Here is a 70,442-nt window from a genome sequence, read left to right as displayed (position 1 = left end):
ATTACCTCAGTGCAACTTAGTCTCTTCAGCCCAGGCATAAGCATATGGCCTCCAAATGCTGATTTAGTGAACTCTTCAACAAGGCTTGATTATTTTAGGCATAGTTAGACTGAGACTACTCTCATGTGGTGATAAGATTCCCATAGGCAACCTGTACCTCCAGCATTTAACATGTCAATGGCTGAGGCCGTCACTTTCAGTTGTATCAAAACCTCATAGTTGCTAATAAATTTTACAAGTACGTGTGGTTGAAATCTACTGAACCAACTCTTTTGTTCAGCAAAGGAGATGGGCAAGCAAAAACTATCAGTTGTTTGTCGCAGTCGAGGCGGTCACGACATAAAGCAGAGACCACAAGCAGTCTCAGTTGGTAACACTTGGCAACAGTTTATTAATGAAAATGGCTGATCTTTTATACACTTTCCAGTTGTTTACCCTTCCTCTACCTTAGCTATTGGCCACAATAATTCAATACCATGCCATTGGTGAAAAGTTACTCTGACTCCACCTAACTTTCTAAAAATGCTTCATCCAGCTGCAGAATGCTCTTATCTTCCTTCTCTCAATCTCCTTGGTTACGGCCTTGGAGAAAGCTCCTTATCAGCTTCTTCTTCTTCTTACTTCTCGCTCCTTTAGCTAACAGGCCCACTGCTAGCCCCTTCCACAGTTGTTCAGAATCACCTCTTGTATTTTAGGATGTTTTCCTTAGTTCTTTTAATAGTCACATGCATCAGATGCCTCTTGCTGCCTGGCACAGCCACATAGACCGGTTTTGCCCTCCCTGTTTCCCACATATTCTGTTCCTTTCAGAATACTGTATCCATTTTCTTAAAGTTATTACAGTGAAGAAAAGCTAATACTTTTTTCAGACTCAGTCTAAAATGTACATGGAATAAGCAGTCACATCTGTGTAATATTTAAACTTACAATATGAATGGCACTGTATGCACTAGTATATTTGCAACAGCTTCTTGATTGTCTGAGAAACACCTGCAATGTCATTTACAGCCAAAGAAGCGTGTTGTAGGGTGTAAGTGGTGCTGGACTGTTGTTGCTTCTTTGCACTTGGCAGCCTGGGCTTTGTGAGACTACATGTATGAGTTGCAGCAGTAGCTCAGCACCACAAGAAACCTCTGACTATTACCTCATCATGAATCCATGTGGTCTGTTGTTCCATTTCCTTCATTTTGTACATTTACAGTGAAGGAGTAGTGCACTTTGGCTTGATCTGTGTAAGGTGGTTACTGGGAAACGATCTGAAGTGCAGAACTGAGAGCCCAGCAGCTGTGGTGTACCAGTTCCTAAAGAAGATGCTCTTATTTTCCATGATGGATGCTTCTGTTTGCTTTTAACACAGCTCACTTCTCATGGTCAGCTAAATGCATACTTAATGCAAAAAACAAATAAATTGTCCCCATGGAAAACTGTTGCAGAACAGATACTCTGCAGTGGTTATTCTTAGCTCTTTCCTGTGTAGACAAGTCCTGTGATGTAGATCATTGCTTTGTCTGCCCTTAATGTCCTCGTGTGAGGTTTTTAAATTATATTATGTGGCCAAAAAGAGCTAATGCCAAGATCTGTCTGAAATGTGTTATTTAATTAGCCATGGCTTTAGGAATTTGATTGTCTCTAGTTTCCACCTGTGTCCTGATTTCCTCTTTCTGACTCCAAATTTTAAAACGTTTGGGTTTGTTTTCTGATTACCTTGTAAATTACCAATGTTGGATAATAACAGTGTGGGAACAGTGGTAAGAATTCCTTATTTAAATTTTTACAAAACTGATTGGTCTGACCTTCAGATTTGTTGACATTACAATACTCCTAGGGAGATTTATAATGCCTCCTCTCTCATCTCAGTTTGGGATGTGGGACTCTACTATGCACTTGCTGTGATTTCATGTAATTATTTCCATACTCTACTGTGCTGTGTTCTCACTTCATTAGCACAGTTAAGCAAGAAACCAGAAGCACTTTTGCAATTATTTATTTCTTTTAAAAGAAAAAAAAACAAAGAAAAATTTTCAAAGTTTTTGTATTACTAAGCCAAACCAAAAGGAAATAATAAAGAAGCATTTTGCCTGTGTGAATGGAGAGCCTGGTAGTTGGGCTTGCTGTTGCTGTTACGGCCATTATATTCTGATTACAGAAACATTGAGTAATATCTGGGGAAGAGGGAGAACTGAGATTTGAAGGGGCTACATAATCAACTCTTCTTTACCTGTGCATGTTTTCATTCACATCTGCAATGTCCAGGCCTTGATATACTGACCTCCACTCAAACCAGCCTTAGCAACTACAGAATTAATTTCTCACTAAGTACAGGAAAGAGGCATGCAAATTTCAAGTGAGACCCTGCCAAATTGTCTTAATAATGACATGTGGCGGGGTCAGACACAGAAAGATGAAGTTGGACCTGGTTTTGTGCTTATTCAAAACAGACACAAGCAGTGGGCTGTCTGTAGCTGTTCTAAATGAGCAGCTTCAGGTGGCAAGGAATACGAAGGGTGATAAGCAAGAGAAGGAGGTTTGAACCTCAGTTTTGGTTCAAATATTTTTGAACCTCATTTCTTCACTTAGAGTATCTCTTAAGATTGGAACTGTCTTTGAAATACTACTATTTCAGTGCTGATATCTTTAGGTACATACATCATCCTCTGCTAATTCAAGCTTTAGTATTGCCTTAAACTTTAATTTTGCTTTCTCAAAGCACTGTCAAATAGATTTATGTCTTTTTAAAAAATACAGCATTGCTTATTTTGAGAGAAGTTTATATCCATCATGGGAAAGAGTGAAGGATTAGGAATCAGGCCTGTGATGGCATTGGTGTTATAGATTTCTTGCAGCTGTGGAAAAAAATGCTCTGTGTCTTTTTTGATCACATAACACCCCCAGTGTATATGCAGTCATTCTATCTGTATGGGTAAAGTGCTCTCATTTATTTTCACTATTCCTCTTCAGGTGCTTTGCTGCATCCTCAGCCTTGCATTGGCAGGTCAGCTCTGAGTCTAGTCCAGTGCTTACATGTTGTAGGGTGTGAGTGGTGTTACTGCAAAGGAGCAGGAATGTTTCTGTGGGTGCTGTGCTGCCTCAAGGGCTGCTTTAGTACTACAGCTTTCTTGGAAATATAGTGATTTATCAATGCATGGTCTTTTTACCAATTTGAGATATTCACATTTTGCACTTCCAGCTGTTGAGATATGTCCCAAATGTCTGTTTATCACCATTTGTTCTGATTCTTCTGTTGCTCTCGCACATATGCACAGCAGGCATACTGCACATCACTGTGTACAGCTGGTCTGCATTCCTCCATATCTGCCACTCCACACCTGTCCTGCATGAAGTTAAACAACTCCTGCCTGCTGCCCAAATGTTCAATGAGGCCATTTGTAAGCCAATGAAGCAAATAGTAAGTCATATATTTAGGACATCACACCATCACCACTGTGACATGCAGCCATGAAATCACAAGCAGGAGGGCAATCATGATTCCCCCGAAATCAGCTTGAGAAGTTGTTATTTTTCAGCAGAATTGTTGGTAGTTTAAAATAATCCTTTACAATGTCTTTGATAAAGGGATTTAAAATTCTAATCCATGTCATTTTACATATCTATTGAATTCAAGTTTAAGATTTGTCATTCATCCTAAAAATGCATTTACAAACTTCAGCTTGGGTCTTGCGTATCTGCCATGAGATAAAGAAAACCAAAATCTCATTATTCAGTCCTTGACCCATACTTAAGCCGTTAATATCGAAGACTTATGTTACTATCTTTATTCCCCTGGTTCACTTACTTCCCTCTAAATGATCACAACATCCTCTTAATGGAGGCACTAATCTTCATGACAGGAGCTCTGGCTGCTGATCTACTGGCAGCAAATAGATCAGTCACTAGAAAGCAATGAGTGTAATTCGATTCCTGGACGAGATGTCAATACATGGAACCATCTTGAGGGAAGTCACCATTCATCTCTGAAATTCTTTGGCCACTGCTTGCCATTCCATTCCTGGGACTAGCACATCCTAGTGGATCTTCACAAGAAGATGGCTATACAAAAACAGGTGCTTTCATGGTCCCCCTTCTCCATATGTCATGTCAGAATGGCATAGAATCATAGAAACACAGAATGGTTTGGTCTGGAAGGGACCTTAAGAAGCACCTAATTCACACCCCCTGCCATGGGCAAGGACACTTTCCATTAGACCACGTTGTTCAAAACCCCATCTTCCAGCTCTTTGAAGTCATGCACCAAGAAAAGGGCCAATATGGTGAAGAACAGTTCAGTGTTAGTATCTGTCAGAAAGATGGTGCACGTATTTTGAATATAGCACCCAGAACGTTAGCAGCAAATTTAGTCTGGAGCACTGCACATGGAAAAAGGGGTACATTGTTAGTTTGAGCCCAATCCTTACTATTCTGATAGGCTGTAAAATACACAGAGCTGTAAAATACATAGAGCAGAGAGAAGGTATTTCACTGCAGAATAGCACACAGGCTATGAATTCTTTGCAGTTATGTGGGGAAACCCAAACATCACCCTCCAGCAGCACCTTTTTGAGAGGGGAGGAACAGACAATCTGCTGTTTGAACACAGCAGCTTAGGGTCCCTTTAGCCATGAAACGCATGCAAGAGTCCACAGCAGGGTGGCACAAGGATGACTGACTCCCTGGAACACCACATCCCCGTTCGCACCGTGCCAGCCGGGTGTTCCCGGAGGTGCCCTGTGGCTCCCCATCATCTCCCCACGGCACGGCCGCTCCACCTGCTGGGCACCGACAGCGCTGGGTGCCGCCAGCAACGTGACTGCCAGGCTGGAGTGCCATCTACTGAGTCACCACCACTGCCACCCTTGGCACTTGGGTGGTTCAGCCACGGGAGTCCAAATAAAAGCAGCAACACCCGAGATGTTCAAATTATGTCTTATATATAACCACATGTTTAAATGAATTTGGTTATATAACCAAATGTTTAAACCTATAAATTGTGTTCTCCATTGCCCCTGAAAGGGTAAAATCAGCTGTAAGTCAACAACCCGTTTAAAAAAAGATAGAGCATATATTTTCTAAGCAGTGACATGCAGAATTCTGAGACACGCCACCTGTACATCTGTAACAGTTTAGAGAAACAGCAGAATTTCAATGGGAAGCACATGAATTCTGCTATTTATCTAAGAACTGTCAGGTATTATTCCATAAAAGCAGAAGTTCTAAGCACCTCCACCTGGGTCATTAATGCAGTGGTTATTGACACTGTCAGGACACAAGCATTTCCAGGTGGCTGGAAGCGTGCTGCCTGCACACGGCTTCACCTGGCTTTTGTTCAACGGAAACGCTGTGTCCTGTCCAGGCTTCTGATGGTGCTTGGTGATTGAAGGAGTAAATAGGTTTTCAGTTCTTCACCTTCCCAATTCATTTAGTACAAAGAGCATTTGGTGGTTCTGGGAAAACCAAAGTCACAATTCATTGCCTGACTTTTGATTGGTAATTTAAAAGGTGCGGTAAAGAAATTCAAGCAGCCTTTCAATTGCAGAGAGTGGAAGAATAAAAAGCATTTAGCAGCCTTCTGTTGTCCAACTTGTGGGAACATACTGGCTCCTGTACAGTAGCCTCCATAACTGTATTTGTCTTGATTGGTGATATTCTCTTGGCTTCTTTTGAAACAGATTGTCCACAAAAAGGAAAGATATTTTTAGCTTGCTGACCATAGCATGTGCACGCTGAAGAGAAATCGTTATTGCCTATGGGACAGCAGAAGACAATACAAATCAGTATTGTAGTAGTAAGTGTTACTGTTCTCTGTAGCTGAGAACTGCTTTTATGTATTTCTCAGTATTTTCCTGTTTCATTTGTGTTTAACTGTAGTTACCTAGTTTAAAATAGCTTTTTGTTGTCATTAAAGGAAAAGAAGATCTGACTTTCTATCGTCATTTATGGAATACTTGAAAATTTGCAACTTAGTCTATTAGGGCCAACATCACTGAGAATTATATTGAAAATTAAAATTTGTAATTCCTAATTTCTTAAGGAAGCAAGTACTGTTTGTCCACCTTTACATCCATCTCAGATGTATCTTTGTCACATCTCTTGCCTTAAATTTCCTCATCCAGAGAGTTGCACTGACCTATTTCTTTGCTGGATTTTGCACTGCAGTGAGAGAAATGGGGGAGTTGCCAAATATAAAATCCTGAATTCAGAGAAATGCGTTTACTAGAAAATTGACCGTGCTGTGACTTGTCAAAATCAAGAAATATTTAGCAACAGCATCCAAAACTGCAGATTAATCAGCTGCAGTAGGTGGAATCCTAGAGAATAATCAGAAATGCTGCCCAGTAACAGACAGTGGTGTTCCTGCAACAACTGCAGAATGTCTGTAACAACCATGTGAGATGCTGTTTCTCCCTTGAATCTCTGATTTTACTACCTGCACAGGATATGTGGTTTAGTACAACTGTTGGAGTATCATTTTAAAGATCCAGCATATAGGGTGATTGCCTTCCTTGCGCTCGTGAAAAATTTCTCCTTTCTAGTTTTACAGGTGTATGTCTGTGTCTGGTTTTCTCTTTTTTCAATTAATCAAATAAATGAAAATTAACTGAAAATTCAAACTGCAACTCTGTTCATATGACTAAAAATTAATTAATAAAACTATAATTTCTTTGTTACACAAAGAAGATTCCTTTATCTATCTGTGATTTCAGCTTTTCTGAAACATTAAGTCATGCTTTTTTGCAGGGTTTTTTGGTTCCAGGTCAATAATTTCAAATGATGGTAAACAATCCACTGAACACAAAGTCTTGCATTACAGTATGGTCTGGTAGAATCATTAGACCCTACCCAATTTTCTGTAACAGCTCCTTTCCTGTGGTGATGTAGAACAGGTGTGCAACTCTATGTGCAAAACTGATTCAATACCTGCAAAAATGGTGGAGAAGATCATGCCGTTTCCCTGAGAACCAGTTCAGGATATAGCATGAATCAGCAAAGTGTCCTTTCATGGCTTCTCCTGTTTCCTGATTTTAATTTTGTTCCTCTCCTGCAATAACATTGCTGCTGCAGTTCCATCCAGCTTGTCTCCCTCTGCCTTGGCTTCAGTGCTGGTGTATTGAACTGGTGTCCTCAGCACACACCTTCAACTGGACTGACCAGCACTGCTGTAATGTCAGGGCTTATTTGCAGATGGGTATATATATATATATATAGATATATCTATATTTACATATATCTATATATTCATATATCTATATACACAGATATAGACACGTAGGTAGATAGAGATATATAAATATAGATACAGATATATAGATAGATATAGATGTGGGTAGTTGTGTGTAGATACTTTTTCCCCTAGTGATTTCTGAGAGGTGATTTTGCTCATTTTGTTCCAGGAGTGGGCAGAGACAGGAGCATTTTCAACTGTTGTTTTGAATGTGAATAACAGTGTTGTGCCTAAAAGAACAGTTTGTTCAAACAAGCACAAAAATTTTCTAATTTCAGATGGGAGCCCAGCTGGGGCTTCTGCAGCCTACAGCAACATCTCCAACAACAAACACAGTGACTTTTCCTTTTTCTCTGAAGACCACTCAAGAAATAAGCCTTATTAGGGGAGAGATCAACAGTCTTTCTGCATTTCAAGCATATTAACAACATTACCAGAGTGATTTTTTATCAGTCTCTCAATATCTGCCTTCTATACAGTACTCTTAAGTGATCCTTAGCTGAGCTTTTTTAAACGCTTATTTTTCCTGAATATTGCAGGGAAAACCTGCTCAGTCCACAGACCTGTAAACCAAATTGGGATCAAAATGCTTTGTTGATCTGTCAACAATATGGAATTAAGCAGCAATCAGTGAAGTGTTGCATTCGAGTAGTAATGCAACAAGTAAACTCAGACTAGACACATTAGTGTTAATTAACACCAGCAATATAAACACTCCCTGCAACAAATGCAAGAGGTTTCTGAAATGCTACAAGCCTGCCTGACCACACATGCACATTGTTTTAATACTTGTGAGCATCAACTCTGAAACAGTTTCAGCAAAATCAAATTCTGTTTCCTCTTGCAACCTTTTGATTTGTCTTCTTGAAAGTGGTTTTTGTAGCTGATAAATCCCTGGCATGTCATGCAAATAAAGATGTAATTTTTATTCAACTAATGGTGAGTTCTGGGAAGAGAATAGAACAGAAGAAAATCTTTACTGTGAGGGTGGTGAGGCACTGGAATAGAACTTCAAAAAGTTGTGGATGCTCCAGCCCTGGAGGCATTTAAGACCAGGCTGGATGGAACTCTGAGCAACTTGATCTAGTGAAAGGAAGACAAATTCCCCTGTCTACAGTGGGAGAATTGAAACTAGGTGATGTTAAAGTTTCCAACCCAGGCCATTCTATGATTCTATTAATAAAATAGAATAGTTATGTAATGTTAAGACCAACATTATGCATGACAAACTCTGATGTAGAAGTGAAGGGTCCATCCAGGACAGCATCTCTGCTTTGTACATCCCAGGCCCATCCAGCACACGGGCAGAGATGGACACAGAAAGGGAAAGGTGGGCTCTAGAAGAATGTAATAAATAATGACTTTCTTAAAAAAAGAGAGTACTCTCGATTGAATAATTTAATCCAAAAATGATTGAGAAGAAAAAACCCTGCCACCATCTTCTTTTCATAATGATTTTCTAGAGCAGATGTGTGCCTTTTAATGTGTGAAAAAATATTCTCAGTTCTAGAATTTAAATACCTTCAAGCTGAGAATAAGGTAATTTGCTCATCTTCCATCCAAAGAGACATAAATCATCTTTGCTTTGGATGGGTGATGGTGCTTCACTTATAGTTGTGTGATATTACATTGCATTCAGTCCCCAAATCCTATCTTGTGATACAGTGATCACTGATAGAGTTTTTAATTCCCAGACAAGTAAGGAAGAGGGTCAGCAGAGCTGCACCTTGGACTTCTGGAGGGCAGGCTGTTTAGGAGACTGATTAACATTGTCCCTTGGAAGACAGTCCTGAGGGGCAAAGGGGTCCAGGAAGGCTGATAATTCTTCAACAGGGAAATGTTAAAGGCAGAGGAGCAGGCTGTCCCCACATGCAAAACGTGAACCAGTGGGGAAAACCGGATAGCTTTGGCTAGAGCTCAGTCTGTGATGCTTAATGCCTTCTTTGCTGAAGTCCAGTTTTCTTGGAGAATCTGGCCCCTTGAGCTGGCAGACAGGGACAGGTGGCAGAATGAAGCTCCCATAATCCAAGGGGAGATGGTCATCAACCTGCTACGCCACTTAGACAAACACAAGTCTGCGGGGCCAGATGAGATCCATCCAAGGGTACAGAGGGAGCTGATGAAAATGCTCAGAAGCCACTACCCATCATTTAGCAGCAGCCCCTGCTAACCAGGGATGTTTGAGTTGACTGGAGTCAGCAAATGTGACATGCATCTGTATGAGGGGCTGGAAGGATTTGGGGAACTACAGGATTGTCAGTGTAACCTTGGTGTTGGGGAAGGTTAGTGAGCAGCTCATCTTGAGTGCCAGCAGGTGCAGGATAGCCAGGGGATTGGGCCCAGCCAACATGGGTTGACCAACCTGATCTCCTGTGACCTTGTGACCCACTTAGTGAAGAAGGAAAGGCTTTGGTTTGTGTCATCTGCACTTCAGAAAGTCTTTGACACTCTTCTCACAGCATTCTCCTGGAGAAACCAGCTGCTCTTGGCTTGAACAGGTGCACTGTTCACTGGGTAAAAAACTGGTTGGAGGGCTAATCCCAGAGAGTGGTGATTAATGGTGCTATGTCCAGTTGTTGGTAAGTCACATGGGGTTCCAAAGGGCACAGCACTGGGACCAGTCCTGTTCTAGATCTTTATTGATGATGCAGATGAAGGGATTGAGCACCTCCTCAGTCTGTTCATGGACAACACTGAGGCAAGCAGGAGTGTTGAACTGCAGGAGGGTAGGAAGGCTCTGCGGGGTTATCTGGACAAGCTGGATTGATGGGCCAAGGCCCACAGACTGAGGTTCAACAGGGCAAAATGTTGGGTCCTGCATTTGGGTCACAACAATCCCATCCAGTGCTACAGGCTGGGGCAGAGTGGCTGAAAAGTGGCCCAGCAGAAAAGGACCAGGGGATAGCAGGTGAACGTGGGCCCAGCGTGTGCCCAGGTGGTCAAGAAGGCCAATGGCAGCTTGGCTTGAATCAAGGACAGTGTGGCCAGCAGGACCAGGGCAGTGATTTGTCACTCTGTACTGGGCACTGGCGAGGCAGCACTTCAAATCTTGTGTCCAGATTTGGGCCCCTCATGACAAGAAAGATATCGAGGTACTGGAGTGAGTCCAGAGCAGGACAACAGAGCTGGGGAAGGCTCTGGAGAGTGAGTCCTATGTGGAGTGTCTGAGGGAGCTGGGGTTGCTCACCTGGAGAAGAGGAGGTTCAGAGAGGTCTTGTCACTCTCTACAGCTGCTTGAAAGAAGGCTGTAGCTAGGTTGAGGTCAGTCTCTCCCCAAACAAGCTAAATGATGAGAGGAAATAGCCTCAAGTTGCACCAGAGGAGGTTTAGATTGAATATTAGGAAATTTTTTTTTGCTGAAAGGCTTGTCAGTCATTGGAACAGGCTGCCCATGGGAAGTAGTAGATTCACCATCCCTAGAGGTATTTAAAAGATGTGTATTTTTGACACTTAGGGACATAATTTAGCAATGGACTTGGCAGTGCTGGGTTAATGTTTAGACTCAATGACCTTAAAGGTCTTTTCCAACCTAAATGATTCTTTGATTCTAAGTTTCTTTAACATCCATTTTCCTTATAAAGACAGAATTTCCTGATTGTTGATCCTGCTTATAGAAAATCAGGCAACAAGGCCCTTTGTTGAGGCACTTTGTTGAAAGTGCTTTTCAACAAAAATTCTGGAGCAAAACTATGTACACATTTCAAATTGTAACTCTGTGCAGAACAATGCATCTGGATAACATTTCTGGGAAGGAGAAATTGTCTATAGAAGCCAATGATGCCTTCTCTGGTCTAAGCAAATATGAGGGATTTACACATTCAATCAAGGAAAAAAAAAGAAACCAAACTCTGCCATCCCATCCCCTTATGGGTGACCTTTTCACCAGATCAAAATATTTTGGCAGACACTGCAATGCATGCAAGTACTTGACCACTTACTTTGTCTAGTAAGAAAATCCATCACAAAATGTTATTGCATTCTCAAACACCATGCCATCAACGCCAGCATCTTAAGACAATATGAGCTTCCATCTGGCAGGTGCCATCTGGAGCCCTGGGAATCACATCCAATTCTCTCACCAAATTAAAAAGTGCTGCAGCACTCTACAAGGAAGAAGAGCACCATTTCTACTTGCATCAGACTGGAACAATTGCAGGATTTTTTTTTTGGGACAAGTGTTTTGATTTTGCTTGGCATAACTTACTAGTTTTTCAAACTTAAACCATCTATCATTTATTTGAAATCAGAGTCCAGAATGTCAGGAGTTCCTGACAGGCATTTTGGGACATGGAAGTTTTCTATTTAAACTTCAAAAGGATGTGGTATTACTCAAACTGGGATGGCTGGGATTGCACCAACAAGAGGCAGTAGGAATGAAGTACAAAGCCTCTGCAACTCTTTCTTGGTCCTGCTGAGATGAAGGTACTACCAAACACTTTTGGCTCCACTGCTGCATGCCCTCAAGTGTTGTCACAACTAAAGGTTAGGAGAATAGGAAAACACTGTCAGGTGGAAACTGCTTGTGAAAATATACATCAGTCTGGTAAACCCTGCAAGAGCTAGTCTGGATATTCACTCTGCAAAACAAAGCACAACTCCTTGAGCTGGTAGAGTCACAGCATCAAAAACCTAGAGGGAAAAACATGGTTCTGTTTGATACGGTGACATTTTGTTCCAGGAACCTCACAGCCCTACTTCCATGATACAGCACTTCAGCTTCTAAGGTGCAGTAGGTCTGTGCAGCAACTTTTCACTTCAGAAACAAATCTGGGGGCATCTGGCTTGGCTACTAGCCCAAGTTTAGAAACCTCTGTCAGCAGAGTAGACATGTCTTAACACAAGCAGCTAAATTCAGGAGTTGAATAAAAGGTGGCATTTTGAGAAGACATATTAAACAGAGAGGGACACCAATGGCAAGAAGAATACTGAGAATATTGGAGAAAGGTCTTAGAATAGGAAAAGAGTACAATCTTTTATGCTGCAAGAACCCAATTCAGGTAAGCACGTAAGATAATTTGCAGTTAAAGGAAAAATGTAGTTATAGTTACATTTCATTACGACAACATATGTTGAGTCCTAAATGTACTATAATCTATTGCTAAGAAACTGTCACACAGTTTTAAGGAGAACTGCACCATAAATCTAGAAGAATTACCACAAATGCAGAATCCATTTTTGCTGAACTGATAAAAATCACTTGCAACACTAATAGATTTTTTGCAGGTACCATACTTGTTTTATTCAATTTAATAGCAATTACTCTGATTAATTTGCAAGTAATACAATACTAATTAACAAAGTACGAGTTTTATTCTTTCCTAGCGAAGAAGTAGAAACAAGGCTATAAGAGGATGATATCATAACTGATCATTATCTCAATTTTACATAATCTAGCACTACCTGGTTATGTTTAACCTGAGTATTTTCTTCAGCCAGAGTGAGAAGCATTGGAGCAAGCACAACTGTGAATTTTGTGGTTTGTGTTTTTTTTTTTTTCAGGACAGCACTATTAACACAGAGTAATCACAAAATAACAGCCTGAAACCCATTTGGTTTGGTATAAGAAAGGAGACAATGATGAGAAACCTCTGCACAACTCAACTAACTACAGAAGATATCTCATTTATTTCATCGGTAAATTTTAAATTAATAACATTTGTTAACTTTTTGCCTATGTTTGCAGCACATTCAGCATAACTTTACATAACTTGTAACTTTAAAGTGTTGCATTTCATCACCAGCAAAACTCAGTTTGACACAAAGTGAGGACAAAAAAAAGGAAACAAATACCAGTCAGCATATTTACCATCATAACATAAAAAAATCAACACTCTAAAGAACTGTCTAACAAGCTGCAAAGTTGTTTAAAAGTGAATTCAGTGTATTTTTATTAAGTCAGAAGGAAGAACCAAATATAAGGTAAAAAGCTGTATGTAGTTACAATTCTGTATTTTAAGGGTTACAAATTGAGGAGAACCAACCTTTAACAAAAATCTTTGTCTACCACTAACAATAACCAATAATTAAAAACAACCGCTTAACCTGTATTGCTTCAAATCAGCAACTTCACACAGACTTGATATCCACACTTGAAATGTGTTACAGAAACTGCAAAGTTTCAGGCAGTAAAAAAAAAAAAAATGCAACTTGTACAGAAACAGTTTTAAGACTCTTTACAAAGTACTCCATACTGAAGAAACTGGCAGGAGAATACAAGCTGCTTTGAAATTCCTCTTTAGCCCATGTGTTTATTAAGCTACTGGATAAAAAAGCAAGGATTTCAGAATCCTATATACTAGGTGTATAAATATTCCTATTACGGGCCTCTCAAAAATTAAGCCATGAACTCTGTAGGAGTCTTAAATGTGATAAAATCAGAGTGATTTGTCTAAGGAATAGGCAAGAGAGCTTAGTTAAGCGCTCAAATTATCATTATCTGGTGCAAGGAAGCTCCATGCTAACAGGGATATCAGATTTTTCCTAGAGCCACAAACAGACTGAATTCTGCCCAAAACCAGTAATAAAAAATCTTTAGGAAAAAGTTCATATAGCAAGTTTAGTCATTGCTGTTTAACTATAAGTAGGTGTTCTACGGTGGCAGGCTTTGTTTTGCAATATAAATGGCTTTTGAAAGTATTGAAAGGACAAATAATTATAGTAATGATTTGTGAAACAGTATCAAAAGAACATCAAGCACAGACTGGATTCCTTCCTTCACTCATCAGGCTATGCACACTATAGGAGGGTTTCCAGGAATATCCACTTTTTAAAAATCTTCTGAAAAAACATAGCCAGGCAATCCCAGCTGTCTCACCTTTGAGAAGGGCCACAAAGATGATCAGAGGGCTGTAGCACCTCTAGCACCTCTCCTGTGAAGACAGGCTGAGAAAGTTAGGATTGTTAAGCCTGGAGAAGGCTCCAGTGAGACTTCTAGAACCTTCCAGGACCTAAAGGAGGCTTACAACAAGGCTGGAGAGGAATTACAAAGGCATGTAGTGACAGGACAAGGGGAAATGGCTCCCAACCAGAGTAGGGTCAGGTTAGATATTATGGGAAGAAATTGTTTACTCTGAGGGTGGTGAGGCACTGGAACAGGTTGCCCAGAGAAGTTGTTGACAATCTAGAAGTGTTCAAGGCCAGGTTGGATGGGGCTCTGAGCAACCTGGTCAAGTGAAAAGTGTCCCTCCCTGAGGCAAGCAGGTTGGAACTAGATGATCTTCACAGTCCCTTTCAACCCAAAACCATTCTATGAGTCTATGGACACTGACAGTGTACTACAGGATTATATTTTTTAGTCAAAACTCTAAATTAAGGATAACTGAAATAATCTTGGCCATTGACATATAAGCACAGCTTAAGGCAAACTATACTATGGTAGTCAAAACACAAAGATGGTGTTTAGAAAAAAGCAAGTGAAAAGATGAATGGCAACTTTACTCTTCCTGAGCTCCCCACCTTTTACTTCTGCCCTTCTAAAGGTATTATTCAAGCAGCTCATTATAGGACTAATTTCAAAATTCAGTCTGAAATAGAAAGAAAGTCTTTTGCTCCACGTACATGACTTAAGTATTTCATTTAAATATTCCACTTTAAAAGCTGAGCTATGTAAGTATTCTTGAGGTGATGGCCTGTAGAATAATTCCATCTGAACCAGCCCTAGAGTACATTATAGCCTCCTATTAAGAACTGAAATTAAAACAAGGGCTAATACTGTCAATACATGTCAAATATTTCCTAGTGTGCCTGCAGAGGCTACTCGGCCTTGTGACCAACTGCTGTAGCTAAGCTGTGCGGTTGCAATCTGTGACTTACAGGAGTACTCAAAGCACATTAATGTTACAGGCTCTTCCTGACTCAGAAAAACCCATGTCTCAGGCAGTATTCATGAAAACCTCCAACTAATAATCAAAGCCTGGTATTTGTCCAGTATTCTGATAAGAGTAGCAGTGGGGTAATATTAATAATCAACCTACCCCCCGAGAGAACAACTTACAGTTAAATATATTACAAACTGAGTTTAACATATCAAAAGTTGAGAAATACCCCGCTTCAAAAGAGTCACAGCCTATCAGTATAAAGGAAGAATATAAAACTATTTTATTGACCACTGCTCACCAGTATTTACAATAAAGTAAACAATATACAGTCTGATAACATTCAAATTACTACAAAGTTAGTTTTCACCTGCTCTTCTTAAGACCAAGTGATCCCAAATACTAGAAAGAATGACCTTACAGGTTTAAAGGGCTAGGTTTGGGTAAAGAAGATACATGCACATCAATAGTATAGAAGACTACAAAACATCTGTGAGTTTGTTTAGACATTCATTATGATTCTGTAATAACTAAGGAAGTTCATCAATGTTTTATAAAACTTTTACCTAATATGGAGGAAGTAGTAGTATCAAATGCTCTCTTGTGGTAAATGAAACAAGTTGCAGAAAGCTTTTATTTACTTGCTGTTGATGCAAAACATACTACTTCAAAAAAATATCAAATTTGAAACTTGTTAGAATGTATGCTTCTCACATTGCTAATAAATCAAATTTCAGGTTTTAATATTCTTATATATAAAAAAAGCAATGCAAACAATTATTGTGCTTCATCTTCTGGGCATGAATGCCAAGTTAGCCGTTCTTCATAAAAAGCGATTACGATCTGAGGACACTTCACATTAGCTTCTTTGGCCAGCACCAGATCTGCCTCATCAGAGTCTTTCCTGATGTAGAAGAGAGCAGGATTTGAGAAAATTAATAATCAGTATTTCAAAACATTTAGCAGCTCTTCCTAAGTTCTAAGTTCTGAAAACAATGGCAGCTAGAAACCAGTTTCCAGTACACCTTTCACTAAAGCTACCAAGACTTTCCATGCTAATGGTGATGATGAGGTTTCATAGCTCCATTGTTCTTCCCTTCCCATGTGTTTTCTGTTTGAAAGGAAAATGCTATTCTAAGGGAATCAGTCATAAGGTTACATATTGGAGTATATAATGAAAGAAATAAAACTCAGTTACTTTTGTCTTTTAAAGGTTAATCAAAGCTTCAAAGTAAGACTTCAAAATCAATAGAACCAACCAATCTTAAGAGTTCGTACTTACATGCATATTACATTTGCTGTTTATGCAAATAACTTCCTGTATTTCATACTGCTATTCTTGATGCTGTCTTGGGCTAACAAACCAAGTTTGCCAGTCTGACATGACTTCACTTCATTTTGAAGTGTATGCTGCCTTTAAAAGTCAAAGCTTTGTGCATACAAACTCATATCTATGTTTGTTACCTAAGACCAGCTATGAAAAACTAAACAACAGCAACTGAACTAAACAAAAAAAAAGTCCTCTGTGTTTGATAGTCAATTATCACTACAGAAATTCAAACACTTGTGATCTTTGTTTTTCAAATTTTCTAAGTTTCACATAAAATTTATAGAAAATTTGAGAATGCAGAAGGGAGACACTCTCCCACAGCACTAATTTTCAGCAGTCTAGGTAAATCCCAAGACAAATCACATCTCAGGAGATCACTCAGTTTGACTTCATTCAGAAAATCTGCCCTTCTCAAAGGCTGTGGAAAGTCATCCTTCTTATTCCATCACCTTAAGAAATCTGACTCTCAGCAAATATGAATTCAATCTCTTGATTTCTCAAAACTGTGAAGAATCATTAATTTTACTCCATTTGTTCACAAAGCAAGAAATCCTTCTCCCAACACTGTTGCTAATGAAGCTGGTCCCCACCTACCCTCCCAACAACACAAACTCCCCACATCACTCTTGCCTCTTACTAGCCAATAATGTCAAGCCTCTACATATTGTTTCTTCCTCATCTCCTCCTCTGCTTTCTCCCCTAGTTGCTTCCAATTCCACTTTGATGCATGCAGAACAGCTGGCACTATGCTTGGTTAAACAGCTGGCTATCCAGCAGCTGGCTTCTGCTTATTGGAACATGTAAAGCTGGATTTTGCCTGCCATTCCCTCTGCAAGAGCATTATCAAGATCTATTTTTCCATACAAATGCAAATTTCTTTCTATTTTATCAGAAATTACCTTTTAAAGTAAAACTGAACCAACAGAAATGAAATATATTTTGGGTTTTGAAGAAAGAGGGATTAAGTCCTAACTGAATATAGAAACCCTGTTTTTCTAAGAATACAAGGTTAATAAGGAGACCACCAGCTTCTGTGTCTTACTCCTGAGAGGAAGTTGTCTCTTTAGGGTAAGTGCAGCTGCCTGCCCTCCCTTTATGTACAAGAACTGTGGATGTAAGACTTACCATTTCATGAGGAACATAAGCTCTCCACTGCTATCCGTAGCCCCAATTATCCGCTCAGGATCAAGACCCCTTGCAAACCCTCTTGGTTTATCAACCTAGTAAGTTAGAAGATGGTTATCTAGTTTAAGACAAAATTCTATTTTGGTACTAGATACAGGAATTTTTGTACATACATGCACGTGTGTGTTTGTGTATCAGAACAACAAAATACAGCCTTTAAATCCCATCAAATCTATAATTACATAGTATTTTTTCATGAACAATCTTCAGGCCAAGTAATTTAGAGGTAGGATAATAATAAAGGATTTTATATCCATGTTTCCAGCATTTATTTCTGAAAATATAATAGATGAAACAAATGGTCTAAAATAATTTCAGCAGATAAACAAACAAGCATGGTCAGTAAAAATAACAAAAACAGCAAAGTAAAAATGCATGCCTGGAAGTGGAAAAAACATATCCTTTTCAGCAAAACAACAAGCATGGGTTCCCTAAACCAACAATGAAACTGCACCCTTGGGGAACACCTAAACTCTTCTTGGCTCACTGACACCACACTGGTGACAAAAAAATATCACAACTATTTCCTGTATTAGCTCCTTTATAGGTTCACAATATCCTTTTAGAGACAGTGGCCACTATTGTACTAGATTAAGCCGAACAACTGACTTTATACAGAAAGCAAAATATTCTTTGTATAATTCATGAACTATTCTTCCTGATGCCTTCCAACCTTTTTGACAGTAACCACATGTCCAACTGCCTGCTGTCTCCAGTACATGAAAATGATTGGCAGTGTCAGGTTGCAAACCACTAGTCCAAAAGTTTACAAAAGGAAATGTGAACTGTTGAACACATTACAAAGTGTGCATTATTCTGTACTTATCAGCATTAAATGTGTCAGTTTGCCTACTCATTTAAACTGAAGGATAAATCCAGACCTCTCAGGAAAGGTAGGGTTTTTTCACTCACCCCTTCTACTCCTTCTCCACCATTATGTCTGCTCCTAGTCTAAGCAACTGATTGGTTTTCACATTTTGCCATCTTGCCGCTCACCCATTCAAAATCATATACTAAATATGGTAGCAAACCAGAACTTCATCTTTGTTCCATTAATGGATCTTTTGTTCTAATAGAAACCTATCGCTTAATACCATTAATTAATAACTCTTAACCAATGTTACTTTCAATTATTCAGTAAGTGGGACAATGTAAGAACTTTTAATCATCATGTCAGCCAATCATCCTTTACTAACCATTTGGACAGTCTCATCACCCACAATGAATGTATACCCTTTTCAAACCACAGACCCAGATGCTATGAAATTTTTACAGTTTTAAATCAGTGTTCAGTCTCATTCTCAAAGTCACAATATGATTTTTGGGGGATGGAGAGGTAGGAGAGAGATAGAGGAAACCAAAACTTAACACATGAACATATACTTACAGAATCACGCTTTTTCTTTGATTTACTATCATCAGATTCACTATCTGACAAAGATTTTCTTTTGGCACCATCTGTTTTTTCTTTACCAGCTTTCTGAGAGTTCAGAAAAGCTTCAATTAGCTCTGGACAATCTAAGTTCTCTTCAGGTTCCCATGTGTTGTCAGCACTGAAACATACACACATTTATGTAGAACTAAGTAAAAAAGAAAAATGTAAAACTAGCCCCATGGCCCCCCCTTAAAATAAGCAACTTAATTTTTGTCTAATTATATAAGGAAGGTCTGTTAAACTTAAAGATGTTTATCTTGCCACCTTTAGTAGCCTTCATGTTGATGACTGAAAGGATGCTTCATTAGTATGGAAAAACAACATTCTTAATCTGAAGGTAACACAAAAAGCAGCTCTATTAACACCTGTGCTCTCAGTGGGGTATGAGAGCCGAAACAAGCAATGCACACCCTACCAAAACTGAACTGTCCATTGAAACTGACTCACTTCCCTGGCTCCTCTAAAGACTGTCCATGAAAACTAACAGTATGATAAGAGTACTAAGACTTACAGAGTGTACACAGCAGTCATTACAAATAGCCTAAGTATAAATCCATACATATAAGCTTTCAGACATGAGGAACACACTAAAGTTGTCTCTGAGCATTGAACACAACTGTACCTAGAACTATCTGCTTCCTTCAGTTGACTGCAGGAGCGAATAAAGGTGGGCAGAGCTGGGCACAGCCTATGTTTCAGTGAGAATGCATTTTGCTAACTAAAATTTTAAGAACATTCCTCACAACCGCTCTGTATCTCACATGCAAATACTGGCACAGCACTACTGCACCAGCAGGATACCTACAAATTATTTTCCATTACAATAACATATTATTACAAGTTCAAATCAGACCCTCAAATACTAAACACATTGTGCTTCACATTTATGCACACATCACTACACACATTCCAGGCTTCCAGACTGCACACTGTTGCAATGCACTCACTTTGGGAGGTATGCAACAATAATATCATAGCATACATAACCATTTATGCACAAATTCTTCTTTCAGCTGGTAAAGCAAGCTGCGACAGAGTGTCACTGGAAGGAGGCACAACTACATTCCTACTTAAACAATTAACTGCTTAAGTCTACTGCAAAGTTTTAATATACATATGTAAGTCCTGGGAAAGACACTCAAAAATTCCTTTGATGTATGCCTAATGAAGGCAACCATTCCACAGGCATATTCAGTTAACTTGAGAACAGTTCAGGAAAATTAATAATAAGCGAACTATCGGCTTCAAAGCTGCCTGCAGTTTACATTCCTGCATGATTTGTTACTCAGAAGCACCATTCATTCTGCTACATATATGATAACTGTCAGTCTATCTTACCTTGATAGCTATGGACACAAGCTCTATCAGAATGGTAAAAGAACAATCACTAAGAACTTCGTAGAAGTCCTCAAATATTTTATATAGCCTGAACAATGAACTACATCATCTTCTATTTTATCTTCATACTCGACTGTCCCACTTGATTATGCATTTAAGGATGTCCTTCCCTCAAGCTTCTTTAAAGTGGATGCTCATTGTCCAATCTCTTGGCACAGTTTCAAATCAATGGTGTTTATCATTCTATCAGAAAAAAAAAAAAAAAAAAAGGAATGCCTTACTCTGTAAATCCTTTCCACTTCAAGTAGTATTCCACCTTTCCATTTACAACACGTCTGTCCAGGACTTTCTCCACAACAAATTCTTCAGGCTCTGCCTCTTCAACTTTTTTACCTTTGCCATTCTGTTTCTTTCCCATTTTGTGCTAAAAAGAAATTCAGAATAACATTATTCTTTTTTTTTCTTTTGCTTTACACAGTTATTTCACTGGCTTATTAACATTAAAGCCAGAAGCTCAGACTCCTTTCATGTTAGTGCATGTGGTCAGGTAACCTGAGCAAGACATGGTAATCTTTTGGGTTTTTATCAGTTGCTTAATGAGATACCCAACATCAGTTTTTAAAAAGGTGAAATTTTTTTTGTTCACATACTTAGTGACTATACTCCCCTTAAAAATTTAATTCTCAGTGCTACATGCTCAAAACACCAGGAAGCTTCTAAAAGTTAGCTCTATGCCTGTGAAAAGGCAGAGGGCAAGGCAGAAGTAAAAAGAAGTAATAAGGAAACTGAAAATGCATAAAAAAGGGATGGTACTGAAAAAAGGTGGCTTCTACCTTTTCAAAAAAAAAACCAAGGAGAAACTGATGGCAGCAAAGTTTATGATGTATTGCTACAATAAGCAAAATATTCAATAATAACCCGCAACTATTGAAGAGGACACATGCTAGGAGCATTCCATTACTGCAGTCCCTTCTCATTCTTAGCCATGCACCCATGTAACTTACAAACAGATGTCACAAAGGTGCATAAATTTAAAACTGCTACACTTAAGTACAGCACTTAACACATAAATGGAATTTTGCTAACTTAGAAAACTTTTTAAAGTGTTTTAAAGTTTACATTTGATAGTTCAGGTAATATTCTTTAAGTTCTTAAAACAACTATTACATCCACATCATCCTCAAGGCATTCCCAGTTTAATAAGGCACAATTAAATAGCAGTAGAAGGACACATTTCAGAATTTCCTTGTTTGTAATCTTAAAAAAGTTGGAACAATCCTATCATGCTGTATCACAGTTCTGGAGGACTAGCAGACCAAAAGCAGTTTGCTTGCCATTTTGGACTGCATCTAATAAAGAAACTGTCAAGTGGCAGCCATAAACTAAGTATTAAGCTCCTAAGAGTTAAGCAGCACCCTAAATCAAAGTGGACAGAACTAATTCCTCACTAAAGCACTTCCTCTACAACAAAATACAGACAAGCAAATACCACAAAGCACCTCTATTTGCTTGATAGCCATTCTCTAGTCCTCTCTAATGTGGGTTAGTTTGACAACACTGCAATTTTGAAATTTTCAACTTTTAGACTTAGTAGAATTTTGTCTTGATGTGGTGAAAGGTAAAAAAAAATGTATGTTAGAACAAAAACTGTATTCTTTTAGTGAAGACTGGAAGATGATTCTCTTGCCAAAGCCCTGTCTTTGTACCCCTTGTTTTTAATAATTTTTCTCTCCCTCCCCAAAATACTTCACTCTTTATGGTTAGCAACCCATAAATTGAAGGTTTAAACAACAAAGAGGAGAAAAAGTTTCTCGTTTCTCATTTAAACAGCAAGTTTCTGTATATATCTCACATGGCCATCATTTTGATTTGAGAGCATAGAAGAGAGAACAGAGCATGTATTTCCAATTAGATTTTAGGTGCCTGCATATCCCAGGTGTATTTTGACCACAGCATTCATGTCTGAAAAGTGTTAACTTAAGCATATTGGCTTTTTTTGCCTCCACAGGAAAAAGAATGCAAGACTGATATTGAAGGGAAATACAACATGAAGATGTCCAAGGCTTCTATGAGGGCAGCTTCTTTCAAAAAATGGAAGTGTGAAATAGAAAGGGGTAGATATGAGGGAAATTAACAAATAATAGAAGTAGCAGAGGGGAAAACGACAACACAGAAAAAGACAGACTCACTATACCATAGTAATAACATTATAATTACTGGTGATGAGGCAAGCAGGCTACAAGTGGGGAACATCTCCATCTGTATTCTCCGTTGGACTAAAATTCTTTGATTCAATGGAAGACTGTTTTCTGGTACTCTTTTCGGCTTCACTAATTCTTGTCACTTAAAGATCAATGTTTTGGATTTCTGTATCAAAGCAACAATTTTGTTTTTTACTTTCTAAAACTTAAGTATCTCAAGTATCTTCCACAGAGGAAAATTAATGTCATGGGGGTCTGCATTTTTTTCTTGAAGTGCAGTAAGAAATAGCAAAATAAAGAGTATGCTGCTTCTGTTTTAAATATTAGAGATTTATTAGGTCTTGTGCATCAGCACTGCTCTTCAAACTCTTGAGCCTATTAAAATAACACTTGATTGCAGAGCCTGCAGAAATACTGAACATGTTAAAAACCTGTACATTCTGGGATTATACAAGCCCATGCAAATCTCAGCCCACAAGTGAATTGTGACACCTGACTGAACTGAAAACATACTAAATGCCCACTTGACCCCTGAAGTTCTCTTCTCTAGGGTTGCATGTTGTAAGCTGTAAATTGGACATCTGACCACTGAAGGCTAATGTATGGCTGTTTCTGCATACAGAAGTCATATGACACTACATATGACAGATGCAGAGCTATGGATAATCACTCTTTCTTGGAGGGGCAAACTTAAAACACTGATGTGACACTGTGGTGTAGAATTTTAACATACAAGATACAAGAAAATCAGAATTACAGCTCTAGAGCTGCCCTATCCCTTAACACATTTAGGTTTTGCATGCAAATATATAACGAAGCAGAATTAGTTATGGTTCCCATGGGAACCATAACTGACTCTCCTGATCTGTGCAGCAAAATTCTTGACATCAAAAGATAAAAAATACTGCATTTATAAGATTTTTTTCCTCTCTCCAAAGCACCCCCTCCCCAGGCTGGCTAACCTCTTTTTCAAATTCGGGATAAGTGGACAATCAATTACTAACAGAAAGTTTAGACATTCACCTTGGTGAAATATTTTAAACTAGTACAACACAGAGGAAGCACTCCATTGCACTTCTAAGCCAGGAGTTAATACAAGTTTTGGATATATTTTGAGCTGAGTAATAATTTCTGTAAATTTAGGAACAGGCCTTTTGAGTGCATTATAAACCAGCTGTTCTGCTATTGAAGTTTTGAATTGTGCACATATATTTTTTGCTTACTTCCCCATCTCAACCTCAGATACATCTCACATTATACTTCTACAGGTCTGTCTTTTGTGAAACTATGTATCATTATTAGTAGAACTGTAGCCAGCAACCAACTGCCCTTAGGAGTCCATATTTTAATGTCAAGCAAAGCTTTAGAGGACTTGAGATCCATGAATGCATCATTAAAATGGTCCAGGAGGGGTTGACATCTGATAATCTCTGCTCCTATGAAATTCAAAGAAACTGTTATTTGTTAAAAAGCATTTCAAAAGGCATCTTAATTATGCCACATCATTTCTCAATAATGTTACTTTTCATCTGTAAAGACTGCCTTTTGTCAGGCAAATAGTTTTCTCCAAATACACTGGGAGAAATTAAACGAGTACATTATTTGGACTTTATTTTTTACATGTATGATGAATTACATGGTATGCTGAAAGGAGGCTAAAAAAATCCTCAGTATTTTCTATCGTAGAATAGATGAAATAGTGCAGAGTCCTTTCACACTTTTTTCCCAACTAGTTTCTCTTTAGAAATGGCAGATTTATTAAAACCAATGTCCTTTCTAGTAGCCTTACTTTCTGGATCTGAAATTTTGGTCAGAATAATGCTGGGGAGGGGAGATGTGGATGTATCTTTTAAATGGAGATGCCAAGTTATAAGTTTGAAGAAAAATATGTTGATTAAATCCTTATATACTTTAGGTGTGCATGAACTTACCAATGTAGTTTTATTGGAGGCCATTTTTATTGCAGACTTGCAGAGCTTTTACTAGAAAAATGCATGACAATTAAAAGGAAGTTTGCATTACTCAAAGAAAGGCATCCCAAGACAAGCATGGTCCTTGTTCCAACCCCCATGTATTCACTGCATACAACATTTCTTACATGGATTAAATCCAGAACAAAAAGTAGGTTACTACTTTGTCTGGCATAACCCAGAATGCACCATTAGGCTAGCCAGGGTAAATGATACTGACAAGGTGGTATATAGGGTTGAAAAAAGATTTTTCCCAAGGCCTTCAAAAGCATAGACATGTTTCTAGGGGAAAGGGGGAGGACCATCAGGGATGCTTATTTCCTTAAACCAAATAGAACAAGAGTTCAGATTCTAGCAATTGAAGATACACCTAAGTTATATTAAATGCAAATATCTGATGGGGAACAGATATATATTTGTGGTGCAATGAATCACCCATTATTCTTACATGGTAGCAAATTCTTATAAACAGCAAATATTTATCTTAATGCAACTATAACGTTGCCTTCTGATTCTCAAGTTGGCAAGAGTTAAGGTCCTAGAACAATATTAACTCAGCTAAGATGCACATATTACATATTTAACCTATGCAAATTACGTTGAACACAATCCATCCCCTTTTCCATGTCATTTCTCATACCGACCAGCTCCATAGGCATGTATTGTCACCGCCCCGCAGCGAGCTATAGAAACGCTAGAATTCCCCATATGCCTAGGTAAAGCAGAGAAGTCCTTTAAGGCCAGAAAGCCTCCCGGACTCAGCGATCCCGCCCAATCCTCCCCTGATACGGGAGGTGGATTTTGGCAGTCCCATGGGCGGCGGGGTAGGCGAGGTGGGAAAAGGGCCGGGGCTAGGGGGCCAGTGCCGAAGGTCTTGCCTTGTGTCTCCCGGAGAGGTAGCAGAAAGGGGCAAAAAAAAAAAAAATCCCCAAAACCCAACAACAGCCCCCCCACCACGGAACAGAGGCAGCCCTGCGCAGGCCTGCTGGGGGCGGCTGCGCCTCGGGCCTGCGGCGGGCGCACATGAGGCCGGCGGGGCCGCCCCGGGCGAGGTAACGGGGACGCAGGCCCCGGGCCGCTTCCGCCGCCGCTGACAGGGCCCCTTCCACGCCGTCCTCCCCCCGGCCCTTCACGTTTCCCCCGGGCCGGGCACACGCAGGGACGGCCGGCGGGCTGGCTTTGTCTGCCGCGCGGGTGCCGCTGCCCCCGCCCCCGGCGCTGCTCTCCTTCCCCGGGGCGACAGCGCCCGCGGGTCCGGGGGCCGGCCTCCCTCCCTCCCCGAGCGGGTGCCGAAGCCCCGATTCCCCGACAGCTCCGCTCCGCCCGCCACCCCCCACCGCCAAGGAAGCGGGGGTGGGGAAGAAGCGGCGGTGGGGGGAGGCGGGCGGGTTGCGCTCCGCATCTCCCCGCGGCGGCCCGCAGCGAGCCGCAGAGGAAAGGGGAGTCAGGGAAAGGGACTCGAGGGTGAGTGGGGTGAAAGGAGGCGGCTGCAGCGAGAGAAAAGAGGGAGAGAGAGAGAGAGAGAAGGATACAGACTTCAATGGTGCCCAGCCGCTTGGGTCTCCTGTCTCCTCCTGGCTCCCGCCCTGCGCGCACTGAGCGGCGGCGGCAGCAGCAACAGCGACATCCGCGGGGGGCTGAGGCGGGGGGTGGGGGCAGGGAGGGAGAGAGAGAGAGAGAGAGAGAGAGGGAGGGCGGGAGGCGGAGGGCGGGGAGCGGCGCGGCGGTGGCTGGCGGGGCTGGGCTGGGCGAGCACTGCGTGCCGGCGGCTGTGACGGGGCAGAGCGCACGACGCCGCCACCGCCTACGCGCGAGCCGCTACAACCTCCGACCGTCGTCGCCGCCGGCACAGGAGGGGGGCCAAGACGTCTCTCCAACGCGGGGCGAGCGCAGGACCGCGCCAGGCGTCCAAAAGAAGGAAGATGCCTCGCGGCGACCGGGAAAGCGACTGGGTAAGCCTGGGGGAGCGGACGGGGTTGGCGGACCCCGGGAGCCACGGCCGCCATCATGGCCGCCGCTGCGAATGCGCGCCGGGCCGATGCTGCCCGCCGCGGCGGAGCGAGGCCCTCGATCGGTGCGGCCGGGCGGGCCTCGGGCCTGCAGAGGGCGGGCGAGGAGCGCTAGGGTGGGTTTGAAGCTCATTTGGAGGGGTCCCCCTTGGAGCGCGGCCATTTCCCGCGTTGCGGCGGGGAGGCCTGGGCGTGAGCAAGGGGAGGGGGGAGGGAAGCGGACTCGGAAAGCAGCGGGCCTCTGAGGCCCTAGAACTCATTCATAAGTGAGAAAAGAGGTTCGGGGAGTCGGCTGGAGAGACTTCGCTGCGGGCGGGAGATCCGCGGGTGGATCCGCGGTGAAGCTGAAAGGGAGGGGGAGCAGAGGGGGCGGGAAGAAAGAAGCTGCTCCAGCGCCATTTCTTTGGCGCGCGGGGCGGCAGCACTCACCCTTTGTCGCGGTGCGTGTAGGGCCGCCGGAGAGGGAAAAAGGGAGGGGATGAAGGAGGGGAGGAGAACAGAGCGGCGAAGCGGGCGGCACGCCCGATGCCGACGGTGCGGGGGAAAGAGCGGAGCGGGCTGCGGTGAAGTCCAACTCCCTCCCTCCGCCGGGGCCCCTCGATGTGTCGCACTTGTGCCAAAATCTGTGTAGCTCTCACTTCCTCCTGCCTGGGCGGAGGGGGAAGGGGGCCAGGGAGAGGTTTCGAGGGGCGATGTGCGGCCGCCCCCGACTAATATTAACGCCGAGGTTTGAGCCTTCGGGGCCTTTCCTCAATTTCCGGGAAAAAAAACCAAACAAAAACAAGTGACACGGTGCCAGCAGTGTTCGAGGCCGCTTCGGCTGCGCTCGGGCATGTCTCGCGAGCCTGTCGGTTGTCGGAAACTGCCGAGCTGGCTGAAGTAGTCGATGACTTGCTGCGTCTTTCTGTCCGGAAATTGCCGAGCTGGCGCCGAGCGCCATTTTCGCTTGCTGCGGCAGATTCCGGAAATTACCGAAGCGAGTCGAATGGGCTTCCATTCCTGGTTCGGCTTTTTCCGGCGGCTGTCGAAGCGGATAAGCTCGACGACGACAGCTCCTTCGGCTCATTTCGGAGGCGGCCATTACTAACGGAGTCCATGACTTTCCATTACACGATAAAAACACGTAGGGGCGTTATTCAGAACTGCAGCCCCTTTGGAGATATTTAAGCTCCAGAGCCTGCCTTTTTTTTTTCTTTTTTTTTTTTTTTCTTTTTTTTTAATAAATTAAACCTCGGAAGCGAGCCCGAGCTGGAGTAGGAGGGCGCTAACACTACGCGGAGCTGAATTTCAAATTACGTAACACCTCGGGCAGCCATTACCAACCGGTTGTACGGTACTCTCAAGCAGGAATTCATAAACCATGAAGAATATGGTACGTGGAATGGGGGGATTTAGAGCTTGCTTTTAAGGAGGGAGACGCGTTTGCTTGTGCAGACAGTGAATTTTTTCGGGGCTGAGCATTTCAAGCAAGCTTGAGTGGTCCGCTCAAGTCCGGGCGCTGCTGTCGGGTCGCAACGCGGGGTGGATGCTGGATGTCTTTGCGCAGAGGAAGGTTCTGGAAGCGGCGACTGGGGCTGGCGCGCAGCCGGGCGAGGCGGCGGAAGCTGCGGTAACCGTGCATGGCGGACAGCGTGTTCTTGAGCCCGTGGCCATGGCTATTAGCTGCGCTGCTGCTGAGGTGTCGCAGGAGGAGGGGGAGTTGGAGCTCCGCGGGTTGGGGGCCGTCTTGGCCTCGCAGGGCGCGGAGCGGCCGAGGCGGCTCTGCGGGTAATGGCGGTGGCGAGGGGGAGGGGTAAAATGGCGGCCTGGCCGAGACTCGAAGTGCGAGGGGCAGTGGGGATCCCTCCGGTAGAGCGGGCAAGGCGGGGGCCAGCTGCAGTCGTCAGGTATTCACGGGGACGAGAAGGAGCGCCGGAGAGGTCTTAGAACCGCGTGTGTAGGTGCACGCTAGAAGCAATTTGCAGCGCTTTCCCTGGAGGCGGCGGCTGCTCCCGGGCGCCATTTTCCCCGCCCGGCTCGGGGCCGCGGTGTTCCCGCTGCCGCCACATGGCGGAGCCGGCGCGGCCGCTGCGTCCCGGCTGCCACAGGCGGCGGGCGAGCAGCGCTGAGGGATTGCCGAGCCCTGGAGTTCAGGGATCCCCCTCGCTTGTTTCCCTTAAACGTTTTTGTTACCCGAATTCTTAATTCCGCATTCAGCGTGGATTGTGTGTGCGCACGTTACCGCTGTATGAAACACCTTTCCTTGCTCTGGTGATTAATATTTCAGCAAAGGTTATGCATATTTTAGTGCTTTCAAGTTGCTTTAAGCCTGTGAAGGAAAGTTTAAAATACACACGGATGAAGATCCTACAGAGGTAAAAATTTGCTCTGGCATTTGATTCCTACCACGTGATGTACTGTGGAAATCTCGAAAGACGTGTTACCTCCAGCTTTTATATTGTGGCCTTTCCTAAGTATGAGGTGTCTATGTCTTTACCAAAAGAGTATTTTCCTCAGGATTCTAAGAGGTACTGGTATGATGATAGTTTTTGTTGTACATTTTATACTTTCTGCACAAACTTTAGATGGGCAGAACTCTGGACTTTGGTAGGAGGTTAGTGTTATTGCCATCCAGAGCTTCTCCAAACTGGCTTATTTAAGACAAATAGTTTCTCTGCATCTAGAGATTGTCTGCATGTTGAGTGGAGCAGTCTGTGTGTGCTGTTTTGGCACAATGGCTTTCATTAAGAACTGGTGATGAATTTCGTTATTGCTGTTTTCTGACGTGTGGTGCCTAGATGTTCTAGGTAGATCATGACCCTAAATACATCTGTAAAATGCATTAACTATTCTGTTCAGTGTCTGGTAGTTATATGTAGTATATTTTTATAGTTGTTCCATTCTTTCCTTGAGTTCCATTTACAGGTTTATCGCTGTTTTCAGGAGTAAACGTAACACTGAAAAAAAATATCCGATCTGCCTACTATACTTCCTTAATTCTCATATTTTTATAATAATGTTCTTTATTAAATGTATGGTAATTGATTATACAGGAAAAAGGTTTCTTGTAGATCTATGAAACTGTAAGCAAGTGGTCCCTAATTCTCAGGCAGCAAAACTGAAGGGAGGATTTTTATTTTTGCAGTATTGTTGCTTAAATTTTTTTCTGCCTCCTACTCAAAATTAATAAATGACATATTGATGAATATGATTTTTTTATAGTGGTCTGGTGTGCAGTGTTCTTTTGTTCCTTTTATGTGAAGAGGTGAAAATAAATTAGTTAAAACACGTGTCGGCTACTTTTGAACACGTGTCTTATTTTGCCTGTCCTTTGTGTAAGGAGGAGACAGTACTAGCTTTTTTTTTTTATTCCTAGAAGAAAAAGAAACTAGATCCAACAGCAGATTCCAAATAGTTTTCAAGAGAAATTTGAAGTCATCAATCTTAAATAGAGGATGTATTTGGAAGGAGGAGGGGAGAAAGTTGACTTCCTTGTCAGACTGCAGTACATGAGGCTGGTAATACAGAGGTGTATTTTGAAGAAAAAACCCTGGGTTGTCACTGCCCACACTAATTGTGTTCTGTTATATGCATCTTGATCCAGGCCTGCCTTGGACAACTTCAGAAAATATGTTGGTCTGCGTGCAGCTTGGCTTAATACTTCTAAAAGCATATGTGCACTGCAGTATTTTCCTTATTTTCTTAGGCTCAGTGTTTTTCTAGTTTCCTATTTCAATTTAGCTTAGTCCCCATTGCACAGTTAATCGTGTTTGTCAATTGCACTTCCTGCTGCTATATTTGAGTTGTATAAAAAATAACCACCACACTAAAGAAAACACACAACCAAACACTCAAGCAGATTTTCTTGATTTTTAAAGTTAGTTAACAGTAAAAAGCTGAATTGATTTGGTTTGAGTTCTCTTGTCCCTAGAAGAACAGTTCTTTTCAAAACAACATTGTAGGGAAGGGAACTACTTCTTAGTGCATTTTTTAAGTTTGGCATGAAATTTTCACACTTATGAGCTAGTGATACTTTTGTATGTAGAGCCTGGCAATTAAAAGGCCTGATTTGTATGAAAAGTTACTGTAAAAGTGCTCTGAACTGGTCGAAGTCGGAAGGTTCTCCTTTCTGCTTTAGTTTACTGGTATATACAAGAAAAGTGAATTCAATAGCTTATTTCTGGTCCTGATTTTTGTTGGGTTTTTTTAATGATGCTCTTGTCATTACATAAAAGATCTCTTCTTAACAAGTGCAGTGATAGTTTCTCTGCAAGAAAATAAAGTCTTACTGAAAGCATTAGTGGATATGAATATGTGTTATTCACATTTCTACTTTGAAATGAATTATTTTAATGGTGCTCCTGTTGAGGGTGTATAGGTTTATTGGTAATTCCAGTGGTGTGGGATTCCAGATAAATTTTACAGATTGCTTGAGTTTCATTTGTTTTAGTAATTATGGAGAAAATAGGAATTGTTAACCTGTTACAGAACATACTTAGATGTATTTAATTGATTTTCGCTCACAATGCCTTGGATAAATAGTGCGGCAGTATTAATGTAGAACAATTTTAACCAGAATGGTTTTTATAATTTAATGTTACCCAGGATGGAATCAGACAGTATAAATTAATTCCTATTTTCTGTAATAAAAACAAATCCCAAAGTTCTCATTTTCTTTATAAAGCATCTCATATGGGTCTTACAGAGGAATATTCTGAAAGTCTTCAAATGTGGTTCCTTGTTCTTGATGTTTAGAGGGAGACACAGGAATAAGAACTAAAAAAGTTTGTATTGTAAAAGCGGACCTGTAGAATTCCATAAATTAGTTAAATCCTTTAATAGGGGTAGAACTTTTAGAAGAGCCAGGTCTCATTTTGAAAATAAGTCTTACTGAAAGTATTTAAAACCTACAAAAATCTTGGTTAGTGTTTGATTTGCTAATGCAGAAGAGGTGTTTCAAACTATATTAATGTAATCTTTTTTTCTCGTGGCAGAGGGAAAAGGAGCAGTTCCGCAAACTGTTCATTGGCGGCTTAAGCTTTGAAACCACAGAAGAAAGCTTGAGGAGTTACTATGAGCAATGGGGAAAGCTTACAGACTGTGTGGTAAGTTCAGCATACCAATGCATAGCAGTGGCATGGAATGTGTAGGAATTTTAAATGTTTGTTTTCTGGATTGCTTAGAGAAGATGGAATATTAGCTTTTAATGGTGCAGTTGGTTGCTTTACACACAGTTCAGTCCATTGTAGCAACGCGTAAATTTTACTCTTGCAAGCTTGATTAAGTTAGGGAACATTGACAATCTGTTTTCTGTAAAATTCTCCCATATTAACTACTGATTGCAACAGTTCGGCTTTGGTATCTGAAAGTTGTCTGAAGTGCATTAGAAAGTGCTTCCAGGGAGCACTATTACATCTGTGTGGTTGGTAACATTTGGAAAAAAATGGTGTCTTGGTAAGCAGCCTCAGTAAAGCTGGAAAAGGATGTCTTTCTCTGTGATGTTTTCATAGAGTTGTTAAGGTTGGAAGAAACCACTTAGTATTTAACCATGCACTGACAAGTTCATCCCTAAACCATGTCTGTAAGCACCTGCATTTGTGTGTCTTGTAAATACTAACAGGGATGGTGACTGGTAGAAGTTCTCTGCTGAAGTGTCTTGGGAGTAGTAAGTAATAACACAGGTTTAAAGTCGGGGGTCTTCATGAAGCTTAAAAGAAACTATGTGAATAGTTTTGGTTTTTTTTTTCCAAAAATAAACACAAATATAAATGCACCTCACTGATCTAGCTGCATTTCTGAGTTAACTGAGTCTTGGAGGACAGCAGTGGTTTGAATTTCTTTGATCCCAAGCAGTGTCACTCATACTAAATCAACAGACTGTGCTGCTTTGTGTTTTGAAATCAAACCAAGGAAAAAGTAAATTAAGCTTACACACTCTTAATACTGTTACCAAAAAGCTTAACATGAGACAGATAGAAATAGTTTAAATTTATTTAAATTTTATTTAAATAGTCTTTATTGATTCTAGGTAATGAGGGATCCTGCAAGCAAGAGATCAAGGGGGTTTGGCTTTGTAACATTCTCTTCCATGGCTGAAGTTGATGCAGCTATGGCTGCAAGACCTCACACGATTGATGGAAGGGTGGTTGAGCCTAAGAGAGCTGTGGCTAGAGAGGTAAGTATGGCTTTGAAAGCAGGTGCTTCTCATGCTTTGAAAAATGCCTGTTTTGGTCAGACAGGCTTTGTTCTTGTTTGAAATTGTCTGGGTTTAAATTACCTGGTTCAAAGCCGATAGCTGGGGCATTATTTTCCACACTTTTAGTCTCTTATATATATGTCTACTATTACAGTGAATTATGTTATTCTGGTTATGGAATCATGTCTGCAAGGGACATGTCTAGGGTCTGAAACATGTTGTAGCAAACATGTTCTGTTGAATATTTGTAATTATGCAAATTCCAAATTAACTTTTCTGGAATAGTTCCTGTTACAAGCCTCAAATTAATAAACTCCTGTCAGTCTTTCTGATTATTCCAAATCTTTCTGGGGTATTTCTAGAAGGTACATAAAACCAGAGCCAGGTTACTGTGGCACAGAAGTGCTTGAGGAGCAAGGGTGGATTATAAGGCAAGTTCTGTTCACCACACAGAAGCTCTGGGAGGGTTTACCAGATTAAGGTTGGACTGATGAACTGGATTTGAATGAGCTGTCCCAAAGGTATGGGGAAATGGAAATTGTAATCACTGGTACCCCTGTTAGTTATCCCAATTTTCTTTCCATTCCCTGCAGAATGCAGGGTTGGTTAGCATTTGGAAAAAGGTAATTACAACAGCATGTGTGTTTGCTGTTTAATGGGATTAAAATGCATAGTTGTGAATTTGCTGAGGTTGAAGGGCCTTGATACAAGTGCAGTGTGGGTCCGTTGCTGTCAGGGTATTGGGCAGAAGAAACTGATGCATCTTTGTTTTAACAATTACAGAAGTCTGCTGTAACTTAAGTTATTAAATACTTGCAGTTCTTTCAGACAGATAATCTGTGTCATTTTTCGGTGCTTTTAAAGCTTTGACATAAAAGAGGGAGGAAAAACCTCCAAGTAATGCTGTGTGACTTTCCTCTTAGAAGGCCCCTAAATGAGCCTGCAAGGTCATGCCTCACAAAAGGGCTGTACCTTAAAAATCGTAGTTTATCTGAATTCTGTTCCTGAAATCCAGGTAAAATAGTTCTTTGTGAAATTGATTTTTTGGTGCTAATTTAGAAAATTCTTTTAACAGGAATCTGGAAAACCTGGTGCTCATGTTACTGTGAAAAAATTATTTGTTGGTGGTATTAAAGAGGACACTGAAGAGCACCACCTTCGTGACTACTTTGAGGAGTATGGGAAAATCGACACTATTGAAATCATTACTGACAGACAGTCTGGTAAAAAGAGAGGGTTTGGATTTGTTACATTTGATGACCATGATCCTGTGGATAAAATTGTATGTAAGTAATTTCACTCCTTCTTTGGATAGTATTAATTCTTACAGCCTCAGTGTAAAGCTAAGCTTACAGATAATGGGATTTAGTTATGTGCCTGTATTATTTGCTACATCATAGGTTGCTGGATTGTGTGGGAACATGTATTTCAAATAAGCGTTGTCATGTTTGTTAAAAAATCGTATGGTATTTTGTGTTCTCTTATATGATTCAGAATGTGTTTGTGTTAGAAGTCTGATACTCTGACTCGTTGCCAGTTAAATGCTGATAGCCTGTTATCTGATACGGTTACAGTGCAGAAATACCACACCATCAATGGACATAATGCAGAAGTAAGGAAAGCTCTCTCTAGACAGGAAATGCAGGAGGTTCAAAATTCTAGGAGTGGGAGAGGAGGTATGTACAAGTAATGGTTAGTAGTTTGTGGTTGATTTTTGTGTTCACTTTCCACAATCTCACTACTTATAAATGTTAAACTGATACAGGAAACTTCGGTTTTGGTGATGCTCGTGGAGGTGGTGGCAACTTTGGTCCAGGACCTGGCAGCAATTTCAGAGGGGGAGCCGGTAAGACAGGCATGTTTGTAGCATTTACATTTTTTACCTTATTAGTGCTTTTTTTCTGGTTCTGGAGAACTTTGTATGCTGTGGTAACGTTTGACTTAAATGCACCTGTAGCAGGTGAGAGAATTTTTGGGAAAAGTAACTTGCAAGTGACCTTGTGTTTTGGTTTTTCTGTTTTGCTTTGGCTGTGGTTTTTTGGTTGGGTTTGGTTTTTATTTTTTAGCTTTTATTGAAAGCCAGAAGTAATCTAAACGTAAGTATTTGGTAAAAAAGGATTTCTCTGGTTCTATGCAGCACTTGCCTGACATTTTAAAACTGGGTACCATACAAACCCAAGAAAAGAAAAAAGAAGCAATGATTGGATGTTTAGGTTTATTTTTCTGAAGTTAATTGTACATGTTCTTAATTGATTATTTCTGAGATTTAGTTCATAAGAGTTTGAGAATTTGACTAGTTTGCTACAGGTAAATTGAAATCCTTTGGGGTTTTTTCTCCCAATAGATGGATATGGAAGTGGCCGTGGATTTGGTGATGGATATAACGGATATGGCGGAGGACCTGGAGGTTAGTTTGCTGTTGTGCTGGTGATGTGTTTTTCTCTCATAAAGAAACACTTCCATATTTATATTCATATGTGTAAAATTTATCTGAATTACCTGAGCCATTTTGTTGGCTTTAAGAAATGTACATGGTTGTTGGCTTGCGTCAAATTTCCATATGGCAGATTGTATGGTTATTTTTTGGACAAGCATTATTATCTTTAGGATAAGAGTGGGTCTTAAATTTCCTGGAAAATGAAGATTAATTAAACCTTTCAGTTGAGGTCTTTAGGCAGTCTGACTGTTGGGGTTTGGTCATAGTTCAGTTAGGGTCGGTGTTAGTATGTGCTTTAAAAAGTACTGTCCATAGAAATGTCTTTACAAAACTATCTTTTTTGTTCTCTCTGTTCTTCTAAACAGAAAAATATTCTTTGTGTATAATTTAAGTGCATTTTATATTGAAAAGCTCATTTAAAAGGATTATGTTCACACAGGTGGCAACTTTGGTGGCAGTCCTGGTTATGGAGGAGGAAGAGGAGGCTATGGTGGAGGAGGACCTGGTTATGGCAACCAGGGTGGGGGCTATGGAGGTGGTTATGACAACTATGGAGGAGGTAACATTTAAGCTTAAATTGTTCAAGCATTTCAGTTACAAATTACTGCAAGTCATTTGAGGTTGGGGGGAATGGGTGTTCGAAAATGTTGTGTAAGGCAGTTGTTGTTTTTCAAGTAGTATGGAATAGAACAGAAATGTTGTTTGGTGCATGCACTGCTGGAATACATGTGTGATTTTGTACTTTATTTAGAATTTTTATAATGGGGTGTCTTTAAGTGTTGCGTCCATTTTAGCTCATGTCGGTATTTCTCCACTTTTGTGTTGACAATACAGGCAATTATGGAAGTGGAAACTATAATGATTTTGGCAACTACAACCAACAACCTTCAAATTATGGTCCGATGAAGAGTGGAAATTTTGGTGGCAGCAGGAACATGGGGGGACCATATGGTGGAGGTATATGTCCTGTATATTTCCTTGTAGTTGGAGTGGGTGGACTTCCAGGACTTCGGGGGAAATAGAAGACATGGGGTAACTGTTTTGAACTAAAAAATGGTAGACTGAGATTAGGTATTAGGAAAAAGCTTACAGTGAGGGTGATGAGGTGCTGGAACAGGTTGCTCAGAGGTGGTGTGAGAGCCCCATTGTTGGCAGTGTTCAAGGCAGGGTTAGATGGAGCTTTGAGCATCCTGGTCTAGTGACAGATAACCCTGCCCATGGCAGAGGGTTTGGAACAAGATGACCTTAAAAGGTCCCATCCAACCCAGGTTATTCTGTGTGATTCCAAGGTGGGTATGTAGGAATTGGATAACTTCTGCAGTGGATGTATTGCAGTGCCTGTGTTCTTTCTGCAAGTTTGCTTCAGTGTCTTGAGATTGTAAAGCTTGTCTCAGGGAAATTTATTTTTATTTTGAAACAGATAAAACATACTAACTTTTTCCACAGTGTTGTGCAATTTCAATTTTAAAGATTCTATTTCATGTTCTTTGCTGTCAGCTCACACTATTTGTGGAGAGCCTAGTTACTTAATTTCCAGCATATTTGCTGTGATTTCTTTTTATTCTCCTCTTGTGTCTTTTTTTCTGAGGCATCCTACTTTTTGTTGTCTATAAGTTACTTAATATGGAGTATCAGACTTGTGAAATGGAAACTGAAACATGAAGCCCTTTCTTATAAGGTTTAGCCTGCAAGCAAATTCAGCCCTCACAGTCTCAAGACAGCACAGTGCATCAGATTACATGTGGCACTGTTGAATCTTCTAAGATTACAGCATGTAGTTGCTTCCTGTGGCAGTCTTTGGAGGTTCCTTAGAGGAAAGCAGTGAAATGTTAGAAGTCTGTGTTGCAAATGCTGTCACTGGAATTAAAGCAGATGTTACTCTTCATTTAGTCAAGCTTTGATTGATTGCTTCTGTGAAAAACTTCCCTAGATTTAAAAATGTACTGATGGGACCATTCTGTTTCTTGTTCTGCATCTGCAGGAAACTATGGTCCTGGGGGCAGTGGAGGCAGTGGTGGATATGGAGGGAGGAGCCGTTACTGAGTTTCTTCAAGCATGCCATGGGTAAGTATGTTTTTAAGTGTTAATATTGCAGTGATTCTTGAGAGTAGCTGCAGGAGTTAAAAGCTTTTTAGGATATTATCTTTCCTTTAAAAAATGGTTAGATGAATAATTTCATAACCTATTTTTTTACTCTTTACTTCTGTTGAAACAGGCTTCACTGTATAAATAGGAGAGGATGAGAGCCCAGAGGTAACAGAACAGCTTCAGGTTATCGAAATAACAATGTTAAGGAAACACTTATCTCAGTCATGCATAAATATGCAGTGATATGGCAGAAGACACCAGAGCAGATGCAGAGAGCCATTTTGTGAATGGATTTGGATTATTTAATAACATTACCTTACTGTGGAGGAAGGATTGTAAAAATGCCTTTGAGACAGTTTCTTAGCTTTTTAATTGTTGTTTCTTTCTAGTGGTCTTTGTAAGTGTAGAAGCATTCCTTTGATAATGTTAAATTTGTAAGTTTCAGGTGACATGTGAAACCTTTTTTAAGATTTTTCTCAAAGTTTTGAAAAGCTTTTAGCCAGGATCATGGTGTAATAAGACATAACGTTTTCCTTTTAAAAATTTAAGTGCGTGTGTAGAGTTAAGAAGCTGTTGTACATTTATGATTTTAATAAAATAATTCTAAAGGAAATATTGTGTAATTTTAGATTTTTTTTTTAATACTGTAAAATAAGGCAAGGAGTGGGTAGTATAAGGTCCCACAAATAATACAAAGCTATTGTTGTACGTGTAAAATTTAATGCTGGTGAGAAAAAGTATGTTGTCTGTAAATTACCAGGTTTAAACTATCTAGGTAACTTAAGGGGTATCTCTGCAAGGAGAAACACCTTTTTAGATTTTTTAGATGCTGCTTCTTCAATGGCAAGGAAAGGAAAAAACCCCAGCAAGGTACTCTTCCAGGGACGCAGGTCTAGTACAAGAGAACTCTTGAAAACGTCACTAAAAGTTCAGCCAGTCTTAAAAAGCTGTGCTGTATCTCTGCAAAGCTTTAACTACGGTAGATTGTTTATAAGGATGGCAACGAAGGCTGAGGGTGTAGAGCAAAATAGTTCTAAGCTTCAGTTAAACTTCTTTAGGTAAGATCTTGTTTACTTTTCCTTTCTTAATGTTTCAAACCCAAGAAATTAATAATGTATGACAGTATTCTTTGAGTATAGTGATTATCATTATGTAGCTTAACATATAGCAATGAATTGAGTTAACTATTACAAATTGAAAAGAAATTTGTGAATCCTGTTTTCTTGTATTATTAAATTTTTTTACAAAAATAATTGTTAATTTCAGCTACTTAACATATTTTTTTCCTACTGGAATCTAGCTATGATATGAACCCTGGACAAGCATAGACTGCTGCCACTGTACACTGCTACAGTTGAACAAATGAGACCTGCAAGTGTCCATTAGTAAAGCTTTGCAAGGGTTCCATCCCTGGTGTTGGTAGTTAAAATGGTAGGTCACAAGTTAATTAAATCATACAACTTTATTTTTGCATCCTGCAACATTTTCTTTTTTCTTGGGAGTCTATGCATTATGGTGGTTGCAAGGTAATGCAATGAAGGTAGTTCTGTGCTGTTGAAAATGAACTATGTTGTTCCGTGTCTTGTCTGCTGTAATCTATTCTATATAACACATTTCATCCTGAAGGTTCCCAAGTAACTGTAGAGTGTTTACGTGTAAGGAAAAATTTCACCACAGAATACATCTGCCTCTGTGAAGGAATGTGTCGTCCATTCTTTTAACAACTGCATAAGCAGTTCTTTAGAGGGCAAGTGAAACCTTCAAATGAAACTGCAGGTGGTATTTCATAAATGTACAGTGTTTTTGTGTAAATTGGAATTTGGCTAGAATGTTGAGGTTTCCACCATTTTTTATAGTTCTTGCAGCTAACAAACCTTAGTGCCAAATTTAGTCAGCCTTACTCTCACTGCATTGAATGTGTGCACCTCAAATTGATGGAAATTTATCAAGTATTGAATGAGTTACTCTGAGTAAGGGTGGCATACTCTACTAGATTTGGTTTTAAAATCAACAAAACCTGTCAAAAAAAAAGGCAACCAAAAATGCCTTAATTTCAAAGTTCATTGCCTCTAAAAGGCTACCCATTGAAGAACGTGGACTCAGCTAACAAAAGTCCTGTTCCTTTTGTGTTAGACACACCAGTGAACTGCTTATACTTTTTTTTTTAAAAATGGCTGAAGTTCCCCTATTGGTAATTTGGTTTAGACATATGTGATAAACATCTTCAGATACACTTTTTTTTTCTTTGGCAGGAAGGTGCCATGCTGCAGGTAACTAATGAAGAAGTGGTCAACCACAGAAACGCTTCAAGAAATAAGAAATTCTGTATCATCAGAAAATAGTTGTTTTTGCTGCCTTCATTAAAAATCTAGAGGTTAAATGAATACTGATAAAACATCACAATTAGTACAGATCCCTGTAATGATGGGTTTTTTAAATTATAGTAATAATGTCTTGTAAACCTTTCAAATAAAATTCAGATTCGTTAGGAGAAACAAATCACTAATGTTAAAATAGCAAACATTCTGTGAGTAGAAAGTTTAACTACATATATTTATAACTTTCATAGCTTTAAAATAAAAGTATTTTTATACCAAAGTAGTTCTAGTGTAATGCTTAATAAAATCTTAGTGTGTATTTAACATTAAATAATGTTTATGTTTAGACCCTTCCATGATTTGAAACATTCCACTTTGAGGTGAATTTAAAACAGAATCAATTTGACATGTGTGTTCATGGAACTTGTTTCTCTGACCATGGGCATCTGTTCTCTTTTGGGAGAAACAGGGCTGCAAATTTAAAAGTGCTGATGTCTTTGCTGTTGGAGACAAGTGCTTAAAAGTAGCTTTATTTGGCTGTGTTTTATATTACCTCATACTTCACTGTTAATGAAACTACCACCAAAGCCAGTTTGTCAGATTTCAATAGGACAAGAGCTTTATCCTTTTCACTTTTAAAGTGCTTTTAGCATGAAGACAGACAGACTGACTGGAATGTAGAGTTCCTGCTGTACAAAACTTATTACCCATAGCTGCATCTGGGGGCAGAAGGAAAATACCAAAACAAAAAATGCCAAACCACACAAAACTAATAAAAGAAACACCAAGTGTGAACTTGGGAAAGCTCAGTTGGGAGTGTATTTAAGGGAAGATATCTTGAGGTTATACTGTTTTAACCACTTACCTTCATGCATGGTTTATTCAAAACTTGAAGTTTATATGCTTTGGCAGAATCATGTCTTTAACCATTAATAATACTGTTTAAGGATTCACGTACAATTTTCTTCTGTTTCTTAAGCTGAACTTTGAAATACTTGAATAGGTAACCGGTGGGCTGCAACGGAAGCAGAAAATGAAGACACACAAATCTGCTTTACTTTCTTCTTTCCAACAGAATGACCAGGTCATAAGGAATTTGCCTTCTTTCCTATAACTTAGATGTAGTTGATGGAAGTTTTTTCTTTACAGTTGCCAAGTCCACATTCATACACCATTTTAAAAAACTAACCAAACCACTTCAAAGGGCAGTAATTTTTCTGTTCAAAATACTATTTCAGTAGTGTAGCAACAAGGTTTAAAATTTGTTTGCGTTGAGTATGTTTTCCTTGAGAATGTTCTCATTTTGATCTGATGGCAGTGGGGGAAGGGAGCCTGTAGGGGAGACAGCACTGTGCAAGAATGAAATTACTGGATATTTCAAGTCTTGAAAACCTGGTGTCTTTAAGTTTCCTGATGTCCTGCTTTTGAACTTTCATAACTTTTCTCTTGGTACGGCCTTAAAAGTTAAGGAATGTGACAGTCAACAATGGTCACCAGCAAATGTGGTAAAACAATTCACTGTTTTGAGTCAACCTGATACTGGAGGTTAGCAACTTCAAATAAAAGCAGTATTGTGTGCTCAATTACTGGTCATCAATTTGTAGACAATGGATTCTTACTTTCAGTCAAGTGGGATTTTGTCACTACAGACTTAGTCTTCCAAGTAAGTGTAACATTGCACTGTTTCCAGGTACTAACAGCTGAGGATCAGGTGGTCAGTACTAGGTCCAGCTTTCCCCCAGCAAACACTTCGTGCAGCAAACTGAGGGAAGAAAGAAAAACAACGTAACTTGTTGCTAACTGGTACATGAGCCAAAGAACACCCAAAAGTCAAGTATGACTTGTATTTATAAAGTGATGGTGAAAAGAGGTCAGTAGTAGAGTTCTGGCCACTCAGACTTTGTGTTATATACAATGAAAGTTGAATTTTTTTCATTTCTGTTGTGCTGCAGATTCCAAAAAACATTCAGGAAAACGCCAACAATTGCTGTTAATGCTGTAAAATGAACAGGGCATGAACTTTTTTATGTGTAGGAAAGACTGTGTTGTTTTAGTTTGATGGTGAATGTACATGATCTGTGGTGAAATCATATCGCTTCTGGGGAAGAACACCCCAGCCCCAGAAATGGATCTGAATTTTCAAACAGTTGCCAGCTGAGTTTGTTTTGGCAGCACTGGTAGAGGATAATTTGCTGGGAACATACTGGGGCTGTGTGTTCCCTGTAGGTTCAGTGTTATTTTGGTGTTTGAAGTAGCGTGTGATGCAAGTGAGCGCTACCATAGTAGTGCTGTTGCTTTTCCATCTAAGGCTGTTTCTCTTCATGTTTATTCAGCCATACCATTCAGTGTGTCTAGGATAGGAGTGTTACATAGAAGGGTTTGTCTGGGTAATAATCCATTTTGGCAAGAATACTGTCCCTTATAAGAGTCATGTTTTTGCTTTGCAGCTACTGTTGGTTTGTGTTGCACAGAAATTTTGTCAGGAGTTACTCCAGTTAATGGAGCAAGAACTGGTTTGTTCATCAGCAGTAAAATTGTATAAATAATACCTGTGTGACTTACCTGACAGAGTGCTATGAACATTAGGTCAGCAGTGTTCAGGCACCTTGTGAGACCTCCCATGCTGCTTCACTGTACAAAAAAGAGTGACTGGGGGAAAGTCCTAGAAAATTGCTGTTAGCAGCACTTTTTCTTCCCCCCTTGTTATGTTCATTTGGGGATATTGTATGAAAATGGGTGGCTGGTAGACTTCATGGTGGTGTAGTAGCTGTGCAGCAGGTGTCAAGTAGCAGTACTTCATGAGAGATACACACTACAGTACTACAACTTCACGTGGTTACATCTGCCATCTCTTTAGTTTACTTAATAAACAGTTTCTCACTACACCCTGCTGTTGAGTGTCCTCTTGCCTTATTTATAGGTCTCTGCCACCTCCGTCCTCAAGATTCTTTTTAGATGACTCCCAGAGATGAAAAAATGTGTGTGTGTGTTTTGAGACAAAGATTGACAAGTTGATACTCATGAAGTGCTCTGTCCATTCTTTTCCTCATTGAAGTTTGTTCTGGTTCCTTCATCTAAAAACTAGATTGTAAGCTCTTGAGCAGGAACATCTTCAGCTTGTAAAATTTGGCATTGTAAAAAGCCAAAGCCATTGAATAAAACCTAAAACATGAATTCAAAGCTGCACTTTAGTGCAGTACAGCAATGGTCATTTAAAGTGCGTGCAGCGTTTCAGCTGTGTGTCTCGGGTGCGCTTGTTCGCAGGATGCCTCTGCGGGAGTGTCCAGCCTTACAGCTCAGAAAGCAACCACAGTGGGGTTGCAGTTGGATGGAGTACTCAGCTTGCCTTGGCTGCTGGTGGATGTTTCTCCAGAACAGGAGTGAATCTTGGAGCAGCCAGCAGGTAATGCTCTGTAGTACAAGTTGCTGCCATCAATAATGGGTATACAGTCCACAAAGTGTATTATGTAATCTGACCTTTCCTAACCTCTTGCAGATAAGCTCTTATTAACATAAGTGCAGTTTAGCACTGAAGTGTTACAGACTACTTCAAAGCTGTGTCATGGGACCAGTATTTTAATGACCACTCCCACTTGGGTATTTCTGAGTTTTGTTACTGTCAACAGCTATGTTTACAATCATCAGCTTAGTGGTTTCCTAGTTATATTTAATAAGTGTTTTCACTCTAACCTCAGAGGCTTGTGTTTCAACAGAGTAGTGGAAAGGTAGGATGCAGCTGTAATGTTTTTGTGCCATCTGGCTCCAGAGTAGGTTTGATACCATATTGTGTCTTTCCACGCAATAAAGCTCCTGGTTTGTACACTTGGGATCTTGATTTTGTGAAAATCTTGATCTGTCAATAATAAAGACAAGACAGACTTGAGTCAGGTGTTACCACATTTTACAACCCTTTCAGTAACAACTTTGATTTGTCCTGTTTACCTGAAAAGTTCAATTCTGTAGTGTCTCTATTTTGGTATAGAGGTTGCAAATACGGTCTAAGGCCAGTACATAAAGTGCATCAAAAGCTTCAGCTGGCTAGCCTAACCACACATCGTTTAAGGACATGGAACTATAAAGCATAGCCAAGACCAGGCCATGTTTGGGAATTTTCATTTAGTGTGGATTTTGTGTGCGTGTGTCTGTTTGGAATTTTACTTTTAAACAGAGGCTAGTTGCAGAAAGGGAAGTAATTTCAAATGAATGTCTACTCCAATTAAAAATGGGATATCCCGTCTGAATTCCACCTGTTGTTTTATCCTGTGGGCAGGTAGCTGATGGTTAAAAAAAATCCAGACATAAAGTTCATTGTATCATCAGTACTGTTGCAGTCTGCCCAAAATCAGTATTTCAGCTCAGTTTTTTGTAGTAGAGTTTCTTGTTGGGTTCTGGGGAACTGAGGGTCTTACATCAACATTAAAGAAACAGAGTTTCTGGGCAGTTATGACAGTTGAATTAGCTGAGGGCAGTTCATAATCCTTCACAATCTGCAAATTTACAAGAAATGGAATGGTATTGGGGCTGATAAATGGATCAGTTGGAGTAAGTTGCTTTTCCATTAGTATTGTGTTTTGAAAGGGTTACAGCATACTTTCTTTTTGGCATGTACCAAAATGTAACTGTGTAGCTATTTCCCAATTGGGTATATGCAATACTCCATTAGCAGCTGGCCTTACAAAAATCCACAGAGCTCACCTGCCACTGCTACTGAAGGAGTGGGCACCAAAAAGTTCAGGCTTTTTTTTCTTCCCTGTGTGAAGCCCTAAAGCAGAAATACTTGGCTTTCTGGATTTCTCAGTTGTGAGCGTAACTGTAGTAGCTATGAGAATTTGCATGTAGGCAGTGAAGTAGGTTTAAAGACCTTGTCCTGCAAAGAGTAAGTGCGTGGATTTTAAAATGTTTATGTCATTTAATTGATAATGATCATGCTGACTTGAATATGCACTTCTTTTTTCTTTTTACAACTAGAAATAAAGTTAACAGTTCATCATATATATATATATATACTGATTAGGATAGGTATGTCTCACACTGATGCTTAACCAATAGCAAAAAATAGCATACCGTCAGTAATGGGACTTTCTGCTATGAATTTACACTTAGCAATGTGAGACTGTGGTGGAATCAATAAAGAGCACATGCACACATTTATTTAAAGAAATATTTTAATAGAAAATGCTGAGAAAATTGTTCAAACAGTCTGATTTCATTACTGATAATTCAGTGCACTTGGCACTATCTTAGGGCTCCCTTTTTAGAAAATATCACTTGATAGTATCAGTTTTGTTACAGATAAGTGCAAGTAGCCAACGTGACTTCCATGGTAGTGGCAGTTTATTTCTTCAGCAGGTATAATTTGGCATTTAAGCTTGTATGTGGAGCTCTTACATCATTGGTACAAGTGATTTTTTTATCGTACCTGAATGTAAGTTTGTTCCATTGTCATCGTGCCATGACCAATGAGAACTTTTTAAATACCATTTTTATGTGTTTTAGTTATAAAATTACAAGAAGTATTTGTTGTTATCTAGAAATCAATATTAGTAGTTACTTTCATAATAATATACCTCAACATTCTTTCCTTATCATTCATTACAGGCCTTTTAGGCCATTGCTCTTGCAGACCTTTTTCAGGCTGTAAAACACTAAAGGATAAGATGTTGTAAGTATGTAAGTGAATAAAACTCCTTTCTAAAAGCACAAATAAATGTCAAACTCTTCATTTGGAGCACTATCAGAGTGTAACCTCAAAATTACAAGTATAGATAAACAGTCATTTGGTTCAACTTAATTTAAAGACTAAGTAAAATGTATATTTTAAAAAATTAAATCTGAAACATTAAAAACACTTTAAAATACCAGTTAAAAAAGCCACAGAGAAAAACTCAAATATTTCTTGAGGAAGGTGTCAAAATAGAGGAAAGCAGAAGGGACACAAATAAATATCACAGTCACTAGGAAACAGAACAGAAACTCCTTCACCATTGGTCATTTTTGTGGAAGAAAGTTGAGAATGATTTAGTTGCAGAGGATGAAGGTAAGAAAATATTGAATCAGACACTATTTTTAAGCATGTTTGCAGGTTGAGTGTATGAGTTGTAAAATTAAGTGGCAGGCTATCTTTGCTTGGAGTTATGATGCTGAAAGTAGTGAGGAAAAATGCAGTAGCCTCCTGGGCTGCTCTCCTCAAAGGAAAACCAGGAAAAGCAGAACTGTTCTGAATAAATGCAAAGCATGCAGTTATCTCTTGAGCTTATGTAAATCCACAGTGAGTTTAAGTTGGAAGATGCACTAGAACTATAATTTTTCTTTCAGTGCTAGAGAATAAAATAAGATCATTTTCTGTATAAGAGTCAAGTATTCAAGACTAAAACATTTTCCTGCATGTGTAACATTGATCCAAAGTTGACTTTATCTCTCACAGGTGTTTTCCCCTCTGCCCCCCATTACCAGTAACTAAATTCCTAGTTTTAACATAGGTCTATAAAACTACACTGATGGTCTAGCTCCTTTAATTCTAACTAAAACTAAACAGATTTCCTCATCCAGAAGCCTCAGCTCACAGACCTTCTAACAAATCTCAGCTGGTTAGGTTTGCCAGACTCTTCAACATAGTGTTTCTCCTCAAGTGGAGGTTCTGTTTGAACTGCTGTAATGACTGACTTTTAGTTGTTACACAAGTACTCTTATCATCCTTGCAGGCAAAATAAAGGTGATTTAGGTGATCTCCAGTCATCTTACTTTTGTTTCTGCTCTTTTCTGTTATCTTGTTTCTGTTCAGATTTGGCCAAGTGCTTGGGTATTATGAAAACACTACCATTGCTACTGCAGTGAATGACATACTGGCGTGGGTTAACAGGTCTACCCTGGTCATCCCTCAGTCTACTGAAAATGTCATGGTACAAGTTGTTTAATTTTTGCTTTATCTGGTTGATTAATTTGCTACACTGGGAGTGCTCCTTTTTAAGGCTCTCCTTTTGTGTTTGGAGATTACACACATCTTCTTCCAAGTTAAGAATTGCATTCAGTTTGCGTTTACGACATTTTTGGGCAGCTACCTTGTTTTTTCCTCTTCGCCTGATGTCACGTAGAAGTGATACCTGAGTTTCTGTCAGCTGGTTCTTTGCTAGCATGGTGTTGAAAGAGTCAACAGACATGCTTACAATTTCCTCCACTGAAAACGGTATTCTCAGAGCTTTTGCACGCCACTCATCTCTGCTCCGGTTTGTAGCAGTAGAATTATGGCACCTCTCCTTCACTTCGTTTGATTTCTTCATCCACATCTGTTGATAATACTCTGGAGTGGATGCTGCTTGACTTGGCAGCTGATTGTAAGTGTGATTATGAAGAAACTGCTGAAGCATGGCTTCTGTAGAACACTCTGCAACACCTGGATATTCAACATGGCTGTGCTTAATGTTTTCTTGGCAGTGGCCACCAACAGCTCCTAAGCCGTGCGAAGGAGCAGATTTAACACCGCTGCTGTACCCAACAGAACCTTCACAGCAGACTGAATAAGAGGTGGTGCTGTGATTTGAATTCAAAGGCAGTCCTGAATCTGAGCCAGGCTCTTCAAAGATCTGAGAAACTTCTATAGGACTAAAGCCTTCCTCCAAAGCCAAAGACATGAGCTTAATTTCATCAAAATTATCATCATGGGCTGTTAGATTTCTAAGATCAGCAGCTGAAAACAGCCCTGTCAAATTTGACCCATGAAATTGTGATTCTGGATTTGTGATATCAGTGCTTGATTGAGGGAAAAACTCTTGCCTTTGTAAGTGTCTTGGTTTTGAATTTAATTGAGTGGGGTAGTCTGTTCTTAGTAGTATGGCATCAGGAGGACTGAAACTGTTGTGAAGTGTCTGGGTCAAGTTTATATTGTGGTGTGAGGATGATGGGTCTTGGCCTCTACTAGAAGTAGCAACTTGTGTATCTTCCAGTAAGTTCACCTAAAAGATGAAGGGGGAAAAAATGAGATCTTTCATAAAACGAATGCTTCTACATCCCCTGCCTAAACAGTCACGAACATTTTTTAACATTCCACTACTTTATTCTATTAAAGCCAAATTTTTGTATGTTAAACTCTTCTTCTAGCTATTTGGAATGCTGTTTCCCATCTGTATAAAGCATAATCTGTATAGTCATATGGCAAAAGGAGGAAGGAAGAGTGAGTGCAGAAGTGACTGAAGGAATGGGCAAAGGACTTGCAAAGGACAGTGTGAGACCGATTAGGGTTGAGAGGGAAAAACGGGACTACTGCCAAGTGTACAAACTGTGGCCTATGTGTTCTGTCTGATCTGATCTAAAAAATGTCCTGCTGGGAGGAGTGACATGACCCTTTTACCTGGCAGTGGTATTGATGATTCAAGAGAGAGCTGGTTCAAGGTGCTACACTGTTAAAAACCAAACTTTTTAAAGAAGATAAATAGCTCATCTTCAGAAGTTAACCAGTAAGGACAGCAGTGAAGAAAAAGTGGAAGACAGGAATATTAAGACTGTGCTTTTGCAGTCTCACTACTTATTTCACAGTTTATGAAGTTTTCAGGCCTGTGAGGTGCCACATTTGGTTTAGTTCCATTTAACTGAATTCTATTGCATCCAAAATTCAGCTGAACTGTTTTACTGATCAGTTTGGAGGTAACGTCCCTCCCACCAAGTCATGCCTTTTGTGGATGTCTTGACTTTAAATTACTACTCAGGGTTTTTTTACAAAACCAAAGCTGATATGTGATGCCTCAGTCCTGATGTTCAAACAATAAAGTGGACTGGTAATGCTGTAGTAGCACTAAGGCCCACGTTTTGAGGACCTGAGTTAGAGTTGCTGGGTCTCAGAAGCACAAAGGCAGAGGAGTCATGAACTCCTCTGATCAATACAAAGTACTTGAGAATGTAAATACATCAAGTAGGAAGTGTATAGGATTCCTCCATAGTTGAGTATCCTTACTGTGTTTCAGGAAAGAACTTTCTGATTGCCATTCAGTGAACATGTAAAAAGCACTTTCCACAGGGAAGGAATGATGTACCATAAGGACCAGAACATCTTAGGTTCCCTATTATGCTTACTGGGAGCTCGGGCAACAAGAAGGTGGTCTTGCCTTATTTCTCCTAGGGAGTTACCTTGTACCAGACCACCTGCAGTCTGTGGGATAGAGATGCTATTTTCAACCAATCCTTTGAAAAGAATGATTCTTAGTAAGTCAGCTATCAAAAAATTCCACTCACTGTAAAGACTTGATACTTAGCAGAAACAATCAATCCAAATTCATCAGATAGATTGTCACAAGATGGCAGTGCATTATTAATGTTAAATAAAATATGCAATGTGTTACTGTGTATTGTAACAGCTGTATAAAGGCTGCAGCCAAATTCCTTTCAAATTTTGAGAACAGAGAAAACTAAACTGATGAACTTCTACGTCTCGTTAGTGTGCAATCCATTTCCAGAGCTGAACAGAAGAGGAAGCTAATTTATGGGCTAGAAGGTACTATCCAAGCTAGAGATTCCCAAAACCAGATAAGCATGGAGTTATATGGAAAACACTAATGACCCCAGAAGAGGATCCTGTGATGGGAAGTGTATATAAGATGCCCTTAAAGTATAGCAAAAGAGGAATGTAGGGAGTAGCTTTATGGTCAATAGTTGCAGCTATGAGCTGTGGGAGGAGGGGGAGACTTCAGGTAAGATAACAATTGGTTTTTGTGAAGATGGGCACACAGAAAGTAAAATATAGTATCAGAAGGCCACAAGATTTAAAAATACAAAAAAACCCCAAAACACTAAATGGGTTTACTGCTAATGCTGACAGACCTGATTTCCAGTGAAGATGATCTGTTGTTCTTGAGACTAGCAACTCTGTAAGCACTTGACCCAATATTTATGACAAATGTAATCCTTCACCACAAATACAATAAATAAATGTGTAATAAATGTAATAAATCAGTGTTGCTCTAGAGAAACACAACAAGAGCTGCTGCATAAATACAAACTGGTTATTAGGCTTTAGAAACGCAACTATTAGTTGAACTAATTGAGTTGTCCAGTGGCTCCATCCAACTTTGAACACCAGATCACACTAAAGATAAAGCTCTTACACCAGACAAGTTGCTGGGGAAAACTTTTCAAGTAAAGCCAATGACTGCTGCCGTAAAAGGTGGATAGTAGCATCTTTAGCAGTTTCAGGTAAGTTTTACTACATTGATTTGTCAATAAATTCCCAGAGTGGGTAGGGTAGGCTGTGGTAGTTTCATTTGATAAAACAGAGTAATTGCTGACTGCATTCAAATCTATTTGAAATACCTGTATTATCTCATTTACCTCTAGCATGTTTTCCACCTGTGATGACAGAAGCTGTAAATAGCCCTCTAAGGAGAGAATGGAATCTACATAGTTGCTGTTGCTCTGTGACAAAAAGAGAAACATGGTGTAAGGCACAGTTATTTCACCTAAAAGGAGGCACAAATCAAAGTCTGAGAGGAAACAGAGCACAGTGCAACACTGCTGCTGACCCCACTATCAAGTCTTCATCCTGACGGGAGATGAGATGTTGCTAGAACGAGCAGATCAGCTCCATGGCCTGAGCACCTCTACTCTGCCCTCAACAGCAGAACTGGGCTCTCCTCTGAAGCTCTACCTCCCCACCAGCATGGAAAAATCAGGTATTTTTTCAAAGCCAAGCTCTCAGGGGAGTGGCAAACAGAGAGGCTGGCAAGGCACCTGGATCAGAGGTTCTCAGCTCTCACAAGGTCTCAAGAAAATTGAGTGCTCTTTTCATTGCAGCTCGTAGAGAGAGCAGAACTGAAGAGTTCAGTGCCCCAAATGTAATTCTACATCTGAGCATCAAGCTTTATATAAATTGTGAGAGCAGTATAATTTAGCATCGATGTCTCTAGTGTTTGTAGGCAAAAACATCCTCACCCACAAACACAACACCTTCATAACACAGAAAATAAACCCAAATTAAAAAATAATTAGTTGTAAGTGTTTTCTGTAAACCTCTGAATATTTCAACTACACAAAAAATAGTGAGGGATTGAGGGAAGGAGGCAATTTTCAAAAAGGTGTACAAGGGCATCATTCACAAAGCACTGTCTGAAGTGAGCATTTCTTTCCTGCCCTGGCAAGGAACATTTCAAATAAAAAGAGGAAATAAATTATTCCTTTCAAAACTTTTTACTACTATTTATCTTAGTGATAAGTTCTGTATCCTCCCTCACTTCCTCTTCAGTTTTCCCTTCTTCCCTTTTTTTTATCACTTACTTGATTTTTGTCTTTCTCCTCTTGTTCTTGCAGTTCCAGCTGATCCTCTCCTGGAGGTGGACAGCAGTCATCCAAAGCTCCCTGACATGCTTTCAGGTCAACATCCTGAAGACACAAATAAAACAGTTCTATTACACAGCTTGCTCTCAAAATTCATCTTTAAAAAGCACTTTTTTCTCTTCCAGTGATAGCATTCCAAATAAAATATGCACTGAACAGGTCATGTGGATGAACTGAGTGTGTAGACTTTGGGGGCAGAGTAAGACCAGTGTCAGTTCAGGGGGGCAGCCACCACCTCTTGGTTTGGTGCCCAGGCACTGAACCCATCTGCAGCAGAAATGGACATTGGAAACAAATTCCTCTAAACCACACAAAGAACCATGATGTGATTTCATGAAAAGTTTGGATTATCAGTGTCTTTTGGAGGTCATTTCACAACAACATATCCAAGCCAGATAGATACTCACTGATGGAATTATAAAGCAGCAATTATACATTACCAGTTGGCAAAATCCCTTGCTTACCTGCATAGTAACAGCAACTCTGTTTACCATCACTTCCATGTAGACATTACCCATTTTCATTTATCCAAGTGATGGAGGTTTTTAATCTCTAGTGATGAGACTGTTCAAATTTAGGGGCCTCCGTAGCAATTCTCAAATATAAAAAAAAAAGTTTTATTTTATTTATATTTGTATCATCAGACTTTTTCATTGTTTATTATATAGGGCTGGAGTATTGCTGTAATAAGAAGGAATCAGTGCTAATTCCTAATTTTTAAAAGTGTGTATTTATATTTTTAAATATTTTTACATTTCAGCTTTTGCAGGGCAAGGCTGTATTATTAAAATGTGAAACTCAGAGGAGCAGCAGCCAGGAAACCAAGTGGCCACACTGCATTAGTTCCAGGTATTCCCAGAAAAATGCTGTGGCAGGAGCAGTAAAAACAAGTTTTCAACAGCAGCAAAGATAATGAGACAGAGTTCAGTTCTAAAAATCTCAGCAAACAATTTACTTCACAGGTTTGTTATGAAAGCATAAACTACATAAAACTTGCAGTTGTAACAGTCATCAAAACATATAAAATTTTATAAATTGTTCCTTCATACAAAACACATTATAAAGTAAATATAAAAAGTTCAAAAAGAGGACTCTGGAGAAAAATTAAATAAATATAACTTTATAACAAATTAACATTATTTTCAGTTTTGTACATTCTATTTAAATATTTAAAAATATGAAAACTAATTTCATTTTAAACTAATTTTGTTTGCTTTCAATTTTTCTGTGCTTTCTTTTCAAGATTGGAAGAGAACTTTAGCTTTATAAACAGCCATTTGAAAAAACAAATAGATCTACAGGGCACTCATCTGTCATTTTAATGTAGGAATGAAGGGTTTCCTTCAGTGATGCCTAACACAGTTTCTACTCATTAGAAATTATATTCCAATACATTAATGTCTTCTTTGTCAGCTGCATCTGGAAATGACCAGATGATTTTTTTTATTGCCAAATATGAGAAAACAAATTTGCTTGCCTAAAACCAGACATACAGACATACAAAAAAACAGTAACAAGAAAACAAACCTCCTAACCAACAGTTTTCTCCATGTAGTTGAACAGGAGAGGGCATTTACTACACAAGACACTGAGAACATGGCAATTAGCTACTTGCAAACACTTAAATGAGTCCAATGGAGCAGATCACAGGCATGAAATTGGTCCCATACCTATGTGCCTGCAAGATCAGGGCTAGGCTTTAATTTTACAGAGAAGCAACCTACCACTTGTCAAATTCGTGTGACCTGTTAATATTCTAATTAATAAAATGCAGGATCATCAAAAGTGAGTTAGAAGTCAAGGACAATTTCAATAAGGACCTTAAGCAGCTCCTCTGGAGCCAAGTGGCCTGGAAAGCTGCTGCTGTGGCAGAGCATTCAGCTCCTGGATAACACAGCAAATTCATTACTCTACTGGCTGCAGAAGAGGCAAATGCAGGAAATAGTTAGAAATGTGGTATCTATAATGTGATGCCTCTAAAAACCAACTGCAAGCATTAGGTTTGTATACAGAAGGTATATGAGTCACAAAGTTTTAAAATTTATCACTCCTTTTAAAATTTCCAGGGGTATAAACCTATTCCTGTGCCAGGGCAAAGAAAAGCTTGGGGAAGCCTTGGGAAGAGCCCATGGTGTGTCCTACAGATCATAAAAAATCCTCACAGTTCAACTTTCTTACAGTGGAAATCTGACTGCAGATGATGCTGGTCTGCCGAAGTCTACTGTCACGGACATCCTTTATGAAAAACCCTTTCCTTAGGATTTTTCCTCCTGAGAAGCTGAGAGGCCTCAGGAACAAAATGTAAACATTGATTATCTGCTGCTGTGGAATGCAACAGGTGGATCTGTGACTGGCCCATGTTGGATGTTTCTAATTAATGGCCAGTCACAGCCAGCTGGCTTGGACTCTCTGTCTGAGACACAAGCCTTTGTTATCATTCTTTCTTGTTCTATTCTTAGCTAGCCTTCTGATGAAATCCTTTCTTCTTTATTCTTTTAGTATAGTTTTAATATAATATATATCATAAAATAATAAATCAAGCCTTCTGAAACATGGAGTCAGATCCTTGTCTCTTCCCTCATCCTAAGACCCCTGCGAACACCGTCACAGTCTACAATGGAGATGGTCCTTCCCCAAACCACTGTGAGGACAATTAAATTTCTGATGTACCTGATGGGACATCTCCTTTCTGAAGGGAAACCAGATGCTCCTGAAGCTCACAGAAATTTGTGACACTGTCTTGTATTAATTTCCCCAAAATTTCAAAGACAACTGAATCTTCAGGTCTTTTCTTATCAGTAGATAAAACTCCTGGCTGCTAAGGAAATGGAGAATATTTCCAACTATAAATTTTGGAATTTATCTGGAGTCTACATTAATTTTTATGTTATCTTTTAGGAAAAAATATATATCTATTTTCTCTACTCAGCCATAGATGGTGTCATGGTACCCACAGTTTCCAGGCTGAGAGCCACCAACTGCACTACAGGATCACAAACCATTTTGCCTAAAGGACTCTTGGCCTTAAGCACAAACGGAGGTCAGAATGTCCCTCTGATCTTTGCACAGAGCTCCTGCTGACGTGAATGGAGCAGAGGTGCCGGTGGGGAAGGGAGGGAGCAGGGTCTCACGCTTGCAGTCGTGCCCATTCCCTGTGGCTTGCCAAAGGCAATGTGTCATCTCTTCTGAGTGAGCCTCACAATGCTGCACTGTGTGGCTCTGAAGATCAGTCTTACTAACACCATTTCTTCCTCCAGCAGATGATATTAAAATAGATATCATGACAGTTCACAGTGATTATTACTACAATAGATTTTCCATCCTTTGAAAAAAACTGTTTTCAGCACTACCAGAGGACTTGCGGAAGGATCCTGGCCCTGCAGCCAGGTTTTCACAACAGTGGTGGCATAGATACAGCATACGTAAGGTATTTCACATCACAAATTTTCACCTAGGGCATCATTTCAGCAAAACCCTCTATACAGCAATCAACCACAACCTTTTTGCCTTCATTTCTCTGTTTTGGCTTTTCACAAAAATCCCCTGGATAATGCTGTTTTTTGCATAAACCAGGTATGCCCTGGTTTTTGCTTTTTATTGCACTTTGCACCAGCTTGTTAGTCTTCCTCAGTGATGAAGAATGACTGAACAGCACAGCTCAACAACAGAATGCTTCCTTCCATGCCTGTTGTATCACTTGGGACTGACTGCAGGATTACTGCTATGGGGAGAATAGGAGGGGTCTCTCCACAAGAAACAGCCACACTGTGTTTTTGAATAAGGCATTTCATTAAAGATACCTTAATTCTACAGACTGGATGTACATCTATTGACAGAAGTTTTATTACAGAGGATATTAATCTAATGACAAGAAGGATTAGGCATAGATACTATTTATTCAGCACTGTGCTGCCACATTCAGTGTTTCTGTCCTTCCCATCCTTATTTTGCAACAAGGGTAACAGAATAAACAGTAATAGAGCTACAGCAATTCCACTGAGCCCAGGAAATCAGGAAAGCACATGGTTGTCTCTGTCTAGAGAAAAAGACTTAATTTTTGCTGATTGTAGAAGACTTAATAATACCATCAACTGCAGAAGCCTTTCCCTTTCTACCACTGGAGGGTGTGGAAGTTCCTGCCTCCATCAGTAGGCTGCTTCCAAATGGTAAACTGCAACCCTACCTGAGGGCAACCTTTGATTTGCATTTGGAAGGATTCGGTGCAAGCACAAAGCCAGAGAGCTACACTAAAATTCTCATCATTAAATAATAATAAAAAAATAAAATCCCAAGTATCTGAAATTTTCATCTTGCTCCTGCCACTTAAATTAAAGAACACAGTCTGAGACTGAATATGACATACCAAATTATCCACCAGCCTTGTATGTGGGAGGCTGGGCTCTAACCATGTACCTGCCCTTTCCCTAAGGTGCAGCTCACCACAGGTCAGCTACAGGCTTCAGTTTATCAAAATGAGAAGTAGTAGCTTATGTCAAATCTGCTACTTAAGGAGGGCCAAGAATCAATGTGGAAGGGAGAGAAAGTACGGTTTTGTGGGTGGCCTGGCCTACACTTAATTGGAAGCATGCTGCCTGCTCCAGCAGGTTTCCAGAGTTTCTTACTCTGTGTTAAAAATAGAGCCTTCAGATTCCAATTAAGTAAATCACAGTATTGATCTCAGCATGAACTGGGTGTACTGTACATCAAACTTTCCTCCATGTATCTCCTCCCCTTGCTTCCTACACCCATGCCTTATCTGCTGTCCTTAAAAGAATGTACAGGGAGCAGAACCTGTAATGACACCAAAATACAAATAGGTCTACTGTGGTGTATTGGATGGGTGAAGAAGATCCCTCTGAAGGAGCAGCAGAAAGCATAATAAATCTATTTTCAGCTATTGATCTATGTGCAGGTGGCACACAGGACTAGAACTACACAACCCAGGGCTACAAGTGCACAGAAATACCTGAACTAGCTCTGGAGTAACAGAAAGGGCTTGCTGGAAGAGAGCAGAGCAGACAGGGTGGCCTGCCTGGGTGCACAGACAGCGCTGAGAGGCAGGGGGTACCTGCCCCTGCAAAGCAGTTTCACTGCAGTCACACTCAGAGTTATCACTACAAATACCCCAGGGCTGGAGCAAAGGCACACAAGCATAATTACCTGCAAAAGAACATTTTTATTTTGGTGCTGTTAACTTATGTATCCTGTTCATATGCTATCTTCTAATTACTCTACATTATGCTCTCTTTATTTTAGTTGTTAAGTTTTAAACTGCTCATTAATCTTTGAGATGGTTTTCTACAAACTTTTGTCCCTTCTCCATTACTAACTGCACTTCTCTGTGGAACCAGAGAAGTTATTAGCTGAAAAGATGTGGCACAGGCCTGGTGCTCTTTGCCATGTTTTGAATAATTAAGTGGCATTTCCAGAATAGAATCATTAGAATGGTTTGTGTTGCAACAATCCTTTAAGTTTGCACAATATCAGCAGAAGTTAAGCAAAACAGTTTCTAGTAACATAACCAGTAGTAACCACTTTACTACTTGGTAGGATTAAATACAATTAATAATTAAATATAATGAGGTGTATCTGATATAATTCAACTCTAATTGTAGTGATCTTGCTCTTTTCCTGTGTACTTTAAATATGTGATAATAATCTTACAAACTGATATCTACTCAATAGATAAGAAAAATAGAAAGAAAAATATTTCTTGTTGTTTCTCTATAGGCATAACAAACCCTAAAATATCCTGAAAACACCAGAAGAGAAGAGTACTTTATTTTTTGAAATGCAGCTGGGGTTTAGGATGTGTGGAGGGTGGAATGGTGGATGGACACACCAAATATCAAAGTTACTTCCTTGTTATATATGGCTAGACTTAAAAATGACAATAAACCATGCCAGGTAGGCAGTGCAACTGAGTTAATCAAATGGTTCATAGATGTGACTCCAAATGTGGCACCTGTCAAACATTTATGACCTATCTACTCTAAATCCCAATAGTGCCATCTGGGCTGAAACCCAACACTCCCTGGGAGAGCCCTCCTGTGTGCTGCAGTGAGATGATAGCACCTCTCCAACCACATGCATTTCAGGGCTTTAGATAGCATGGGCCAGCTGTGTCAGCTAGAACAAAACACACATTCTGGGTGCACTCTGTTCCAACACAAAATTAACACCAACCTCCTCCCCAGATGGAGGCAGACACAGGTACACGCTGAAGATACAGAGACTGACAGTGTTGTCATTGACTTCAATTCAAACATCAGTTTTCATGCTGAAAGTAGCTCAATAACCTCCTCAAAATGAGATTTTAAAATACACCAAACAAGTGCCCACTCCAGCCATTTGGTCCTGTGCAGATGTTTTTCACCAGAAACCAATTTCATTGTAATGACAGACAACAAAAAGAATAGAAATTTTCAGCTTCCCTCGAAGTTGCTAAATAGAGCTTAAAGACTAAATAGCAAAATAGATAAAAGAACGCAAAAGTAGATACACAGGATGCTAAATACAGCTGGAACCAGTGGATAAAGAGATAATGAGGAATATATTGGTTTTTGTGGCAAAGCCACGCAGTAAGAATAGCGCATGCCCTAAGGCCAGTTCATCTGTCACACTGGGGGCACTCAGTGAGACCAGGGACTCCTCCAGACAACCCTCCAGGACCATAAAAGGGCTTCCAGTAAGAGGCACATGCATGCAAATTAGTTATCAGAGAAGTGATGTTTATGTATTTGCTAGTACACTGTAGTGAACATGTATGGTCCTGGTGGAATAAATATCTTCTGGTAAAGTTTCACAATACATTCGATCAGAGGAGATATTCTCTGGGTGTGTTCAGCACACTGAGAATAAAGAATGCCTGCTTTCTAGTACTTGCAATTGTGTTTGAAAGTTTGTTTTCTGTCCAATTTCAGTATCAGTAAAGCATGCAACATCCCTGAGAGTAAACGTGATGAGGGTAATTAAATTTATTCAGTCACTGTTTCTGACAGAGCACAGTAAAAAAACCAAAAACAAAACAAACCCCATGTGTACCCTTTCCCTCCTTCCTCCTGAAAAACAAACCACCCAAAAACAAACCACTCAAAAGCAAACCACCCAAAACCAAACCCAAAATCTCTTTCTATGCCTCTGGTGCCCCAAGATGCTTTCTTTTGTGGTCAGTGAACTACCTGACATCAGGGCTCTGTAAGGTACCTCCCTCCCTTCCTGCTCTACCTTTACCATAGAGTGGTTGTATACCCTTATTTGCAGTAGTCAGTATTGAATAAAAACAAAACACCCAGTAACCCTTTTGGATAAAATTACCCTTTCAGATAAAACTTTGTCTGCAATTCAGTTCCAGATGTCTTCCCTTTGAGTCCTCTCAGGCAAACACACTTTCTCAGGCATCCAGTTTATCCAACTCCCAGCTTTTCCAAGGTACCAGCCCCTCTGTAACACCAAATGCCTGCCAACTCACAGTTCTGAATAGAGAGCACTGCTAAAAGTCACAGTCTGACACCTCAGCTCCTCTAGGATTTGAGTATCTCCACCTTCCCTCTGACCCTCACTTGTAATCCCTCTTCTACTTCCCCTCATCTACTCCCTCAGGCACTTTTCATCCACCCCTGCACTGGCAATACCTTGGCCACTCTCCAGAGAGCAGGAAAATGCTGCTGTAAGTCAGTCCTACACCACAACTCCAACTTCCTCCAACACCCTCCCTGAACACTCCTTTGACCAGGCTTTTTCAAACCCTTGCAAGACTAAGTTTGAGGCTTTTCTCTTATGCCACCTCTTTCTGAGACACCATGAAGTCCTTCCCCCACCTCCTTAAGGTGAGTTCTGGCTATCAGGTAAGGGCCATCCACAAGCAGGGACCCATCCCATTTATCTACTTCCAGATGTCTCTCCAGAGCAATATTGCCATGTCCTACTGCTCAATGAATCCAAAAGAAAAAAAGAAAATAATAATTTGAAATATGTTCTGTAAATTAAGCACACAGCTTCAGTGGGCAGCTCTCAAATGGATTACAGAAACAGCCTTTGGAGACAAACCTTCAGAGAAAAGCCTTCCTGGTTCCTACTTAACTTTCACTTTACCAAAATTTGACACTCACCAAGAAAAAAAAATTCATAACCCAAATCATTCTCACTTAAGATAAATACTTCAAATGGTGTTCAAAGTCAGGGATACATTCCCCGCTTCCATAAAACTCTACCTCTGATGTGTTCAAAGAACTGTGCTTGTATGAGGTTTTACATAACCTCACACTCAATTTGACTCACACTGCCCTTTCTAAAAAGTAACATAGAGACAACAGTACAAACAATACAAATTATCCACTGTGCATCCTCTTCCTTAAATTTTGGAATTCATAAACAACAGCAATGTTATGCTGTTAATTATTAATTAGAGCAGGTGTTGTTTATTCAAGTGCAGGAATTCAGCTCTTGGGAAGAGCCTCAAAGATCTGTTGAAAGAATGCAATACATTCAGATATAACAAACCTACTTGACTTGTGTGGGAGCAGAACTTTCCTTCTCTGTCCCACCCTGAGCTGGAGCTCGTTTCACATGGAGTGCAATGACCTAGCACAGCAGCTCCTGCTCTCATTCAGTCAGGTACTGCCTCTTCGGCTGGCATGGGCAGCATCACTGCCTGGGGTTCATGTGATTTGGAACGAACATTTTTACTGTGAGACTAACACAGAGAAAAAGCTGAAGAGCTACACAGTCCATTCCTGCTAATCTAAATATTCTCTCATGTATATTCTGTAAAAGATAAAGAAACCACTGAGTTTTTAAACTCCTTTTCTTCAAATGTCTACATACATACATAAACACTCTTGCACACACAGAAATACTGATATACAAAAAAGAAAGGGAAAAAAAAATCACTGAATCAAGTAGAGCAATTCTGAATCCTTGCAAGACCTTCAGCTAAGACACTGCAGTGTGACAAGCTTCTTGGGACTTTGTTTGGGAGGGCATACTACTACCTACACAGAGGACTGATGTCACCTCTTGCAGCACTGAGGCCTCCCATTTCCTCACACACAGTTTTCAAGGTGCTTTGAAAAATGTGCCTCATTTATTTTTCACATGGACTTAGGGCTTAGTGTAAGAGCTTTCAGAAGTGTTGTTGAGGCAGTGTTACATTGAGAAGCCCAAGGAAAATGCAGTTGGCAGAGTGGGGCATGGAATGTAACCCAAGTTATGTGCCTGTAGAAGGGCTCCTCTTTTCCCCACCAATATAAGACCCATACCCCGTGTCAGCTACATGCCTTTCCCCCATCTCCCCTTTTATAGGCTCTTTCTGAGCTTAAAACTTCAAAATGTACACAGCCACACAGCGCCTCTAAATTTCAGTTTTAGTTTTCCTTAGAATAAGCCATGTCCTTGAGCAATCCAACAATACTTTACAAGCACATTGGGGAAAAATAAGCAGATATGCCCAACTTTACCTGTGTGACTAATTCAATGTGGCCTACTCAATGTGACTTACTTGTATGAGTAGGTTTGAGTAGAACAAAAAAAGTCAGGCATCCTGTTTTCAATAGGAGATGTTAGTATGCAAACAGGTGCTGAATATTAAGGAGCAAGTGGTGCTCCCGTTATAAACCTGGTTGATTTTGTTTGTGTTCTTAGAAAGAACACAAAAAAAAATCAACCAGGACTGCAATCTCTTTTACCAGCAAACTGTGAAGAGAAAGACTATATGCAGCACAAACACTGTTGGAACTGGGAAAATAAAAGTAGCATGAAAAATAATCACCCCAAAGAAAAGACCTGGATCACTCTTAGGCTTTTTATCTGTTTCCTTAGCCAACATGCCCACTGGAGCACAAACTCTTGGACTCAGGTGTTCTGCAAAGAGGTAGGGCCAGAATCACCACCTTTCATTACTACAGAAATGAATCCATTTCCTTGCATGAGCTGATGAATGCATTTCCAGTCACCCAAAGCAAATGTTTATTGTTTTTTTATTTCTTTTCCTCTAAACTCATGGTTCTCAGGGAGCTTAGTCTCAATCTTAAACATCCCTGAGAATGAAACCAACAAGCTGTGATTCTGTAGCTGACCCAGATCAGAACAGTGCAGAGGCATTAAACTAATACCCTAAGCCATAGGGCACATCTACCAACCCTGCTCTGACCTGCTGTAGGGGATGCAGGACAGGGCAGTATGCACAGTGCAGAACTTGGCACAAAAAACCTTTTTTTAATGCAGTCACTGCAGTGGTACAAACACTTCTATCCCTGGTTCTGTTACACACATTCATCTAAGAAAACGAGTAGCAAGACACTGACTTAGTATGATTGTTTTGTCCATTAAAGGGTGTATTTCAGAGGAAGTATATTTTGCTATTTTTATTACTAAAGCAATAAAATATTGTGGGGTTTACATTTCATCAGCAAGCCTATGTTTGATTACAGAAACAAACAGAATGAAATGGTTTGCTGGGAATGTAGTGAATACAAAGGTTAGGGCTGATCTCAGACTGCTGGGCAGCAAGCTGAGTGTAGGAACCCCCCTACTCACTTTACTCCTTGTCAAAGCCAAAGTGCTCAGCCTAACACTGCACCTCAGCACAGGACAGTTTAAACCCCTGCAGTTTAGTATGCCTCAACAGCATGCTTTGGCCACTGAATTAATTTTCATCTGCAGTTGTCTTCAAGAGTAGTTTTAAGCACCAGATCTCGAAAGACAAGGACCAATAGCTTGCATTGTGTTGCCAGGAATGTTCTCACCGGGGACTGGAGTCCAATGAATACAATCAATCCAGGGATGGCTAAATCCAACTGCAAACTTTTCATGATGCCACACAATACCAAGCAGAAAAAACCCAATACTTCCATCTGTTTACACAGACTTCTCATCCTGATCTACTGTGGATAAGAGAAATGACAAAAATAGCTCAAATCTATGTTTACAAAAGGCAAATTGAAAGTTACAAATCAGCTGAACCACTCTGGAATCCATTATACTATTACAATAACGTTTTGACAACATAAGTAGACTCAGACAAAGCTACCTAATGTCACCTTAAAAACAAGGACCTACTTTTTGATCTGTGTTTCATGTTTTGGACCTGCTGTGTGCTTCAAAAGACATCCAGTGGAAGTGACATGGGGGTTTCTAGACAGATGTCCCTTTATGCTTTATTTCAAGAACTGATTATCTTCCTCCAATCATCATTTCACTTGAATGCATTGTGGTAAAGAGAGAGGCCCAGAGCTACACTCAGCAAAGAAATGAATCATCTTCTCTTGACATAAAAAGAGTCATCTCTTACAGTCAGGGTGTTGAAACTAGTTTTGCAACTACTTTACAAAAATAACCAAGTTAACCCATGGGGAAATAGGGAAAAAGAAAAAAAAAATTAAAAAGAAAAATAAAATATATAATGTATGACAAATTAAACAATTACCAGTTGATGCTGGTCCATTAATTCACAATAAAAACCAGCTATTCACAATTGTTCAAAACCAACTTGAAAAATGTTGGTAGTTCAGCTTGGTATTTCGAAGTGTACTGAACATCAGTCACAAGCCCACCGTCTTGGCATTCCTGTATCTTTTGTATCCACGAAGTGCACCACAAAAGTCCCAGACCATAAACTACGCAGGAAACAATGAAACTGTTCCCAACAGCGGTTTAACTGGGAAAAGCCAGCCCCGCAGCCGAGCGGCTTGGCTAATCTTGGGGCTGCAGCTGTGCACAGCTCCTCAGCTCGGTGCAGGACGGGGCCTCAGCGGGCATAAGGCGACACAAGCGCGGCAGGGACTGCACGATGAGGCGCGAATAAGCAGGGAAACCTGGTCAGCGCTGCCAGCTGCTTACTGCTTCACGGCGGGTTTGAAACTGCCGCGCTGATAACGGAGGGCAGATAAAGGGAGCCCGCAGGTTTGCCCTGGCACAGTGAGACCCTCTGCATGTAAGAAATGTTACTGACAAATGTAGTTACCACATTACTACGCACAGGTGCCCTGCGCCCAGGTGAGGGGTGCACCATGTGAAACATCTGGAGAAGCTGCGTTTCTGCAGATGCCTGATATTCCCGAGAAGCCTGTGTGCTGCCCACATGAAGAAAGCAGAGGCGATGCCGGAGGCAACGCCAAGCAGAACTGTCCGTCCTGGCCTTACCACCCTGCCGGCAGGTGCCAGCGGCGCTGGGGCCGGGCTGTGCCCGGTGCACGGCAGCTCTGCGGGGCTGGCCCCGCTCGGTGCGGGAGGCTCCGCCAGCAGAGGCAGCGCGGGAGCCCGGCCCCGCCGCTGGGCGCTGTGCCTCCCGCCGCCCGGGACACGGGCAGCCCCGCACACCACCGGAGGTGTGCATCCCTCCTGCCCGGTTTTTTTTCCTCTTCGTGGGACGGTGCCTGGCTCACAAAAGCGTTCTCCTTCGCGTCCCCACCGCTCCCCCCACGGACACCCCAGACCTCCCCGCTCGGCCGAGGCGGCTGCGGGACCGCCCGCGCCTCACTTACCTCCGCCATGGGGCAGCCGCCTCGGCCGGGGCCGCCGCCGCCGCCTCATCCCGCTCCCACGGCGGGGCGGGGCGCGGCTCCACCCGGGCGGGGCGGGCGGGGCCGGCAGCGGGCCGTGTGGGCTCCGGGGCTCGGTGCCCTGTGGTTGCCCCGTGGCTGCCCCGTGGCTGCCCGGCGCAGGCCCGCGGGGGCCGTGTGGGCTCCGGGGCTCGGTGCCCTCTGCTTGCTCTGTGGCTGCTCCATCCTTGGCCCATGGCTTCCCGCCGCAGGCCCGCGGGGGCCGTGTGGGCTCCGGGGCTCGGTGCTCTGTGGTTGCCCTATGGCTGCTCCATGCTTGGCCCAGGGCTGCCCGGCGCAGGCCCGCGGGGGCCGTGTGGGCTCGGCGGGACGCGGAGCGCAGCGCAAACCCGCCCCCCGCTCCCCTCGCCGCCGCCGCCGCACCGGCCCTGCCGCGGACAGGAGGCGGCGCGGACAGGGGCGGGACGGGGACGGGAGCGGGAGCGGGGACACCGCGGGCACGGGATCCCACCTGTGTGCTGGGGGTTCCTGCGTGCCGCGGGCAGCAACAGCGTGCTGTTGCTGAAGCGAGCTGGAAATAAGGGAGATGAGTTACAAGGGGCAGTATCCGGGAGGAAATTAAAAAAAAAATAATTAAAAGCTGAGGGATTCTCCACAGCCCCCGTCAATAGAATCTCCAAGTAAAGTTACAGGATGCAGATACAGGTTTTAACTACAGTGAACCTGCTGCTGAAGCATCTCTTCAGTGCCTTTTCTTCCCCACCTATTGAACTGCATTTTCCTCGGCACATCTACTCAGCACTACAGGAACTTTCACACATGCTGGAGATACATTTCCAGTTGTGTTCTCTCTGTCCTCTGAAAAGGTCTCTTATCGCTTCTCATCACTTCTACTTATCTGAGTGTTTCAGACTTGTTTTGGCATTAGCAAAGCGTTGGGCTGCTCGGGCAGACCCTGAAAGTGTCACTTCTCCAGTGATAACTCTGTGTGTAACGGGTGCAGTTGCTCAATTCCGCTGTTATCACAGACGACATTTCCCTTTTTCTGCGGGGTCCAGTGTGATACCACGCAATGAGTGTATTACAGTATCCCTAACGTTTTATTGCACAACTTGTTTCTTGAATTCTAACGAAGTAACAGTTTTCTTTAAAAAAATCTAGAGTACTGGAATAAGATTCAGTCTTCCATTTCCATTTTTGGAGGGGTTTTTTTTGCTGTTGGATTTTTTTTTGTGTTGCCTTTTTTTTTTTTTTTTTTTTTTGGGTTTTTTGTTTTGTTTTCGGTTTTGGTTTTTTAAAATTTATTTTCTTTGTTTTGTTTTGATTTGTTTTGTTTTGTTTTGTTTTTGATGCCTGAGTGAGATCTCTGACTTTTTAAGTGGAAGTAACATTGATTTTGCTGTGGGAAAAATAAATTATATATGTGCTAAGGTAAATATATTTGCAATCATGATTCACTGCATAAAAGCCAAGACACCACAAGTCTTTATATTCCACATTATGCACTGGTGTTAAACCTTTTATTTTTTAGGGGGGGGGGGGGTGGTTATCATGGTCAAAATCTCTGCACATAATTTTTATGTTTCTAGATCAAGTCTTCTGATGATAAGAAAATATATGACATTTGAAGAATTTCAATTTGCCTGTTGAATTTCTTGCAAGAGACAGAGAAGGAACTTGGCACATCCCACTCCCCAAGGGAGACAAGAGCCTCTTTGTGGCCACTGCAGGCCACTGCAGGGATATCCATGAAACAGGCTTGTTCAATGGTTTAGTCTTCAACAAGTTGTGTTAGAAATGTTTAATGGCAGCTCTGAATTGTTACTGTTGATTTTGGCTGCTAGGTTTTCATCTCAACTGAGTTTTAAATCAGGGTCCTTACGACACTCAGCAACACACACAGGCCACTAGAGAGGGACTGAAACCTCAGGCTGGCCCAGATGCCTTAAACTGGGGATAACCTTGACTCAGAACACATTCCATGGTGGCACTTTAGGGATTCTCTGGCTCCCAGTATTCAGAACTTTAAAATCCTGTCCTGAAATAGTGATGAGCAAGTGTGTACTCAGTTAGCACTGTCCTGCAGAGAAGGCATTGGTGTCAGAGAGCTCTTGTGTGCCCTCTCCCAAAAAATGCTGTGACTATTTTGCACATCAAACACCTTCTACATAGACAGCCAGCCCTTTCTTCTGATCTGCAAAGTCAGTACTCTTTCTGTGCATCTTTACTAAGAAACCAATTGCAAAGACCATTACAATGTCAGCATGAACATTCCTTTTAGAATGAACCTCTTAAACAAGACACTTCCCCAAACCTCTTAGTCAAGTTAAGCACAACAACACATGTGACAATTTACACCAGTTTGGCCTGTTCTGGCAGCTCCTTGCTGAGGGAAAAGAGACAATTGGTTCCCTATGTCTGACTAAAAGCTTGATCTGAGACTGTGAAAAATCACAGAACCATAGAAAATGCTGAGTTGGAAGAGACCCATCAGGATCATCGAGTCCAGCCCTGGTCTTGCACAGGACACCTCAAGAGTCACACCATGTGCCTGAGAGTGCTGTCCAAAAGCTGCTTGAACTCAGATGGGCTCAGTGACCATTTCCCTGGGGAGCCTGTTCCAGTGTCCGGTCCTCTCTGGATGAAAAGCTTTTGCCTGGTATCCAACCTAAACCTCTCCTGACTCAGCTTTGTGTAATTTCCTTGAATCCCGTCACTCATCACGAGAATGAAGAGATCAGTGTCTGCTCCTCCCTTCCCCTTGTGAGGATGGTGGAGACTACAGTGAGATCTCCCCTCAGTCTCCTCTTTCTGAACAAACCAAGTGACCTCCTCATAAGGCTTCCTTTCCAGACCCTTCACCATCCTTGTGGCCCTCTTTTGGACAGTCTCTGATAGCATAATGGGTTTTTTATGTTGTTGTGCTGAAAACTGGCCTCAGAACTCAAGGAGAGGTCGCCCCGGAGCAGAGCAGAGTGGGACAACTCCCTCTCTTGTCCATCTGGGGATGCTGTGCCTGATATGCCAGCTAGGACATGGTTGGCCCTCCTGGCTGCCTGGTTTACATAAAAATGAAAGCTGCCTTCTCCTTCTTTGCCTCAGTTTGCAATGTAATAACTTCTCGGTGTTTCTCACGAGTGACTCAAATGGAAATGGAAGTTGATCCCCATGGCATGTGGTCCCCTACACTTGTCTCTGCATACAGGAACGCTGGACACATAGCCTGGGTGAGTGCCACAATGGTTTTCAAGACTCGTGGTATGAATTCCTAGAGAGCAAAGAGTGTATCTATGTTCATGTATGGAGCTGCGGGTGATTACATCCCAGCTGTTTACAGCCTCCTCAGGGCATCTGTAGTCATTAATTCCAGAGAAATCTTTTCAGTAGTTTCAAGTACTCAGGCTAACATTCAGTGAATCTAGTAAATAACTGGGTTTTGTTTTTCCTTATGCTAAACTCTGATAACAATTTATTTAGTTCAATAACACATCGGCAAAGTTGCTCACATATGACATTTCATACATAATTCTGGATTCTTTCAATTTATAAAGCTACTTCTTGTGAAACATGCTTTTAATCAAGGTAGCCTATTTAGATAATCTTCTCTCAGGGAAGCATTAACATCAGCTTTAAAACTATGTTGCTCAACTGCTTGGTGTTGATTCTGCCGTGCTAGACTGGTCCCCATCATGCCCTTGTGCTTCATGCCAGTGTTGAAAAGGAGGGACAGGCTCTTCACCATCAGAGCATTTGCAGCAGAAGGCAAGTGATGGAGTGGAAATCCTTGTGGCAGCTAATGCAAGTGTTAAGTTTGGACCCCTAGAGCAGGCAGGTACTGTCAATCACAAACATACAAATGTCAAGAATTTGTTGTCTGGCTTTAGACTGTAATAGTTTTCCTACTTTATTTTCTGACTAATTTCTTACCATAACATTGTTTGTCACCCTGAGTGTGACCAAGTAACAGCAGCTTTATTACTTCCCTAACAGATGCCCCTGTTCTAGTTTCACTTTCATACTTTTTGTGTCACAGGAGATTCTACAACTGGTACTGGGTTTAACAATTCTCTCACAATCTGTGCATAAATGTTTTAAGTTATCAGTTTTTTGTTATTACCTAACAGTGTTAGCTATAAAACAAGTAGAAAAAAAAACCCCTTTGTTAATTTTGGTCAAAGTTTTGCTCTGTGCTTTGCAAGAAATTAATTCATTACAGATGTTTGTATGGGTAGTAAGAAAAAATAGCAAACGAATCTTCAGTGGCCAGGTCTGGCTTTTTCTGAGTCAAAAGGCACAAGCTGAGTGTGGACCTGGAACCCATTTTCTACACATCACATTTTATCACTTTCACACACTCACACCAGCTCTCCTTTATGTCAGATGCACAGATACAATGCCAGTGAAATCAGTGTACAAATACCAGGCTGGATCATGTATCCTGCTATACTCTTACACAAATCCTTTGGAAGGGCTCTGAAATAGCTGCATTAATGCTGCTGAGGCCATGGCTTATAGAACTGGACACAGATCACGGGAGAGTGGCTTATGAAGTCCTCCTAAGCTGGTCTGTAAGGCACACATGCTTTCATGTCTTGTCTCTGTTACACCTCCTTGCAAGGGATATAAGCAGATACAGATCTAAATCTGTCCGTCTGTCTATCATTTGTCTGTCTATCTATCTATCTATCTATCTATCTATCTATCTATCTATCTATCTATCTATCTATCCATCTATCCTCAGGGGTGGGACGTCAGTTGTGCCTCAACACAGAAAGACCTTCAGTTCTAGATATTGAAAGAATAAAAAGTAAAAAGCTTTGTCCCCTGCACACTGAGCCACTCATTCACAGATTTAGCTAGTTAAGTATGAAACTGAAAATCACTTTCTTTTCACAGCCCATCCCCTAGATTCGAGCTGCCAAGTCTCCTTCTCCAAATGCTAACCCAGATGCCCCCCATGCTGGCACTCTGCCTATGCACAGCAGTCTCCCATAAGAAGGGATGGGTCCTGGTTTTCTCTTTTGACCCATACCATCCACCTACTTAGTGTTTTATCTCTGTACCATCTGGAGAACATAAAATGAATGTCAATTCCTTTCAAAACCATGGGAGGTATCATTTTTCCTCGTTGACATACAGTTCAAAACACAGCAGACATCCAACCTTCAACACTGCCTTTTTTAAGGTGTGCCTGGGTATAATCCAGCTCCTTCTCAATCCTCTTTAAGGGAGCCCATTTGTCCTGTCCCAGTAGCCTTAACTCTGGGAAATTCACTCTCTGGTCCTCTGTGGCATCTTTTTATTACATCAGTTGATCTCAATGCCCGAAGAATTGGTGGCAGCCCTGGATAGATGGGCTTTGTGTGCATCTGTGCCTTGATGCTTTATTCCTTCTTCAGGCAGTAGCTGGGGACCAGCTGAGGCCATAGCTCAGCAGGAATTTCTCCTACCAACACAGTCACAATGGCATGTGCCAGAGGAGAAGACAGCACTCATGTACAGAAACACATTTGGAGTACAAGGCTAGTGAAAATAACAGTTGTAACCTGAGGAACACTTGGCTTCTTCCTGGAGAGAGTGATAAGTAAGAAGTGATTGATCCGTATTCAAAAAAGAACCAAACACCAAAAGCCAAAAGACAGCAACAAAAAGCAGTAGGGACACTAGCTGAAAAGTAAGGAAAAGAAGATGGAATAAAAAAAATCCAAGAAGGAAATCTTTTAAACACTCTCAAACAGAACAAAATAGACTGAAATAGAGAAAATAAAATAATTTTATGTATGTGGCAGGAATGTGTTGGCTTTGTTTGGGAAGAGGACAGAAGTCATCATGCACTAAACTTGGTTAGCATTTGTCAGTAGAAAGAACTACATTTCCATTTCATTTTCAGCTGAAGCTATCACTTCCATAGTAGTGGCATCTGTGGAATCCAAGGATATATGGTATGATAAGAGGTCCTGATTTTTGGAGGCAGTCAATGCCTTAACTGTTGAGAGCCTGAAGCACTGTTCTACTTTTGGCCACTAACTACGAAAGTAGAGAAAACCAGTAAAGACAGAACACTCGGTGCTTTCAAGATGTTTTTATATTTGATTTCTTTTTTCCTAATTTATGCAGTTGTATGCCAGGAACAATTTGTCACTGAGACTGTGGTAACTTGGGGTAGAAAGGAAAGATAGTGCAAGGTGAAAGGGGAGATTGCATTGCATTTTGCAGCCACAGCATTTGGAAAGATAGCATCCAGCCAGGAATGGAGTTCATGGCTAAATGCCAAACATGTTTTGACTCATGAGGATTTGCTGGAATATAAAGAGTTCAGAGAAGTAGCTCTGCAGTTTACCTCAGTCTTAAAAGACTTAGCAATTTTAGGCATTTGTTAGACTGGAGATTTCAACAGGAACGTGGGATTTTCTCTTTTGCTGAGGCCTACAGCAGGTCAAAAGGTTTATTCTTAGGATTTAGAAGATTTAGGGATCCACACCTGGCAGAAAATATTTTTGTATGCCTGGAAGAAAATATTTCAGCTCTGAGTTTTCTTAGTCAAGCTGCCTTTATGCTATTGATAATTACATTAGCAATTTTGAAACTCAGTTCAGTGCTTATTGGCGCTTACATATTTTGTAACTCTATCTTCAAAGCATTTAAATATTCCTTAATCTCTTTCTGCTGTCTTTTCTTTTAGATATCTTAAATATGTATGATTCTATGATTCTCTCCTATTGGATTGCTTTGTGTCGACAATGCACTGTATATAGCTGGTTTGGCTTGGAGATGCTTTCAGAGAAAGGATGAAAAAGGTAGAAATTGTCATATTATTTATGTTTCTACAGCAGCTTCCACCTTTGTAAAGGCTGCATCTTTACCTTGGTGAGACCAAATGTATGTTGAAAGTACATGTGTCTCATAATCTGTTTTCTCTTAGAAGCTGCTTGCAAACAGAGGCATTGCTAACACTGTGGTTACCTTTTGAGTAGCATCCCTTTTTTTCTCTGTTGGTTTTTTTTTTTTTTTCCTCAGCCCTGTGTATTTTTTTCTTTTGTTGTTTTGTTTGGTTTGGTTTTTTTTTAATTACATTTTCAGTGTCAGTATATGTCTCTTTCAGGCACCTGC

At 40.8% G+C, this 70,442-nt stretch overlaps 3 protein-coding genes and 1 long non-coding RNA gene across 15 annotated transcripts; 2 read left to right on the top strand and 2 right to left on the bottom strand.

The window, feature by feature from the left end:
- Positions 1 to 12,818: 12,818 nt before the first annotated feature.
- On the bottom strand, positions 12,819 to 27,145 carry CBX3 (chromobox 3). 5 transcript variants are annotated; one of them, XM_059484863.1, is made up of 6 exons: positions 26,928 to 27,145; positions 24,451 to 24,501; positions 20,600 to 20,742; positions 18,933 to 19,098; positions 17,486 to 17,580; positions 12,819 to 15,934 (listed from the first exon to the last, which is right to left on the bottom strand). In XM_059484863.1, the coding sequence occupies exons 2-6, from the start codon at positions 24,472 to 24,474 to the stop codon at positions 15,808 to 15,810; spliced, it is 555 nt and encodes a 184-aa protein (XP_059340846.1). In that variant the 5' UTR covers positions 24,475 to 24,501; positions 26,928 to 27,145; the 3' UTR covers positions 12,819 to 15,807. The 5 variants fall into 5 exon arrangements, with proteins under 5 accessions (XP_059340846.1, XP_059340836.1, XP_059340827.1 ...); XM_059484853.1 differs by lacking the exon at positions 26,928 to 27,145 and adding an exon at positions 26,026 to 26,215; XM_059484844.1 differs by lacking the exons at positions 24,451 to 24,501; positions 26,928 to 27,145 and adding exons at positions 22,536 to 22,685; positions 26,026 to 26,040.
- Positions 26,215 to 39,796, top strand: HNRNPA2B1 (heterogeneous nuclear ribonucleoprotein A2/B1). Of its 6 annotated transcripts, XR_009419654.1 has the most exons (12): positions 26,215 to 26,441; positions 31,472 to 31,582; positions 32,506 to 32,652; positions 33,749 to 33,959; positions 34,248 to 34,349; positions 34,439 to 34,528; positions 35,018 to 35,080; positions 35,550 to 35,669; positions 35,945 to 36,067; positions 37,092 to 37,174; positions 38,499 to 38,629; positions 39,451 to 39,796. XR_009419654.1 is itself a non-coding variant. In XM_059484820.1 (11 exons), the coding sequence occupies exons 1-10, from the start codon at positions 26,412 to 26,414 to the stop codon at positions 37,151 to 37,153; spliced, it is 1,059 nt and encodes a 352-aa protein (XP_059340803.1). In that variant the 5' UTR covers positions 26,215 to 26,411; the 3' UTR covers positions 37,154 to 37,174; positions 39,451 to 39,796. The 6 variants fall into 6 exon arrangements, 5 of the variants coding, with proteins under 5 accessions (XP_059340803.1, XP_059340794.1, XP_059340813.1 ...); XM_059484820.1 differs by lacking the exon at positions 38,499 to 38,629; XM_059484811.1 differs by lacking the exon at positions 39,451 to 39,796 and having other exon boundaries at positions 38,499 to 38,663.
- Positions 39,797 to 44,663: 4,867 nt separating this feature from the next.
- Positions 44,664 to 63,359, bottom strand: NFE2L3 (NFE2 like bZIP transcription factor 3). 3 transcript variants are annotated; one of them, XM_059484779.1, is made up of 4 exons: positions 63,315 to 63,359; positions 50,773 to 50,877; positions 49,831 to 49,914; positions 44,664 to 47,465 (listed from the first exon to the last, which is right to left on the bottom strand). In XM_059484779.1, exons 1-4 carry the CDS (start codon positions 63,321 to 63,323, stop codon positions 46,254 to 46,256), a joined length of 1,410 nt encoding a protein of 469 aa, XP_059340762.1. In that variant the 5' UTR covers positions 63,324 to 63,359; the 3' UTR covers positions 44,664 to 46,253. The 3 variants fall into 3 exon arrangements, with proteins under 3 accessions (XP_059340762.1, XP_059340771.1, XP_059340751.1); XM_059484788.1 differs by lacking the exon at positions 63,315 to 63,359 and adding an exon at positions 58,150 to 58,274; XM_059484768.1 differs by lacking the exon at positions 63,315 to 63,359 and adding an exon at positions 51,297 to 51,442.
- On the top strand, positions 49,702 to 50,910 carry LOC132081276 (uncharacterized). The gene is made up of 2 exons (XR_009419663.1): positions 49,702 to 50,171; positions 50,806 to 50,910. It is a non-coding gene; the product is annotated as an uncharacterized LOC132081276 (long non-coding RNA).
- Positions 63,360 to 70,442: the final 7,083 nt, after the last annotated feature.

This window comes from Ammospiza nelsoni, chromosome 1 (assembly GCF_027579445.1).
Source record: "Ammospiza nelsoni isolate bAmmNel1 chromosome 1, bAmmNel1.pri, whole genome shotgun sequence".
NCBI lineage: Eukaryota > Metazoa > Chordata > Aves > Passeriformes > Passerellidae > Ammospiza > Ammospiza nelsoni.
This window is presented reverse-complemented; position numbering and strand designations above follow the sequence as displayed.

What these genes read in the sequence shown, in the direction of transcription:
- HNRNPA2B1 (XM_059484820.1), top strand. Translation starts at nt 26,412, where the DNA reads ATGCCTCGCGGCGACCGGGAAAGCGACTGG. An exon ending in TTCTAGGAGTGGGAGAGGAG is followed by an intron (nt 34,350 to 34,438) that starts GTATGTACAAGT and finishes AAACTGATACAG; the next exon opens with GAAACTTCGGTTTTGGTGAT. An exon ending in AGGGGGAGCCGGTAAGACAG is followed by an intron (nt 34,529 to 35,017) that starts GCATGTTTGTAG and finishes TTCTCCCAATAG; the next exon opens with ATGGATATGGAAGTGGCCGT.
- CBX3 (XM_059484844.1), bottom strand. Translation starts at nt 22,577, where the DNA reads ATGGAGATGTTCCCCACTTGTAGCCTGCTTGCCTCATCACCA. An exon ending in AAGTGGAAAGGATTTACAGA is followed by an intron (nt 19,099 to 20,599) that starts GTAAGGCATTCC and finishes TGTATGTTTCAG; the next exon opens with TGCTGACAACACATGGGAAC. An exon ending in CAAAGAAAAAGCGTGATTCT is followed by an intron (nt 17,581 to 18,932) that starts GTAAGTATATGT and finishes CTAACTTACTAG; the next exon opens with GTTGATAAACCAAGAGGGTT.
- NFE2L3 (XM_059484768.1), bottom strand. Translation starts at nt 51,356, where the DNA reads ATGAAAATGGGTAATGTCTACATGGAAGTGATGGTAAACAGAGTTGCT. An exon ending in GAGTTGCTGTTACTATGCAG is followed by an intron (nt 50,878 to 51,296) that starts GTAAGCAAGGGA and finishes TTGTGTCTTCAG; the next exon opens with GATGTTGACCTGAAAGCATG. An exon ending in AGGAGAAAGACAAAAATCAA is followed by an intron (nt 49,915 to 50,772) that starts GTAAGTGATAAA and finishes TTTTTGTCACAG; the next exon opens with AGCAACAGCAACTATGTAGA.